This window comes from Lepidochelys kempii, chromosome 1 (assembly GCF_965140265.1).
Source record: "Lepidochelys kempii isolate rLepKem1 chromosome 1, rLepKem1.hap2, whole genome shotgun sequence".
Lineage (NCBI taxonomy): Eukaryota > Metazoa > Chordata > Testudines > Cheloniidae > Lepidochelys > Lepidochelys kempii.
This window is the reverse complement of record NC_133256.1, coordinates 95167017-95239105: the sequence shown is the minus strand read 5'-3', so window position 1 is coordinate 95239105 and position 72089 is coordinate 95167017. Positions and strand designations below refer to the sequence as shown.

General features: G+C 42.5%; 1 protein-coding gene across 4 annotated transcripts; it reads right to left on the bottom strand.

Moving 5' to 3' along the window:
* Positions 1-24007: 24007 nt before the first annotated feature.
* On the bottom strand, positions 24008-71336 carry GPR180 (G protein-coupled receptor 180). 4 transcript variants are annotated; one of them, XR_012159375.1, is made up of 11 exons: positions 71157-71336; positions 66316-66474; positions 61493-61693; positions 54363-54543; positions 52758-52807; positions 46230-46387; positions 40019-40210; positions 39604-39681; positions 37595-37902; positions 27753-36219; positions 24008-27307 (listed from the first exon to the last, which is right to left on the bottom strand). XR_012159375.1 is itself a non-coding variant. In XM_073347774.1 (9 exons), exons 1-9 carry the CDS (start codon positions 71296-71298, stop codon positions 37744-37746), a joined length of 1320 nt encoding a protein of 439 aa, XP_073203875.1. In that variant the 5' UTR covers positions 71299-71336; the 3' UTR covers positions 36470-37743. The 4 variants fall into 4 exon arrangements, 1 of the variants encoding a protein (XP_073203875.1); XR_012159374.1 differs by having other exon boundaries at positions 30323-36219; XR_012159376.1 differs by lacking the exon at positions 27753-36219.
* Positions 71337-72089: the final 753 nt, after the last annotated feature.

Sequence of the window (72089 nt, the reverse complement as noted above, 5' to 3'; positions counted from 1 at the left end):
GGCTGCCAACTAGATATGGAGCCATTGATCACTACCCGTTGAGCCCGACAATCTAGCCAGCTTTCTACCCACCTTGTAGTGCATTCATCCAGCTCATACTTCCTTAACTTGCTGACAAGAATACTGTGGGAGACCGTGTCAAAAGCTTTGCTAAAGTCAAGAAACAATACATCCACTGCTTTCCCTTCATCCACAGAACCAGTAATCTCATCATAAAAGGCGATTAGATTAGTCAGGCATGACCTTCCCTTGGTGAATCCATGCTGGCTGTTCCTGATCACTTTCCTCTCATGCAAGTGCTTCAGGATTGATTCTTTGAGGACCTGCTCCATGATTTTTCCAGGGACTGAAGTGAGGCTGACTGGCCTGTAGTTCCCAGGATCCTCCTTCTTCCCTTTTTTAAAGATTGGCACTACATTAGCCTTTTTCCAGTCATCCGGGACTTCCCCGGTTCGCCACGAGTTTTCAAAGATAATGGCCAATGGCTCTGCAATCACAGCCGCCAACTCCTTCAGCACTCTCGGATGCAACTCGTCCGGCCCCATGGACTTGTGCACGTCCAGCCTTTCTAAATAGTCCCTAACCACCTCTATCTCCACAGAGGGCTGGCCATCTCTTCCCCATTTTGTGATGCCCAGCGCAGCAGTCTGGGAGCTGACCTTGTTAGTGAAAACAGAGGCAAAAAAAGCATTGAGTACATTAGCTTTCTCCACATCCTCTGTCACTAGGTTGCCTCCCTCATTCAGTAAGGGGCCCACACATTCCTTGGCTTTCTTCTTGTTGCCAACATACCTGAAGAAACCCTTCTTGTTACTCTTGACATCTCTGGCTAGCTGCAGCTCCAGGTGCGATTTGGCCCTCCTGATAACATTCCTACATGCCCGAGCAATATTTTTATACTCTTCCCTGGTCATATGTCCAACCTTCCACTTCTTGTAAGCTTCTTTTTTATGTTTAAGATCCGCTAGGATTTCACCATTAAGCCAAGCTGGTCGCCTGCCATATTTACTATTCTTTCGACTCATTGGGATGGCTTGTCCCTGTAACCTCAACAGGGATTCCTTGAAATACAGCCAGCTCTCCTGGACTCCTTTCCCCTTCAAGTTAGTCCCCCTTGGAATGGAATGGATGGAATGGAATGGAATGGATCCTGGCCATCCGTTCTCTGAGGGAGTCGAAGTCTGCTTTCCTGAAGTCCAGGGTCTGTATCCTGCTGCTTACCTTTCTTCCCTGCGTCAGGATCCTGAACTCAACCAACTCATGGTCACTGCCTCTCAGATTCCCATCCACGTTTGCTTCCCCCACTAATTCTACCCGGTTTGTGAGCAACAGGTCAAGAAAAGCGCCCCCCCTAGTTGGCTCCTCTAGCACTTGCGCTAGGAAATTGTCCCCTACGCTTTCCAAAAACTTCCTGGATTGTCTATGCACCGCTGTATTGCTCTCCGAGCAGATATCAGGAAAATTAAAGTCACCCATGAGAATCAGGGCATGCGATCTAGTAGCTTCTGTGAGCTGCCGGAAGAAAGCCTCATCTACCTCATCCCCCTGGTCCGGTGGTCTATAGCAGACTCCCACCACTACATCACTCTTGTTGCACACACTTCTAAACTTAATCCAGAGACACTCAGGTTTTTCTGCAGTTTCGTACCGGAGCTCTGAGCAGTCATACTGCTCCCTTACATACAGTGCTACTCCCCCACCTTTTCTGCCCTGCCTGTCCTTCCTGAACAGTTTATAACCATCCATGACAGTACTCCAGTCATGTGAGTTATCCCACCAAGTCTCTGTTATTCCGATCACGTCATAGTTCCTTGACATCACCAGGACCTCCAGTTCTCCCTGCTTGTTTCTAAGGCTTTGTGCATTTGTATATAAGCACTTGAGATAACCTGTTGATCGCCCCTCATTCCCAGTATGAGGCAGGAGCCCTCCCCTCACAGACATTCCTGCCTGTGTTTCCTCCCGGTATCCCGCTTTCCCACTTACCTCAGGGCTTTGGTCTTCTTCCCCCGGTGAACGTAGTTTAAAGCCCTCCTCACTAGGTTAGCCAGCCTGCTGGCAAAGATGCTCTTCCCGCTCTTCATAAGATGGAGCCCGTCTCTGCCCAGCACTCCTCCTTCATGGAACACCATCCCATGGTCAAAGAAACCAAAGCCTTCTCTCCGACACCACCTGCGTAGCCATTCGTTGACTTCCACGATTCGACGCTCCCTACCTAGGCCTTTTCCTTCCACGGGGAGGATGGACGAGAACACCACTTGCGCCTCCAACTCCTTTATCCTTCTTCCTAGAGCCACATAGTCCGCAGTGATCCGCTCAAGGTCATTCTTGGCAGTATCATTGGTGCCCACGTGGAGAAGCAGGAAGGGGTAGCGATCCGAGGGCTTGATGAGTCTCGGCAGTCTCTCCGTCACATCGCGAATCTTAGCCCCGGCAAGCAGCAGACTTCTTGGTTTTCCCGGTCAGGGCGGCAGATAGATGACTCAGTCCCCCGGAGGAGAGAGTCCCCGACCACCACCACCCACCTTCTCCTCTTGGGAGTGGTGGTCGTGGAACTCCCAACCTCAGGACATAGCATCTCATGCCTTCCAACCAGCGGAGTCTCCTTCTGCTTTCTCGCCCCAGACATATCATCTGGTCCACTCTCTGCAACGATACCTGTGGAGAGAACATGAAAGCAGTTAGTTACCTGTGTCTGTGTTACTGGAACCCGGACATTCCGCTTACCTCTTCTGGAGGTCACATGTTGCCAAGCTTCTTCACTGGCCTCTTGGCTCCTCTGTGCAACCTGCTCTATATCTGTAGAGCTTTGTGCCCCTAGAAGCCTAACCTGAGTTTTGTCCAGAAAATCCTCAGTTTCCCGTATGCAACGCAGGGTTGTTATCTGTTGCTCCAGACCTTCAATCTTCTCTTCCAATATGGAGACCAGCTTGCACTTTGTACAGACAAAGTTGCTTCTGTCCTGTGGAAGAAAGACAAACATGGCACATCCAGTGCAGATCACAACAGCTGAACACCCCCCTTCCATATTACCTTCCTACTACGAGCTTCCTCAGAGCAGTTTGCAAGACGTAAGCCTCACTGGGCTGACTCCAGGCGAACTCCCTATATGTAGCATTACAATAAATTAACTAGTTTATGGGCTCCAAATCTACAAGGAGTGTCATAAATCCTTTTGAAAACATGATATCTCTGAATGCTTGATGTTGTGTCTGGATCTCTCTCAGTTATGTGAAAGAAATTTAAAAACAAATGTACCCAGTCAGCTCCCTATTGTCTACAGAACTAAAAGGTTGAAAGAGCATTTGATGATGCAAAAATTAGTATTTATTTAGGCCTAATAAATTAGCTTTTTCAGATGAGAGAAAATGACACATTGATTAGTCTACACACTTTTTGTCAACCAGTGCAACCTTCAGGGATAAATCATCACAAAAGTGAAAACCATGTGGTCTCACACTGTCGCAGGGAAAGTACAAAAATACTTGTATTTACTTATACAGCATGAGCTTTTAAAAAGTCAGCCTGACTGACTACATTCGGCTCTACTCTGTGCTATTATGGGACCATGGATTTACTTATTGGAAATGTTAGCCTTAGAACAGTCACGACCACAAAGATTAAAACATATTTAAAGTTTTTCACTCTTTTCCTCATTATTTTTCTTTTTTTTATTGATCTTAAATTTTAAAAATCATTTGTATGAAAAATGAAGAAAATATGCTCAATGACCCCCCGAGTGAGCAGAAACAAGTATTTCGCTTTCAGCGTCTGCCCTTGGTGCAGGTCTTGTGCTTTTGAAGTATCCAGGTATTATGTTACGAATTTTTTGGGGCAGGGACCATCTTCTGATTATGTGTTTGCCCAGTGACTAGCACAGTGGTGCCTAGATCCCTGGTCCGTAGGCACTGCCTCAATACAAATAATAAATCCCTGTCTGAGGATGAATTTGCCCTCAGCAGAAAAAAGACCACTGTTTTTTAAAAATAGATTTTAATTTTTAATTCCTGGTGGTGGCTGCCTTTCTGTAGACTTACAGTCTATTTTTTAAAAAAACTCATCTATTAAAAATGACTTACTTATGACCAACTACAAAGTGCTAAACACAGATTAGGTCACGTCATCCTGCCTTACCAAAGGAATATACCCAGACCACTCTACTGACAAATGTCATAGATACAGAGATGCTGACATATATATAAAGCTCTGCAGTAGCTGAAAATTTGTGAGGCCTGGCGGTTCCTACTAGAAGCAGAAATGATACAGATGTATGCGTTAGTCTCCCCCACAATAAAACCCTCACCGTATGTGACACTGCAGCCCATATTCTTCACAGTGATATTATTGTATGTGTGGCATAATGATGATGTATTTTATGCAAGATAAGTCATGTGAGGTGTCATTGGAAAAGTTACGATTTGCTGAATATGATTATCCTATTTGTACGCATATATCATTTTTGTATCTGGAGTTATGAATATTGACAATGTATCTGTATTTCAAATGTAGTAACACCTGGGTAAAGCCCACTAGACAAGATGCTTTCGGTCTAGATAGTGGGTGGGGAAGGGCCATTAGGAAAAAACAATAGGCCTTAGGACAGGGGTCCCCAACAAGGCCCGTGGGTGCCTTGGCGCCCACCGGGGCATTTTTGTGCACCCACAGGACACCCCGCCGCCAAAATGCCGCCAAGAAAGCATTGCCATTTCTAGGTGGCATTTCGGCAGCGATGCTTCTTCCCGCTGCTGCTTCTCTGCGGCAGCATTTCAGTGGCAGGGTGTTTGGCGCCCACCACAGTCTTCTAGGAATAGCAATATGCTATTCCCACAAGAAAGGTTGGGGACCACTGCCTAGGAGAAGCTGATCTCCCACCTGGTGATGAGCCTTCCTGTAAACGCTACAGACAGCCTCCCAGTAATGGCTGCTATGACTCTATAAGGTCATGTGATAAGACCACATGTCTCTAGACTCCATCTTGGGATGTCAGTATTTTTCCACAGACCAGTCTGGGAACCAAGAGTATGTCTACACTTGCAGAGTTTTTGCGCTGTAAGTTTCACCGGTGATAGGGAACCGGTGAAAATAAAGCGCTGGTTTGTGTACTCATTTAATTCCTCAGGCGTCAGAAAGTGTTTACATTAGCAGCACTTATATTGCGGATGAGAGCAGTGCTCTACGGCAGCTATCCCACAGTGCAGCTCTCTCCAGTTTGATGATGGGTCTTGTGGGAAGGGGGCGGGGAATGATCGTGGGGCATCTTGGGTCCCTGCACAGCCTCCTCTCCCCAAGCACTGATAAGCTCCACTAGCACAGCATTGCTCCAAGGACCGGATTGTTTGCTCCCTGGAGAAGCACTGGCCAGATAAGTGAGCACTTGCCAAGAAAACAGGAAGGGGAGTTTCAAAGTTCCTGGGGGCTTTACAGGGGGAGGGGTGAATGTCTGTTCACCTGGCAACAGAGCAGCAGAGCTGCCGGCTAGAGTGGTCACCTAGGCATTGTGGAATATCCTCCAGAAGCTAAAAGCTGTGTAAACAGGAAGAACGTGTCTTCACTTGCACATCACTGCAAAAGCATCACCAGTAAGAGCTGTATGCCTCTCGTGGAGGTGGTTTTCATTTTGCGGTTAAACTTCTGAGTTTCACTGCAAAAAGTCATTGGCAAGTGTAGATGCTCCCATGGTTTTTGAGCAAAAAAGGGACTTTTCCCGCTTTAAATGGCAAGTGTAGACATGGCCCAAGCTTTGAAACAAAGGGTTCCTGCTATATGCAAAAACTACATAAGGCAGGGAGTGACATCATCTGGTATCTTCACTCGCTACACAAGAAGACTCTTGGAAACACCTGCAGAAAAAGTCTGAAAGAGGGGAAGTGCTGAACTGAGGCTAAAGGGATTTCAAGCCTGTGAATGAAACACCTGGGGATTCCAAGCTATAAAGCAAGTGCAGCTTGTTCCTTAAGAATGTTCAGCCTGCTTGTATCATCTCTTAGGGTGAGAATCTGCTATTCATATACAATCTATTTAGTATATTAAGCTTAGTTTGAGTTTTTTGTTTATTTGCTATGTAATCTGCTTTGATCTGTTTGCTATCACTTAAAATCTATCTTTTGTAGTTAATAAACTTGTTTTTGCTTTATCTAAACCAGTGAGTTGGAGCGAATTGTGTGGGAATCATAACTCAGGGGGCAAAGACTGTTGCATATTCCTCTCTACATTGAATGAGGGGGCAAATTTTATGAGCTTATGTGTACAGGTTGCTGTGCAGCAGAAGACGGTATAATTTTGGGTTTATACTCCAGAGGGGGCGCGCGCCTGGGGAGTGGGAGTTGCCTTAACTGTAGCCTTCCTATGCAGGGGCTTGTCAGAGACCTACATGTAACTGCAGCTGCGTGTGGCCCTATCTGTATGAAGGGTGGTGAAAGTACAGGCTGGAGGGCTTTGCAGTGTGTCACAGCAATACAGTGTGAGAGGGAGCCTAGACTGGTGGGTCTTGGTACCCCAATTCCAGGTGGCACCCCAGGTGGAACCTGTCACAGTAGCTGGCAGTTCCTACTAGAAGCAGAAATGATACAGATGTATGCTTTAGTCTCCCCCACAATAAAACCTCCACCTGGACTGCAAAATCTGTTCCACCCAATAGCTCACTCCTGTTGTTCTCTTCATTCATTGCACGCACAATCTATAGCTGGTCTCTGGAGTTCTTTTCTTTCAGTCCATCCCAGACTCTTTTTCAGTCTGGCTTCTACCCTCTACACTTCACTGAAACTGCTCTCACCAAATTTTCTAATTACATCTTCCTGGCCATATCTCAGGGCCTGGACTTCATCCCCATCCTCATCCTCTCAGCTGCCTTTGACACCATCACCTATGCTTTTTGAAATCTTGTTCTCCCTTGGCTTTTGGGATCCTGTCCTTCCCAGGCTCTCTTCCTTTTACCGTGCAGTGATTCATTCAGTGGGTCCTCCCCCTTCCCTTGCCCCTTTTAATAAAGTCCAACAGAGACCCACCCACCCCTTTTCTCTTTTTACATCCTATCGCCAGGTGATCATATTTAAAAACATGGCTTCACCTATCATCTCTATGCTGACAACTCACAGACCCTATCTCGGTGCTTCAGACTCCTTTAGCCCAGACTAAAACCTTGGCCTATCTTTCTGATAGTGCCTTGTGCATGTCCAAAGCTCAATTTAAGATCAACATGGCCACAACTGAACTCTTAATCTTTTCACAAAGCTTTTCCATGCTTTAAAGCCCTGTAGATAACACTATCTATCTCCCAGCCAGTCGCTCAAGCCTGTAATCTAGGTGTCATCTCTCATTTATGCCCTTCTCTACACCTACATTTCCAGCCTGTGTCTATAACTCATTGCTTCTTCTTACTCAGCATCTCTAATATCTGGCCTTTCCTCTCTTGCTACCTGACCAAAACTGTATTCAAACCTCTTATCATATTGCTTTATTTACTGCAAAGTCCTTTCTGGCCTTGACAAATGTAATCTTTCCCTCCTCCAGTCCAGTCATACCTCTGCTGCTAAAATTACCTCCTGGGATCATCCCTTATGATGTCACCTTCTTCTTTGCATTCCACCACTGATTCCCTTTTCTCTACCACATCAAACACAAGATACATGTCTTTGCTTTTAAGACACTTCTAATCTTAGCTCTGTCCTATGTATCAACTCTAATGTACTATTGATACATCAACTTCTGCCTTTGCTCTGCCAGTGATGACAGCCTTCAGTGCCCATGGACCAGTTTTCCCTCAACCCCCATGCTTTCTCCTGTGCTGTCACTTATGCATGGCAGGAGCTCTCTGTAAAGCCAGCCGTTCATTTGTAATGCTAGTAATATATTGTCCTCCTTCAAATCCTTCCTTAAAACTCACCTCTGCCATGATACCTACAAAACACTCAACAGTGGCTAGGCAGCCGCTTTTCTTGACTGCTCCTTATGATAATAACCATGATGATTTTATTCTTACCTCATCATGTTTGTCTTTTGTATCCTCCTATTGTCTTGCATCATAGATGAGGACTGTAAACTCTCTGGGACGGCAAATGTTTTTTTATTCCATGTGTGTCCAGTTCCTAATACAATGGGGCATTGAACCCTGATTGGCACTACTGCATTATAATGATGATGATGATGACATAATGGAGCATATGTGAAGGCTTCAGGAAGCCTGCTCCACTGCCAAGTAAAGCAGCTTACTCAGAATTGGTGACCCTGAGCCTCCCTCACCCTCCCAGGGAAAGTAGGAGTTTGACACACCAATGCTCCTCGAGCAAGAGTGCTTCCCTCATTTTGAAACACTAAAGCTGCTCACAAAATCTTCTCAGTTTCCATTTTGTGGCTTGAAGGTCTCACCAGCAAAAAATAACTTCCTTGCTTTGTGCCACCATGGCTCCCATTGCAAAGGGGAGCTCTCCCAATATGCAGTGTTAAAGCCCCCAAGCAGACCCTCTCCCTGACTAGGAGACACCAAACCCTCCCATAAATGGCAGCTTCCCCTAATCTGAGAAAAGAGAAGCCTTCTTATGAAAAACACGAAGGCCTTGCATTTTTAAACCAAAGCTTCACCCACAAAGAGCAGCTCCCCCTTTTTCAGAAACAAAGCCACCTCACCAAAGAGTGCCCCCTTGAAACTTCAAAGCACTCCCCTGAAGGAGCAGCGCGCCCTTCTGCGCCACACATGCTCCCCTAATCCCATACTTCTTCCTTCGGCCTCTCCCTGTGCTTTCCTTCTCATCTGGAAGGTCGTCACAGAGCAGCCCTTGGGGTCCTCCACTGATGGACAGGCCTTGTCACTCTCTCAGGATGCCAGGCCTCTTTTGGTATTGAAAACAAACGTTTAAGAAAAAATATACTTGTTGTACCTAAGCGCACAGTTTTAATTCTGTCTCTTAACTGCAGAACTGATTGTGTAAACAAGTTAAGAAAATGGCATGACTTTTATTTTGCTTAATTTTTAAAAAAAGGCCTGCTTTCCTGGAATGGCTGGGGGAACACCAAGGCCTTGCTCACCTGAAGGACACCTTATCGAACCATTTGATACCATCAGTGTAGGGGCTTATTCCAGCGCTGCATAAGGCTGGCCCTGAGGCACGCCCTAAGATGCACCAGTGTAAGTGCTGCTGTGATCTGGTGTAGCGTGTCTATATTAAGGCTTGGCACCAATGTAAACAATATTAGTGTAGTTACACTGGTGTGAAGGTCCTGAATATAAACAAAGCCCAAATTAGAGGGGAGTGCTTACTTCTAGAATATACAAATACCAATATCTCTGCTCCTGGTATTGTAGAGCAGTGCCACCAACACCTACAAAAGGCTGAAGCATCTTCCAATAGTGTGAGTTAAATGAATGCGTCCTGTATCTTTATAATCTGGTATTAATAATTTCACACGTATACACAAAGTAAATCAACATCATTCTGACTGACAGCTTGTCACCATTCCAAGCTGTCAGTACCTGAGGCCATGTCTACACTACACTGTAGTTTTGCTGATGCAAGTTATGTTAGCATCCAGCTGCTGAAGTTAGTATATTGCTTGTGTGCATGTGTACTTGGCTCTTTGTGTCGGCACTGCACGTACTCACCAGGAGTGCTTGTGTTGATGTTCAGTGCAGTGCATCCTGGGTAGGTGTCCCAGCGTGCAACCCACCACTGTTCAGCACACTGTCTTTTGGGTTGTTTTGGCAATGCAAGATGGGGTAGAAATGACTTGTGCAGGAGTGACTGTGAAAAAGGGTGCCAACTTCCCATAATGCAATGCCATAATATCATCTCTAGCCCATGATTTTTGTACCTACCTTCAATTTCGCACAAACCCATGCAGCACTTGTCACTGTCCACCATCTCTGACAGAAACATGGAGTCTGCAGAGCTCTGCATTATTGTCATGAACATTGCAAGCACCAGGATGCACCACCTTCTGGTATTTGCAGAGCCGCAAGAAGAACTGCAGGGAACATGACGATTTCCTTGTGTTTGCTGTGGGACACAGTGAGAATCAATTCAAGGCAGTTGGTGGCGTTCACAGAGCAGGTGCAAATGGTTGAGCACCACTTCTGCGTCTGAGAAACAAGCACTGAATGGTAGAATCGTATTGCCATGAAGATTTGGAATGCAGAGCAGTGGCTGCAGACCTCTCAGATGCACAAGGCCACATTCCTGGATATCTGTGGCAAACTCTCCTCAGCCATCCAACACATGGACACCAAACAGAGCTACACTGACAGTACAGAAGCGAGTGGTGATCACTCTATGGAAACTTGCAAGCCCAGACCACTGTGGTCACTGGGAAGTCATTTTGGAGTAGGAAAATCCACAGTGGGGGGGCCATTATCTTACAAACGTGCAGGGCCATTGATTGTCTCCTGCCACGCAGGACTGTGACTCTCGCCAATGTGAAGGACATAGTGGAATGCTGTGCAGCAGTGGGGTTCCCAAACTGCAGTGGAGCAATAGATGGCATACACATCCCTATTACGGCCCCAGAGCACCTGGATGCAGAGTACAGCAACAGAAAGAGCTACTTTTCCATGGTTATGTTAGTGCTGGTGGATCACTGGGGCCGCTTCACTGACATCATTGTTGGCTGGTCAGGGAAGGTGCATGACGCGTACGTCTTTAAGGACACAGGACTGTTCAGAAAGCTACACGCAGGGGCCTTCTTTCCCGACCGGTGGATTACCATTGGCAATGTTGAAATGCCAGTAGTGATCCTGGGGGATCCAACCTAACTCCTGTCTCATCTACACCAGGCACCTTGACAGCATCAAAGAAAGATTCAGCTGCAGGCTCAGCAGGTGCAGAATGAGAGTTGAATGAGCTTTTGCTAGATTGAAAGGGCGCAGACATTAGTAACTCGCCAGGTTGGATCTCAGGCCAAAAAATATCCCAGTGGCTATAGCTGTGTTGTGTCCCACATAATATTAATGAAGCAAAGGGGAAAAACTTACTGCAGGGGTGGAGGAAGGAGGCAGAGCCCGTGTTTGCTGAGTTTGAACAGCCAGACACCAGGGCTATCGGATGAGCTCAACGAGGAGTTATACAGCTTAGGGACATTTTGAAAGAGCACTTTGCTAGCGAGCCACAGACGCGTGCTGTGGTGTGCTGTGCTCAACCTGGCGCTGCAGTTTGGGGACCTATTAGGAATTGTACAAATATCACTGACAGGGCACCCATTAATGTGAGGGTGCTGGCTGTACATTTAGGATGACTACACTGTTTGCCAGTGAGCCTATTGGTTGTGGGTGTACAAGACCACTACTTTCACTGCCCGCAGGCATGGTGCACCATGTGCCGTAAACCAATAAAGATGAAAAGCTTTCAAAACAAAAGAGTTTTATTCACTTACAAAATCAACTACAAAAAAAAAAATCCAAAGAACTCAAAAGTAAACAAGGGGAAGGACATTGATCTCCATTGTAGCTATATGTACATCAGCTGTGGCTCTCACAGGTCAGTGTCTTTGGAGCTGAGGTTGTCCAGGCTTTCACCTAGTGTGCAGTGGTAGGAGTAGGTGTGCAGGCCCTGAGGCCAGGTGGAATGCTGAGGGAAGGGGGATGGAGGGAGGTTCTCTGCTGCAGTTCTCCACCAACTGCAATGGGAGACAAGCCCAGGTTTGTTGACCCTGAAGATCCACAAGAGTCTGCAGCATCTGAGTTTGCTGACTGAGAAGGCTCATTATGTCCTGGTGCATCTCCCTCTGCTTTTCCTGTACGTTTCTCCTCTCCATTCTTTCTTGCTCCTGACAGTCTGCAGTATTGACCCTCCAAGCCCTCTGTTCAAGGTCTGATGCAGCACTGGCTTGAAGGATCTCACAGAACATGCCCTCCCATGTCCTCCCTTTTTCTCCTCCTTAACCCTCAGCCTTCCTCATCCCTCAAGGCCGCAACAGCTGCAGCTACAGATAAAACACACAAATGTACCATTGTCAGGATAATAGGAATGGAAAGTGAAACTTAAGATTCAGTACTGCCCCCTTCCCTTGCTCCCCCAAAGTGTTAAACAACACAAGCTTATTGACACTTCTTCTTTGGCGTGGTTGTGCGTGGTGCTACTCTCAGCTCAAGCCATGGTGAGTAGGACCCACCGGGGTGAGGGAAACAGGACGGGAATTGATCAGTTGCATGAAACTATGAGTGTGGGGCACTGGCACTGAATACTGGCACTTATGTGTCACAGGTGGTGGTGGTTTTCGCTGATATCTCATGCCTAAGGGTAACAAAGGCACACAAAGCACAGCAGCTGGTGGTGTCCTGAAGTCTCCCAGGCCTGTATGCCAGTAATCTGTTTACTGCAATGATGCCTGCCAAAGTTATTGCTGACTGACATGGGAAAGTGTCCTTCCATGGAGGAAGAAATAAGGCTGCCCTCCCTAAAAACCTTCGGCAGAGCATAACAGTGTACCTCTATGGAAGTTCATTAAGATCTCTCAGGAGGATTCAAGGGTCATCCCTGCGCACATAAACAAACTCCTCCATATGGCCCCACCTGCCTAACTCTACAGAGGAATGAAAAGCAGATAGCAACTCTACCTCTCTTTGTTGTATCATGACCTCTTCTATTCAAATATATTAATGAAAAGTTGATAGCTGTGTCTGTCCCTTACCTTTACTAAAAATATCCATGACAAAAACTTGAGAGCCTACAAGTCCACTCAGTCCTTTGACCAGCATTCTGCATATATTTCATGTTATAGCAGGCTCGGATGACAACCCAGCACATGTTCGTTTTAAGAACACTTTCACAGCAGATTTGACAAATTGCAAAGAAGGTACCAATGTGAGATTTCTAAAAATAGCTACAGCACTTGACCCAGTATTTAAGAATCTGAAGTGCCGTCTAAAATCTGAGAGGGATGAGGTGTGGAGCATGCTTTTAGAAGTCTTAAAAGAGCAACACTCAGATGTGGAAACTACAGAACCCAAACCACCAAAAAAGAAAATGAACCTTCTGCTGGTGGCATCTGAGTCAGATGATGAAAATGAACATGCATCAGTCCGCTCTGCTCTGGATCATTATCAAGCAGAATCTGTCATCAGCATGGACGCATGTCCTCTGGAATGGTGGTTGAAGCATGAAGGGACACATGAATCTTTAGCACATCTGGCAAGTAAATATCTTGCAATGCTGGCTACAACAGTGCCATGTGAAAACCTGTTCTCACTTTCAGGTGACATTGTAAACAAGAAGTGGGCAGCATTATCTCATGCAGATTGTTACCAAGTTTGTTTGTCTGAGTGATTGGCTGACATAGGACTGAATGGACTTGTAGGCTCTAAAGTTTTACATTGTTTTATTTTTCACTGCAGTTATTTTTTGTACATAATTCTACATTTGTAAATTCAACTTTCATGATAAAGAGATTGCACTACAGTACTTGTATGAGGTGAATTGAAAAAATACTATTTCTTTTGTTTTTTTACAGTGCAAATATTTGTATTAAAAATAAATATAAAGTGAGCACTGTGCACTTTGTATTCTATGTTGTAATTGAAATCAATATATTTGAAAATGTAAAAAATATTTAAATAAATGGTATTCCATTATTGTTTAACAACACGATTAATCACGTAATTACTTTTTTTAATCGCTTGACAGCCCTAATGTGTATATACATATATATATATAAATTTTATTATCACAATATTGTATCATTAAGATTTGGTGAATCATCACCTTGATAATATTACTTGGTTATTGTACTTTTCTCCCACTGTTTTTTGTCATGTACATTATTATTAATGATTACCATAGTGCCTAGAAGCTCAGGCCATGTGCCAGGTGCTGTACAAATACAGAACAAAAACATGGACCCTTCTCCAAACAGCTTACATTTTAAGGCCTTTGGAGAGGACTATGGCTTCTTTTATTGTATAGAACCTAGTGCAATATAAGTGCCAATTGTTAACAAACAATAACAATAATAATCACTCAGTACTGCTTCATATTTTTATTTTCTTCCAGTTCCTGCTTTGAATGGTGATATTCTGCCTAGGGTTCCACTCATGAGTCATAAGAGACACCTCTATCGAATCCATGCAGACATCATGGCAGAAGGTCAATGGAAACCTTGCAAATTGTTGCCTTATAGAGTCTGGAGGCTATTTTGATGAACGCTGTCTTGCTCTCTTTCTGTATATTCTATCTGCTCACTAACAATTGTTGTTTTACTCTTTTTGTGCCCCAAAAATCTATAAATATTTTCAAAGTAAACTTTGGTTGAAAGTAGGTTTGTATCCCGCATTATTCTCCTAGGTGTCGGTATGCTGGGGAGGCAGAGCTGAAACAGCTAAGTATATGGTTTCAGGTCAACCCCCAGTTTTGGGAGGTTAGCCTGCCAGCCCCGCTTCTTCCACCTGATGCCCCACCCCCTGCAGGCCAGAGCCCCCGAAACTCACCCCCCAAAACAGGAGGAGCCCTGAGACCCCCTCCCCCCGAGACCGGAGGAGCTCCAGCTTGCCCACCCCAGCCCTCCCTGGCCAGCCCCCCCAAGCCCCAGCGCCGGGCTGAGCTGCTCCCCCCAAGATGAGCCACCTCATTCCCCCACCAGACCCCTACGGCCACCACTTCCTCGCAGTGTCCCTCCTCACTCCCCTGCCACCGAGGAGAAGCGATGTGCCAAGCAGCGGGGACCTGGGGTGGGAGGAGGTGGAGTACAGGTAGGTAGGTGGCAGCAGGTGGTAGGTGGGGGCCTCGGGGAAGGGGTGGGGCCACCGCAGCCCAGGTGTCTGTCAGGGGCACCTGCACCGGGGAAGGCTTAGCTTTCCCTGGCCTGTTATACCCGCTGCCCATGGCTAAGTACATCAGCTGCTCTGAGGCCTGTGTGGATCTCAGGGAGGGGGGTGGTGAATCAAGGAGAGAGAAAAATGACCATCCGCCATCCGATCTGTTCTCCGGCCTATGTGAAACTTGTGAGTGTGCGTGATGGTGGTGTTGGGTCTCAGGCTTGCCCGGAACAAGTTTATAGACGTGTGCCTGAGGTATGTCTGACAGGTGACAGAATGACTGATCTGAGCTGTTGCCACCTAAAAGAAAGAGCAGGAGAGCCGTAGGGTTGTGGTGGGAGGACTAACTGAGTCAGTACAGTACTTGTGCTTTCTAGCCCTACTAACACTGCACCTATGCAAGTGGAATCAGTGAGAATGGACATGTTGACAAGGCTTCCGAAGATCCAGTCCAACCCTGCTGGTAATGGGAGGACAGCCTAACATCTGTGAAATATTCGAAACACCGTTTTGTCTGGGCATAAAGCGTTCCAAGTGGTTGAGCTGTGGATGTAAAATCAAAGGCTAGATTTCTTAGCTGTGCTCATTTTCTGCTGGACACTTTGGGGGGAGTAGGGGATGTGGGAGTGTGCTCTGACCCCAGCATATTTTAGAGCAATCTCAGGGCTGATCTAAAATACTGTAGCTGGCTGTAGCCCCCGCGGTCAGTCCACCAGCCGAGACTAGCTGGAGCACAGTAGTTCTCAAATCAAGTCTAAATTATTCCTTCCATAGTAGGGTGGTATAGGAAGTGGTTATGCTGGCTCTCAACCATTTGAGGACTCTCCCATACATTCTTAAGTCAAAGAACAGATTTAAAATTTTTATTAAAGTTAATGTTGAAAAATTATATAGTACGCAGCTTAAAAAAAGAGTGTCTGTACCTCTGGGTATAGTGCTTAGATTATCCACAAATAGACAGTTTGTTTTAAAAGTCATAAGATACATATAATGCATAATCAGCAATCACCCAAATTTAGATGAATAAATTTAACAATACAGTTCAGATATTAGCATCCAAGTAAGAACACCCAATGTGAGAAAAGGTCAGTTTCACAGGCCCTGACTCTATATTGCACTGTAGTCACTTGTGGCCCAATCCAACTCCTATTAAAGTCCATGGAAAGATTCCCATTGACTTACAGGGGAGTGGTGTCTAGCCCTTTTATCTCTGCAAAATGAGTGTGAATTCGGTAAGAAGAGCTGTAAATGGCGTGAGTGGAGAATACTGCTTTGGTAGCATTGTTAGACCCACTTCACGCAGGTGTAAATGTATGTACAATGTGCAGGGCGGTAGAGAATCAGGCCCATCTTTTTTCTACTGTTAATTTGATTTTGAGAGCCTTTGATTCCCTGCTGTATGTAAAGCTGGAGAAACACAATGCTTGCGATTATTTCAGATTGGAAAATCTTCTGGGCGGAGAACATGTGTTATTCTCGGTTTATACAGTGTACGGCACAGAATAGGGTGATTTTTAATCATTGTTCCTCTTTCATCCCAGTCCTGATACATCACTGCATAGTCTGTATTATCTCTTCCAGGTCTGACACTGTTTCTGACTCCAGACCTGTGCATTTTAAAATGAGAATTCAAATAGGCAAGGAAGAGAATTAAGAGATTATCAGACGTCAGATGGTAGATAACTTGGGTTTATGCTTAAACGCTATAGTATCTCCATTTAAACACAGTATCAAAAGGTGTATTTCAATGTGGTTTGAAATGTGATTTGAAAAAAATGACCCTAATCTCGTGAGAGACTGTCCTGACACATGTATTTCACTAGCTTGTCCTTTTTTTCCTTCTGAGGAATTAAAGTAGATATGCTAAAATGTCGCCTAGCACAGACTCCCCTACAGAAAGTGTTAAACTGTAGCTGGAGATGGAAAGGGCTGATAAGGCCATACAGGATATGCCACTGACTTTGTGTGTGGCTGCTATTTTGACATGTCTGATGCTGGAATAAGGAGGACTGCCTGTAACCAAACCTGCCAGTGAGGAAGTTATATGGTCAGAGAGGTTTGGAATGTAATGAACAGCCTTATCGTCACTGGTATCTTTACAACTGCTTAGATGACTTTTTAATTGTAGCTTAATGCATTTAATTATGACAACTTTTCTCCATTCTCAAGTATGATGTATTAATATTACAGATCATTAACATTGTTAAATTACTCTAATGACACAGAGTCCTCCATGTCCCAGTTAGACAGAGAGAGACTCGCTCTCTCATTTGGCTCTTTTGTTATTTGCCTTATAGGAAATTCATGCATGATTCTTGAGTCTTTAAAGCATGTAGAAAGGCTGCTTCGGCTGCACCCTCCCTATTAAATTACTGATAGAGAAAATCCCCCATGTAAAGCTTCCCCATCTTGAGACTGCATGGCAGCTAATATTGCCTTTCTAATATCCACTTCATCAATATAAAAGTTAGAAAGCTAGGGCTCTTGAGCAGTTTTTTTTACAAAATATATAATTAGAGCAGACTGTATTTAACATCTGCAAAATACTCATGCTTACAAGGTATGAGAAATGTGAGATGTTCCATTCTGTTTGCAATGGTTAGACCATTTTAATCTCTTAACTTCAATATATGTCCTCTAGCAGGCTATCCTTGGATTTCATTTTTAGATCCTTAAGGCTGCATATATCTGTCAAACAGACATAATGAATTTAAAGTGCTAATGCCTAGAAGACCAGAAAAAACATTGAAATATATCCTTGGTTGATTAAATTACCACCTCTAGCTACTTTACCTCCTTATGTCCAAACAGATTTCCCTTTTTACTTACCAAGTACCGGATCTGGAAGATGTGGAAGATGTAATTTCATGGTAAAAAACATGCACAAGTCTTTAGACAAGTACATATTCTTTAAACATCTTTTCAAATATGTGCCTCTATGATAGGACTTGCAACTGACTAGAGATACTTTCAATTACACCCAACCTGCAGGTTAACCTTAGGGTGTAGCAAGTGACTTTTGTGTACCATTCTCAAAATATAATTAGTGTTAAAATCTGTGGCATTAAATTAAAGGGTTTTTTTTAGGATAGCTCCACGTTAAAATTTGAAGCTGCACAGCCTTTAAAAAGGGAACCAGGATGTAAGCAACATAGGAAACCTTGGTGCTTTGGGTATTCTGAGCTAATTTGTTGATATTTGGACATGCCTATGGACAAGGGGACAATCCAAGGTGTCCAGTCAGTGCTGTGCGCTTCAGGGAAATGGTGTCCTTGGGTCCCAGAATGGCCCTTGTTGACCTGTCCAGCCTTGACCATTGTCTTTTCCATATGCAAATAAGTCCCATAGGATAGAAAGCGGGATACAAAAGTGTATCTGAAATAGGGTCACACCGAGTGTTTTGGGCTGTAATGTCCTCCAATGTTGATACAGGCACCGGACTTGATCTTTTATGGGATTTTGAATCGGAACGCCATGGCAGGGCTGAATTAGGGGCTTAGAAGACACACATGCAAATATGCAAAGACAGACAGAGGCACAGTCAATCATCAAAGAGACAAAGAAGCAGCAGATGTTGCTGTCACACTGGAAGGATTGTTCCATGTCAAGTGGCTCCTTGAAAACTGGAGATTGAACTAAAATTTAATGTGGATGGTCCACCAATGGAGCCCACTTGGTACCTTTCAATTACCAAAGGAAGTTCCCAGCCATTCAAACCCAAGGCAAAGCTGGAGGACCGTTAGTTGGGTCTAAGTGCCAGGCCGCTTGGTTTTTGGGAGGCTAAAACTACAGAATGCAATGAATTTGAAATGAAATGACAAGTATCGGAAGAAACAGGAGCAGGAACCAAATGAAGGAGAGCAGATTTGTAGTGCTTTGAAATGAAACGTTATAATCCCCCCAACAATCCTGTTGACTGGGAGCTATAGCACTAGGAGTACAACACAGGGGGAAGAAAGATACATTGTTGGATAAACAGCTTCTTATAGGTAAAAAATGAATGGCCCAAATAGATGAATAAGTCAACACAATGGGGTGGGGGGAGGAGGGATGATTCAGTGGCAGTATAAGAAAAAGGTAAAAGTGAACAGAAGAGAGAAAAGGGGAGAAAAGAAAAAAATGTAAATGAGTGAGACAAAAAAGCAAAGAGAAAAAGAAAAGAGAACAAGAGGGGGAAAGAAGTAATATTTTCCTTGATAAAAATGCACAAAAGGGAAGATGAACTTTGTTCTTTTTCTCTTTCTACTCTCCTCTCTCTTTCTGCTTTTCGCCTCGCAGCACGCCAGCCTAAGCTGAGAGCTGTAATGTCATTAAATTGCAAATGCTTTTTCATTTCCGACACACACTGTTTACTTATCTGGCAAAAACATATGTTGGAAGGAATCCGTTAAATTCTGCCCATTGCCTTGGGTAAAAGTGCAATGGAAACGGACCCACTGAGCTTCTTCTTTCTTCTTCTTTTAGCACTTCCCTTATCTACAAGACTGCTTCGCAGAAAACTGGCTAGTTCAATGAAAAATGAAGATACAGCAGGAGATTAGAGAAGAACACTGCGCAAAAAATTCCTGGAGAGAGGGTCACTCCATTGCAAATGATTTCACTCCTCTAGATCTGCATAAATTACTATTTTTAAGGCATCTCCAAAGTCTGTATATTTTTCTCACTCTGTCAAACATTTAATTTCACGCCCCGTGTTCTGAATATGCTAAAATGCATATCTCTGATGCACCTTTAAGCCAGAAAAACGAATGCAAAATTGAAGATAAAATGATGTGATTTGCACTACAAGCCTATTACTTGAGGTATTTACATATAGTTTACCTCTGCAGTTCTGAGAATGATTTATTAAAAAAAAATCTGGATTAAGCTCATATAAATATGTATAAATCTTTGTTTAGAAAATAGATTTTGCAGCTGTTGTGTCAAAAAGTTCTTTAAGATTCTGTGAAGAATTTTCCTTTTAGCGTGCTTAAAAAAAAATAAAAATAAAAGGACAGTATTTGACATTCTGCTTTGGCAGGAGAAAAACCCACCACACACATTCTGTCATCCAGGATTTTTCTACTCATTTTATTCTACACTTCTCTTCCTAAAACTACCCACTCGTTCATTTCATTTGCTGTAATGCCAAATAAAGTGGGCACTGGATTTCCCTAAACTCCACTGAAATAGTGGTTCAGATTTATTAAAACAATTGTGTGTATGGGGGGAGGGAGAATGCCAGTCGGTATGGCAAACAACCGTGAATTTATCCTGGTTAAGGTCCCCACCAAAATGTTCAGGCTGCACTGACATTAGCGCCCAATGTTTGGAGAGAGATGTAGGAAGCGAGATATTCAGATTGTTTTAGGAATCCTTTTACATCCTAGGAGCGGCTCATTCAAACTGCCCAGTAAGTATTATCTATTTCCCTTTAAAAAAACAAAACAAAACCCTGATACTCCTAAAACTGCATCTGTCAGAACAATAACATGTCACCGCTTTGGCCTCTTCTTGCAACTCCTCCCCACTATAATAATCCTTGCAAAGAAAATGCTCAGATTTCCCCCCCACCCCACCAATTTATTTTAAGGATGTGGTTAAAGATTTCAAAGTTGACTAAACAAGAGCTGAGAATGAACTCTGCCCATGTGCTGGAGTCTAAATGTTAAGATCAGGACAATGCTTCTAGGTTGTGCTTGTAGTGGTATTGTGAGAACAACGGTCTCTGAAAGCAGGTACGGGGGGGGGGGAAGAGCTATTACTTCAAAGGCTACATTAATCCGTTTGCAATTAAAACGCCTGTGTACAGGCATTGGATTGCTTTTGGGAGAGATAGGAGTTTGCTTACAAAGATTGAATTAGAGTTCCAGCATGATGCTGCTGCTCAGAGTTGTCTAATGACCATTTTAAATAATAAAACTTGGAGTAATTTTCAAGAGTTGTCATATTTTTTTTTCTTCCCCATGCAAAATAGCTTAACAATCCCCCCTAGTGGTATTTCCACTGCTGTTCAAGAACACACATTTCTGATTTCAAGTATAGAGAAACATATGTGGGGACTATGTAGTTACACACACTCACACACACAAACCTAGATACACAAATGCATGTATATACTCCATCTGAGGGGCTGACACCCATAGCACATTTTTCAGAGACATATAATAAATGAATTAATCATGCCCTTTTTGATAGGCTCACCTGCACTCTGCCCATTCATTCATCTCCTCTCTCCCTCAGACTTATTTGAACATTCCAGAGCCCTGAGCTGCTTCAGACACCATCAGTCTCCCCAGAAATGTTTCCTCCTCATTTCCCCCAAATTACATCTTCTCAAAGCTGAGAAATAGCAAGATTCAGTTCAGTCCTGAGCCCACAGCTTTTCCTTACATAAAAATATCACAGATTTCCAGAGCCCCACTGAGATGGGCAGAGCACATAATCTAGCCATGGACACCTAACTTAATGGACTCTAAATGGTGATACTTGCAGGTACAAAAAAAGACATTTTAGGTCACTCATGGTAGTTTTTATGGCTCCTTCTGAGCCCCCTACAACTATACCCATAGCCAAGGTACCTAAAAACTATAAAACCCTTAAACATTGCTAAAATAGCATTTTTGTAATGTACAAGGCATGTACCAAACACATGATGGAGAGGGGGGATATAAAAGTTTTATATGGACTTGGCTGGCCATGCATTTGTCACTTGTGAATAAAATTACAGTAGTAGATTCCTAGCCCAGGATTGCATTGACAGATCTAATTCACAGATTATAAAGTCAAAAGGGACCATTGTGTTCATTCAGTCTGTCCTTCTGTATAACACAGGCCATAGACCTTCCCCAAAATAATTCCTAAATCATATCTTTTTTAAAAAAAAAACACTCAATCTTGATTTAACAATGGTCAGTGATAGAGAATCCATCATGACCTTTGGTAAATTGTTCCAAAGGTTAATTATGCTCACTGTCAAAAAGTTACACTTTATTTCCAGTTTGAATTTGTCTAGCGGCAACTTCCAGTTATTGGATCCTGTTATATCTTTCTCTGCTAGACTGAAGAGTCCATCAAATATTTGATCTTCATGTTGGTACTTAAACACTGTAATCAACTCCTCTCTTAACCTTCTCTTTGTTAAACTAAAGAGATTGAGCTCCTTGAGTCTATCACTATAAGGCAGGTTTTCTAATCCTTTCATCATTCTCTGAACCCTCTCTAATTTTTTATCATTCTTGAATTGTGGACACCAGAATAGGACTCAGTAGTCCAGCAGTGGGCACACCAGTGCCTCTACAGAGGTAAAATAACTCTCTACTTCTACTTAGGACCCTGACTCTTTATGCATTCCAAGATGCATTAGCTCTTTTAGCCACAGCTTTACATTGGGACCTCACTTCCATATTATTCACCATGACTCCTAAATCTTTTTCAGAGGCACTGCTTCCCTGAGTAGACTCCTCCATTCTGTAACTATGGCCTACATTCTTTATTCCTAGGCGTATATACTTACATTTAGTATTAAAACACATACTGTTTGCTTTCATTCAGTTTACTAAGCAATCCAGATCACTCTAAATCAGTGACCTGTCCTCGTCATTAGTTACCACTCTCCCATTTTTTGTGTCATTAGCAATCTTTAGCTGTGACAGTTTTACGTTTTCTGCCAGGTCATTGATAAAAACGTTAAACAGCAGGATCCCTCCGGAAACATACCCACTTGATGAAAATTCGCCATTTATTGTTACATTTTGAGACTATCAGTGCGCCAGTTTTCTGATCCATGTAATGTGTGCTAGGTTAATTTTATATCATTCTAGTTTTTTAATCCAAATGTCATGTGGTACGAAGTCAAACGCCTTACAGAAATCTAAGTATATTACATCAACACTGTAACCTTTATTAACCACTCTTGTAATCTCATTAAAAAAAAAAAGACAACAAGTTAGTTCCACAGGATCTGTTTTCCATAAAATCATGCTGATTTCATTAATTGCATTACCTCTTTTAATTCTTTATTAATCAAGTACTGTGTCAGCTGTTCCATCAACTAGCCTGGGATCGATGTCTGGCTGACAGTCCTATAATTACCTGGATCATCCCATTTACCATTTTTAAAAACTGGCACATTAGCTTTCTTCCAATTTTGTGGAACTTTCCCAATGTTCCAAGATTTATTGAAAATCAACATTAATGATCCGGTGAGCTCCTCAGCCAGCTCTTTTAAAACTTGTGGGTGCAAATTATCTGATTTAAAAGTGTCAGTCTATAGTAGCTTCTGTTTAACATCCTCCAGAGAAGTTAGTGGAATGGAAAGAGTTATCATCACCATATGATGAGACTATATCGTCTGCTTTTTCCCCAAATACTGAACAGAAATATTTTTGAACATTTCTACCTTTTCTGCATTATCTTTGATAATTCTACCAGTTCCATCTAGTAATGGACCAATAGCATTGTCAGGATTCTTTTTTGTTCCTAATATATTTTTTAAATTCCTATTTATTGTCCTTAACTTACAGACTTTAAGGCCAGAAGGGACCATCATGATCATCTAGTCTAGCCTCCTGCACATTTTCAGGCCACAGAACCTCATTCACCCAATCCTGTAGTAGACCCATAACCTCTGGCTGAGGTACTGAAGTCCTCTGCTAGCCATAGATTTCTCCTTGTGTCCCTTTGCTCCCTTATCAATTTTCTACAATTCCTAACTACTGATTTATATATATTACTATCAAATTCCCCTTTCTTCCATTTGTTAAATATTATTTTTTTTATTTTGTATAGGTGCCTTCACGTCCTCTCTAAACCAGGTCAGTTTTTTAATCATGAAGACCTATTTCCTCAGTTGTGGCTTTTTTGGCATCTAGTAACGTGGTGTTAAATGATTCCCAATTATAATTCAAATTTTTTCTGATTAAATTCTTCCTCCCAGCTGATTTGGCTTATAATTGTTTCCAGCTTTGTGAAATTGGCCCTATTAAGGCACCAAGTACATATATTACTTCTCTCAACTTATTCCGCTTATCATTATTATAAATGTGATCAAGTCATGATCTCTTGTACCTAAGCTACAATTAATTTTTACTTCTATGATCAGTTCTTCTTTATCTGGTACGACAAAGTCTAATAAATAATTCCCCCGTGTTGACGGCAACACTTTCTGAGGAAGGAAACTGTCATCTATAATATTTAAAATTCCAATGATACTTTAGTACTGACAGCATGAGAACTCTAGAATATGTCACTCAAATTGAAGTTCCCCAGGCCCGCACAGTTTCCCCCCCCCCCACATGTCCATCCCAAAATCATATGGATAATACTTTTGTAGCATATTGTCCATCAAATTGAGGAGGAATTTCCTTATCTTGAACACAAGTTATGATTAGATATTGCAGTACTCTTCCAATAGTGGGTTCTTTTCCATAGCACGTACCCTAAAAAGTGCACTGCATTGACCATTTTTCTTTTGGTGCAAGTATAAGTCCATATATTGCTCTTGCTATGCCAGCTCAGCTTCTATTGACGTGGATTTGATGCATGTAGGAAATGAGACTGGTGGTCTTCCTTGTTGTCTGTGTTCCTGTTTGTGGATTGTGCCTTAGCCAAAAAGGAACAGAATTACTTGCCCTTCATATGTTTTTCCTTGAGGATTTAGATCCAATTTTGGAATTTAAATTACAACTGACATTTCATGAAATAATGTAAGCATTGAAGCCTTCTCAGATCCATAGCCAATGGGAAAATGTCTGCTTCTATGTTTTTAATCATAGAATATCAGGGTTGGAAAGGACCTCAGGAGGTCATCTAGTCCAACCTCCTGCTCAAAGCAGGACCAATCCCCAATTTTTGCCCCAGATCCCAAATGGCCCTCTCAAGGATTGAACTCATAACCCTGGGTTTAGCAGGCCAATGCTCAAACCACTGAGTTATCCCTCACCCCAAATCACCGGCTTCAAGCAAAATTGGAGATCCAGATGCAAAATCTAGGACTCAGATGACATGTAGAATTGCAGTATTCCCTGGTGGATTTGGTGTCCATGGAACTGATGAATGGATTCACCTTCACATCTGAAATTCATAAGTTTGATCCCATACTTTCCATTATTCCAAACTTTTTCACAATACAACATGTGAATTGAAAATATTTATTGTGTTATTAACTAAGTATTGTTTGTACTGATAATTTGAGCTCAGAACAGTGCTTGGATATGAGAAATTGAAACAAATGTTCAATATATAAGACAAGCTTAGTGATAGAAAATCCCTTGCATCTCAAACAGGTTACCTCCTGACATGTTAATTACATTGAAAATTCCCTTATTTATGTACAACTATGATCACCTGTATGTATTTAGCATCTCCTCTGCTGTTGGATGAAAGAAACATTGTCCCAGAAACATGAACATAGATTCCAGATAGATTCAGTGACCAGGTCATTCATCTAGTGGCAACGTAACAAACTGTGACGCAGGGGGTCAGGGATCAGGTCCCTGGCTCATCCCATGTTGCGCAGATAGGAAGGAACTGGGAACACAGTGAAGCCAGGACACCTAATCCCCGTGAGAGAAGAGCACCTTCCCCCACTCCCTGATAACTTTCTAGAGGAAGTCATGAGAATGGGGAGACTTGGAGCCTGGGATTGTGCTTTTCGTTTCCAAGGGGGCAAAGAAAAAGAGGATTAAAACAGGCGCTTCTGAAGAGAATGATCTTTCTGCATAATGTGGATCATACTGGCCTTTATGTTTCCTTGTACCACATTTCTTTCACAGAAACATTTCTGTGCTGTCCATCAGATATGCGATAATATAGTTACCTGTAATAAATACCCAGAGTGAAATTCACCCGTGCAGAGTTCTAGCACAAAGCTTATGCACCATCTAAGTCCTTCTTAAACTCTATTTTGAGGGCTTAAGTGGGATTTACATGATACAAAAGGGTAAATTTCATTCCATCTGAGTAGCATTATCTGAAGCGTAATCATTATTCTGCTGAAACTCCACAGTCTCAAGTGTTAATCCTAAAGAACATTCTTCTATGGGGAAGTCTGGTCAAGAAGTTACTTGGTTTTTACTAATTCCAAACACAGACATTTAGTTATTTCGAACATCTATCTAGCACACTCTGTTCTTCGGGGGTTAGAAGTAGCAGTCAACAGGGAGGCATTCGAGCCATGATGGCTGTGAAGAGGCACAAGAGTGCAACGTGGATGGCCCTGGCTTATGGAGGAATGCAATCTTAGATATTTCTAAGCGCTTATCATTTTGGTATATTGGGGAATACATGTGTTTAGGAGCCTAACTCCTTATTAGCTCCTTGGTGGGACAAATCCACCTTCCCAAACAGACATTCCAGCCTAAAGTCTATTAGTTCAGACTTGCAGTTTCCTACTGTCTCTATGGAAATACTCTATTTACGGACAACAGTGCCCTGACTTTCAGCTGTGACTGAATTTCCTACATTTTATAAATTAGATTCAGGCCCTCTGTATTACATTCAGATAAAAGTGCATTAAAGTATGTATTAAAAGTAGATCATTGACTCCGCACTGGGTCTTTGTTAGCTACTGCAGTCTATCATATAAATACATATTTGAGCTTTGTGCAGGATGTTAGTGTATGTGTCACGTACTGTAGAAAGCCTTCTATGGATGTTACTGAAAAGTGGTTAAAGCACATGTGCATCGGCCATTTTTCAAAGTAGAACCTATCTGTTCATTTTTATTTTCAGAATACCAAAAGCAGTAAAATCAAGTAATTGACTAATCACTTGCCAAATTTTGGTTTTTAATCTAATCTATTTTGTGCTACACAAGCGCCAAAATGCAAATTAAATTGGTACACTTCCAAATGATTTTTTCTTTTTAAACACAATTTTAGGTACTCATAGAAGTTGGAAAACATTTTAAAGCTGTTTGCTCTTGTATGCTCTAAACTTTGAATAGCAAGTTTTAGCTTGAAGGAAATTTTCATGGTCGATAGAGGTTTTATGTACATATTGATCCATCCTTAACTCTTACATTTTAAATCCTTGGATTAAAATTAATAATTCCATAGTCTTAGAGGGTAACGTGGTCAACAATTGTTTGAAAAACTATTTACTGCTATTGCCACGCAGATCTAGTTACCACCTCAAACAAAACGGTGGATGCTTTCAGACTGCATGTTTACCCACAGCTTTTCCAGTGAGCTGTTTTACTGCAGAATAAAATACTCATTAGCCAACCTAAACAAACTCTTCAGAGTGCTTTACCCAAAGGGAGAAAATACTATTCAAATTTGCAAACTGATGAAGCCATCTACCATTTTGTTTGATATGGCTGATGTGTGTAAAAATGGCCTTAAGTGAACTCACTGATGAAAACTATTCCAATTCATGGGGCAATGGTTTAAAATCTCTCTCTCTCTTACACACACACACACACTTCCCTCAGCAGATTCTGCATAGAGATGGGCTGTCTCTTTTCCTCTGGAGTTGGCACACCATCTTGTTCCATGTATGGGATTGCCAAGGCATAACTGTGTAAACAATTTGGCCCCATGGAAATAGCAAAGTAGCTTTCGTCCTGTCACTGAGAACATCTAAGGTGGCCTATAAAAATGAAAAAGAAAGTTAAGATATATACAGTTTGATTCTGCACTGCTTGGCCCCTACACAAAGAAAAGGAGTACTTGTGGCACCTTAGAGACTAACCAATTTATTTGAGACTAACCAATTTATTTGATGCATCCGATGAAGTGAGCTGTAGCTCACGAAAGCTTATGCTCAAATAAATTGGTTAGTCTCTAAGGTGCCACAAGTACTCCTTTTCTTTTTGCAAATACAGACTAACACGGCTGTTACTCTGGCCCCTGCACAGTCATTGACACTTGTGCAGGGTGAATACAAAATGGGTATGAAATGCTAACCACTCAGAATGGTAGCATTGCCAAACCACTTTGCAGAGACATAAATGACTACACAAGGGGACGGCAGAGCAGCCACAGGATTTTACATGCAATAGAAATACTGTGAATAAGAAATAGCAGCAGAGCACCTGGGGAGCAGGAAAAGCACTTGGTAAAGGCCAGGATAATGCTGAAGGCAGGTGAGGACATGGGTCGGAGTGGTGAGGAGACTGAAGACTTGGTTGGTAGGCAAAATAAACAAGAAGCTGGGAGAGGGAAAAAAAAAAAAAGAATGGGGGAAAAAGGGAAAGCTCATAATAGCTAGAAAGTAAGAGCCTGATTGTGGATGCTGACAGTGCTTGTGGGAACAAGTTCTGAGAAAGATGAAAAGAAATGGTGCCCTGAACTCTGAAGAAGATTGTGTTTGCAATGTGCTCCGGAAGATGGGACACAGAGACCCAGTAAAGGTGGCTGCATTTTGAAATTACTTTTTTTGCCATAATATTTAACTTGTATATTTAGAATGCCATACCTAACTGTATTGGCATTAGCGGGTGGTCTATGCATAAATAAATAAAAATTACATCTACTTTTTTCATTTAACATTTTAAATTTGCAGAACAGACCTGTTTTAAAAAAATTGAAAGTGTATTAGGACTCATTTGTCTTTTGTGCATTGTACCATGCCTGTTGAACACACAGTCACCCACGTAAAAAAAAAAAAAAGTTAAAAAAGATCTACTGCATGTTGTCAGTTTTAAGCAGCCCAATCTATGTTATTTACCATAATGCCTAAATAATATCAATTAATATAAGAACATAAGAATGGCCATACTGGGTCAGACCAAAGGTCCATCCAGCTCACTATCCTGTCTACCGACAGTGGCCAATGCCAGGTGCCCCAGAGGGAGTGAACCTAACAGGTAATGATCTAGTGATCTCTCTCCTGCCATCCATCTCCACCCTCTGACAAACAGAGGCTAGGGACACCATTCCTTACCTATCCTGGCTAATAGCCATTAATGGACTTAACCTCCATGAATTTATCCAGTTCTCTTTTAAACCCTGTTATAGTCATAGCCTTCACAACCTCCTCAGGCAAGGAGTTCCACAGGTTGACTGTGCACTGAGTGAAGAACTTCCTTTTATTTGTTTTAAATCTGTTGCCCATTAATTTCATTTGGTGGCCTCTAGTTTTTATATTACGGAAACAAGTAAATAACTTTTCCTTATTCACTTTCTCCACACCACCCATAACTTTATATACCTCTATCATATCCCCCTTTAGTCTCCTCTTTTACAAACTTAAAAGTCCTAGCCTCTTTAATCTCTCCTCATATGGGACCCGTTCCAAACCCCTAATCATTTTAGTTGCCCTTCTCTGAACCTTTTTTAATACCAATATATCTTTTTTGAGACAAGGGGACCACATCTGTACGCAGTATTCAAGATGTGGGCATACTATGGATTGATATAAGGGCAATAAGATATTCTCTATCTCTTTTTTAATGATTCCTAAATCCCGTTTGCCTTTTTGACTGCTGCTGCACACTGCATGGACGTCTTCAGAGAACTATCCATGACGACTCCAAGATCTTTCTCCTGATTAGTTGTAGCTAAATTAGCCCCCTATCATATTGTATGCATAATTGGGGTTATTTTTTCCAATGTGCATTACTTTACATTTATCCACATTAAATTTCATTTGCCATTTTGTGGCCCAATCACTTAGTTTTGTGAGATCTTTTTGAAGCTCTTCACAGTCTGCTTTGGTCTTAACTATCCTGAGCAGTTTAGTATCATCTGCAAAATTAGCTGCATAACAAAGTACAGTTAATAAACAGGATCAAATCAAATAAAAATGCTCTCTGACCTGTTTTAGTGTGCAGAACTAAGATCCAAACAACAAACATAAAGAGGTGAATGGCCTTCCATTGGCACAGAAACCGGAAAGAGTACTCATTAGAAGTGGCTCTAAAAATTTGATTTGTGTGGGTGGGAAGGAGAATGTATCCTCTTAGATGGAATTTTGATTTTTTCCCCAGTCTATTAATATACAAAATTGTATGTAATTGTCAGTATAGCACCCCATTGCTGAACACTTTTAAAAGTACAATAAAAACGTATTTTTGTATGGAACAGGAATGTATGGCTTAAGGGTTCGGTAATGGGCTACAGAACTGTTCCCCTCTAGACCAATGGTTCAAATCCAGCCCAAGTTGGCAGAAATGGAAAATTATTTTCACGTGAAGGCTGTTGGGGGCCTTTGTGAAGTGAATTGGCGACCTCAGTCTAATTCCTAATTAACAGAAAAAATCATAATTGGAACAGCTGGCAGATATGCCAGTGAAGAAGGCAAGAATTGGGCATGGCTATGAAGTGGGTTCCTTCAGAATCCAGGCAACTTTAGTTTCCAGCCTTTTCACTATTTGGCACCTTTCATGAACATTGCTATTCACCTACAGTAATTTAGGAGTGTATGTAACGGCATCCCGTAGATAACACAGAAGTCTATATTCAGTAAGTCACCACATGAAAACTAACAAGTAAGATGGTATCATTCACCTCCAGCCTACTGTTGGCTGGCAGTGTAACATGCACATGGACCTTGCATCCATTTCTTTTGGTTCCTTTACACGGCTGCAGTGGCGCAAAGAGACTACAGTCTGGCCATAGATACCCAGCTGACAAAAAGGATTTTATCAGGTAAGAAATTTACCTTTTTGATATCAGTGTCTCCCACAGTTCTGCTACATATGAGCTATCCCCCTCCTGTCTGCAGTTTTCAGAGGTGGTTCAAAGCCGTAGCACAGACTGTGCTAACCATACCCCCTTCTCCAGTCTGATGCCAGATGATTCATTCCAAAGCTGTGTAAAAACTCATAATATGATTAGTAACAACAATTTCAATGCCAACCAATCAACTATGTAGTAGGGCTATGGCCTACTAGCATAACTATCAAAATTAAACACTGTCCCTGGGCTAGGAAGCCAACCTAGGAAGACAGGGAGGATAGAATTATGGGAGATGATGTTAGCAGAAAGGAAACTATCCGGTAAGAAATTTTCCATTCTGCAGCCCAGCATCTCCCACGATTCTGATATGTCTGAGAAGTAGCAAGCAGTGAACAGAAGTAGGGAGGGATAAGAAAAGCAAGATGAGACAGGGAAGACATCGCTCTCCCGAGTTAATTCCCTAAAACAGCAGTGCTATTACTGGAGCCCCGCCTGCCAAAGGAGGTCTCTGCGGAGAACTGAAAGTCCACTTTATAGTGCCTAATAAAGGTGTTAACCAAGGACCATGCTGCTGCCCTGCAGATCACTGAAGTAGAAGCACAAGCTCTATTCACCCACAAAGACACCATAGATCTTGTGGAGTGTGCCTTGATGCTTTCTGGAATAGGAGCACCTGACACCTTCTATGCCTCTACTGTGCATAGCTTGATCCATCTATGCTAGTGACGACCTGGATATCCTGAGTCCTTCGCACTTCAGATGAAAGAAGACAAACAAGCAGCCCAGTGTTCTTGTTGATTCAGTGCTCTTTGAACCTCTAACGTGAGCCACAGTTTTCTGCTGGTTGCTGTGGCTTGGGGGTGAATGAAGGGAGGACAATCTTCTGTGAAGCATGGAAAGATGAATTTGCCTTAGGCAAGAACGATGCTAGGATTCTTAGCATGATCTTGTCATCATGGAACACCCAGTGGGGATCCTGCATAGATACAGCTGCCAAGTTCAGAAACATGTCTAGAAGACATGATGGCAACAAGAGAAGAGTGTTGATGGATAGGCAGAATGAAGATATTGATGTCAGTGGTTCAAAAGGGTGTGTGGTTAGGGCTTTTAACCTGCAGTAGGTACCACTTCGGAAAGATTGGTCTAACTGCAGGTTTAGCCAATCTGACTGCTCTGAGCAATCTGGATACCTGATGGTTCTCTGTCAAGGAACCAGAGGATCCTATAAATAGGACACTAGTTATAGCTGACACCTGGCACGCTATGGTGCTGCACTGAAGTCCTTTGTGTACGCCTTCTTGAAGAAAGTCCAGGATAACTAGGAATCCTTGGGATTTTTGTTATGTGCTTTTGTTACGTTCTCAGTAAATGATGGTCAGATCTCACTGGTAGTTGCAATGGTGGTTCTGATTTCAGTTCTATCACACTGGAGAACTCTCTTCTCCTTTGCAGTGCTGAGTTAACACTATCACCTTTGTTTCTTCTTGCCCTACCTTCTGGATCACCTTTCCTAGAAGTGGAAAGGGTGGGAATGCATGTAGCAGGCCTTGTGTCCGTCTGTGCAAAAGAGCACCTGTCCCTAGGGATTTGGGGTCTGCTTTCTTGATGAATTACTTTGGCCACTTTGTGCTCTTGAGATTAGCGAACAGGTTGACTTACATAGGAATACCCTTGCAGATGTTCTGAGGGATTGTCCACCATCTGAGAGATTTGAGATTCAGAACAGTATCTGGTGTGGAATGCATTCCGATAAATGGTTCCATACTTTCAGGAGAAAGGACTGGAGGTACCTCGCCCATGATATGGGACCTTGCCCATGGAGGTGATTCCTGCACATGAAACCAGGAGGCTAAACAGCTGTAACACTGAGCTCTGGTCAGCCTTGCAGACTTTTCCAAAATGGATATCGGGCTCCGGATATTGTGGAATCTGTTCAGGGTAGACCTTTGTCACAGAAGTGTCTGTTTCCATTTCCAGGTGAATCATCTTTGTGGAGGGAGTCAAGGAGCTCTTCTTGTCTTTATCACAAATACGTGTGCTTGAAGCAGATCCAGCATCTGGATTGTGGCACTGTGTTTGCTGCTTTGGTCAGAGCGCAGATCAAGATGTCATCTAGGGATGGAAGGTTACTGGTAAGCACTCCAAAGAGCCTGAGGCTAGCTAGTATCACCACGAGCATCTTTGTAAAGACCCAGGGGCCAACAAGATGCTGAATGGAAGCATTCGATACAGGCAGTGGGCTGTGCCATATGCAAATCTCAGCAATCTGTGGTAGTACAGTCATATAGGAATGTAAAGCTATACATCTTTTAGATCCATGGAAGTCCACTTGAGGCAAGGATACTCCTGGTGAAGCTAGGGCCACCATGTTTTCTTTATCATTTGCTGAGCTGCTTGAACTCCAGGACTGCTCTGACCCACCAGTATGCTTCTGGACAATGAAGAAAATTGAGTTCTAAGAATCTTTTTTGAAGGGAACCTTTTCTATTGCTCCTATCTCTAGGAGATGTGAGATTCTGTATAACACCAGCTCACATTTGATGGCATCTCCTGAGATGGGGGGATTGGATGAAGAAGGGTTGGGATGAGGAGCTTCAGGGAGTGTCCATGACTCACTACCTCTCTCAACCACTTCTCTGGGTTCAATTGAGACCATTCTTCTGAGAAGGGGGAAATTCTGCCTTCTAGATTCAGGTCTGGGCAGAGATACATTTGTTTGTTGCCATAGAATGCTGTTAGAGGTGGTAGATTCCCCTCTGGATTTTCCACTCAATCTTCAATTCCAGGATTTTCCCTGATATACCTGTTGTCTTTTGTCTGATAGCTTTGCGAGGAGGGTGGACGAAAGGAGCACTGTTGTCTGTTGCTAGATTTATAGTCCCACCTTAGAGTGTTGAGTTGGGAGGGAAAGGGAAGAAGGGATGATTTAGGTTTGGCAGCACTTTCTGACATTATTTTGTCTAGTTTTTCACCTGAGAGGAGAAAGCCTGTGAATGTACATGTGCACAGAATTTGCTTGAGTGAGCCTCAATCTTCCAGAGGCAAAGCCAGATGTGGCTGAAAAGCTCATTGCATCCATTGAGGATTTTGCCAAAGAGGCTGTTGCTAAGGAACTTTTCTTAAGTGTAGATCAGAACTTGGGATGGTCAGTCCTTCACGGCCTTAAGTTCATCCAGGCAGGACATTGTGACCCTTCTAAAGCCCTTGTAGATGCTCTAAAGGAGACTGACAAAGTCTTAAAGTCCCTCCTGAGGGGGGCTATCACCTTTCTATTACCAGGATCCTGGGGAAAGATATCGCCTTCAGACAGAATTACCACATCTTGCTAAAAAAGCTATTTCAGCATTGACCTTTGGTATATCTGTAATGGGTTGGGGTTTTTTTTGGCTCTTGCATCCCTGTAATATAAAAGTGCACACCTGCTTATGCATTTACCCTTATCAGGTGTTCCCCATTCCTCTCTGATCACATCCTCAAAAGATGAGAGCAGTGCGATTACTGTTTCAAGCAAGGATTTAGAAGATAGGTATTTGCCTTTAGGTTTTCCTCTAGCACCTGCTCACATTTGATCTGGATTGTGGTTGTAACCTTTTTGCATATTTCAGGGGGTGGGGGGGGACTTCTGTTGCATTTTTTACACATGCTGCTCAGAGCCTGAATTTGAGAGGTCCCCTTCCTCCGGTGTGTGCAGCTACATACCACAGTAAAAAGCAGGCTGCATCCATATGTAGCTACATGTGTCAGTGAAAGGCTCTGGCAGAAGCAGGCAACAGGTTAAGACTCCAGCAGCGGGATGCTACCCTGCTAAAAATAGCAATGTAGACAGGGGAAGCATTGCTTAGTCATGTAGAAAGCTGGGTAGGGTACATACTCACAGGGTTCAGGTGTGTCTTTACTTGCCTAAGCAGTGCTTCACAATCCACACTATTTATACCTGTAGTACATGTATTGTGGAATCATAAGGTGTATGCAGTGTAGACTGTACCCTCGGTGTCCTCCCCTTCATGGTCCCCCTGCTGGGGGATGGGGTTTCGACCTGGGAGAACGGCTTCTGAATATGAGCTCCGCTTCAAACCCCAGAGAATTTAAGACCAGTTTTAGGACTTGGGCAGGGGGACCTGGAGCCCCTCAAGGAATTTTGCTTTCCAGACCTGTTGTGCCCCAAGACTTACCGCTGGGGCTGGCAGGATGAAGTCCTCCTTGTGCTTGGAGACTCTTCCTGCTCTGCATCTCCAGATCAGGCTTTTCTCTGTTGGAGCCATGGCTTCTCAGGGCAAACGTAGCAAGGAGGGAACACAACATGCCTGTCTGACTCAGAGCCCTGTGCCCTAGCAGCAAAAAGGTGGGCTGACTGAGAAAAAACAGGGCACAATTCACCTTCTGAAGGGCCTGGAAAGCTGCCTCACAAATAGAGCAGCATTTGGCGTCAGCTCACTGTTCACGCGACAGCTCTGCCATGTCTGAGAGGGGTCTGAGGAGTCTGGCAGGAAGGTGCTGCAGTGCTGGTGCTGGATGGCTGAAAACACCTCACTCAATGCCTGATCCAGGAGAGGAAGAAGAAAAGCTGTTTGCTACTGCCCAAAAAATCAGATAAAATAAAAGGCCAGCAAGGAAAAGGGAACAAAGCGACCCGCCCTTAGACTGCTGCTGGATAAGGGGATGTGGTTAGCATGGGCTGTGCTACAGCTTTTGAACTGTCTTCTCCAACTGAAGACAGGAGGGGAGCAGCCCATATGGATCAGAGTTGTGGGAGATGCTGAGCTTCAGAATTCCTCTTTCAGTTTGTACAAAATTAGATGAGCTGACTCCTGTGTCAACCATTATACCAGGGTACTGGGTGTATCAGGGGAATAGTCTCAGCCTGTGTATGGTCCCTTAGGGTAAATTAGGACAGCTCATAGGCTGCTGTAATTTATGACAGTGAGGGGGCCAGAGCAGCTGCAGCCTGAGAATCGGGGTGGAGGAACCTGCTCTCTGATGCCCCTTCCTGTTTCAAGTTGATCTTAGTGCAGGAGATAAACTGGCCCTAAGTTTTCAAGTCATAATGCATTAACCAAAGTGTGTGGAAGGATCATTTCCCAAAGCTATTAGCCTCTGCAGTTATGAAATAATCTAGAAAACGGGCAGTTATGTAAAAATACATTAATGAGTTGATACTCAAGGTTGTCAGATGCTAGATGACTGGAGAAAAGCTTCTTGATGTGGCCCAGCTTACTACCAGTAGAGTGACACTAAACTGCTATGGTTACACTAAACGACAGATTAAATTGATGTTTTCAGATAACCTGGAATGATGCAAACTAGCAGGATGAGGTTATCTGATGACCAATGGATGTATTCAAGAAGTTGAAAAGACTGAATGTCATACTACATATTTAGTTTCAGATGAACTATGAATTCTGAATTAGGATTTTGTATTCACTGTGTTTATCATGTGATGCCAAGAAATTGTTTACCTTTATATTAACAGGAAAGTGCCACGGATCGATTTATATTAAATAACAAAAGAGAGTGCACTGGGTAAAGAAAACACTGAGTGTTCCTTAAGAGAGTTATAGCTTTTCTGCATAAATTGAAACCTTTATCATGTCAGATCATAATATATAATTCCTGTCTCTATTCCAAAATCAGTATATATTTTGAATGTGTGAAATACACATTTGTCTTGCACATGAGGAGACCCAGAATTATTCCTACTCCATTATTTGAGACTTACACCAAAACAGAAAGCTTTCTCCTTTGGAAGTGGAAAACAGACATAACCAACACCATTTTGATGTGATTATCAGATGAATGTGATAATTAATTTTGTAATTATTTTGCAGATCGTGTGAAATTATAACAACTCACCTTTTCCAGTCTCAACCTGCCATTCTTGACCTGAATTAGAGAGAAGAACTAGCAAGGAGATGATTTAAATAAGCGACTTTGTCATGTTGCCATTTTGCCTTAGTCAAAGGCAAATATTTCATCTATCTTTAAACTAAAAGGGAAATACTTAGTTTCAAAAAAGTGTACAACTGAAGCAAACATGAACAAAATCTATATAAACAATAATCTATTACAAATATGAATTTTCATTTCTTTTTAAAAATTCAATACACTTACTAGTAAATAAAATAAATGCCGTGAAGAAACAAAATGTGACAATAATAGGTTTAGACAATTTGACGAATATCAAATTAAGTACAAACAAGAAGATTTCAAACTATGACTTAATAGGAATGTCCACATGATACAGAAAAAAAATTGTCAAAATGATTTAAATCACACTCAATAAATAGGCACTTCAATAAAGTACATATTTACACTGGCATTCTGAATGCTAGGGCATCACAAAGATGTATGGCTTTATTACAATGGATGGAAGATGGCAACTACTTAGAACCCAATGCCAACATGGATTATAACAAATCCAGTGAGTATTTTGTTTTTCAATTATTCATAGAAAATTTAATCCTGATTAAGTATCCTTGGGCAGGAATACATGAGTAGTTGATGACTGAAACCACCATTTATTTGAAATGCTTCTGTTAATTTAATCTGTGTATATGGCTTAATTATGATTGAATCCTCAATGTAAGAGAAATGAATTATATCAGGATTAAAATTCTAGTACCACATTACACATTCTTTCCTAAAAAAAGCAAGCCTGCTGTTTTTATTACGAGTGTTGCCACGTCTTTAAAGTCTCAAATAGCATTTTGCCCATCACACCTATGTTATGTTTTTAGTAACATTTCTCTCAAAAGTGTTATGGATAAAACCCCATTGCTGCTCAAGTTAAAATTTGAACTAATACCAACACTGGTGGGGAAAAAAAGTGCTTTTCCTTTTGCACAAATAATGAAAGAAAGCTTACTGCACAGTTAGCTGTAAACATTTTACATTGGTTTCTGGAGCAATTTTGTTTTTCAAGTCCTTTACATTTAAAGCACAAAATGCATTTTCTTTACAGAATAAAAAGAAAAGCAAACTTTTATTCCGTGTATTACACCGATTTCATAACTGGCTTATTTCAGACTTGTTTGAGCTCAGAGCCATTTAAAGCACTGGATTCTTCTAGGCCTTCAAACTTAATATTGATACAAAGTCATGGAGTTATTAGGGTGAAAACACTGTGGAAAGGTTAGGTTTGTCCTCCTTTGTTGTCATACAACACAGCACCGCATGTGCCACAAAAACAATCTCTATTCAAACATTCAGATTTTAAATATATTTTCATACCACCAGTTTAAAAAAAAAATTAATGTACCTAATTTGGGGACTTGTTCAGATCCAGGATCAGTGATGTGCTCTGATTTTATGATTTAGTTTTTCCAGGGACACTGATGTAGCACACTGACCTGATGAAAATAGCTGTATTTGGGTCATTATTGCACTGTATTCTTTCCTAAATGTATCTCAGAAGTAATGTCGACTTTTATGTCCAGATGCCACGGTCAGTGGCAATGTCACTGATGACAGAGAAGACACTTCCCAATATAGACTATGAGATAGAAAAAGTCTGTAGAGGATAAACATGCAGATGGACTGGCAGAGGATAACACCTATGGTAATAACCTAAAGACAAAAAAGGAGTGGGGGAAAGAGAAAGTGAATGCTTTGAAAAAAGAATAAAATAAATCAGTTGACTTTATTTTTAGAAGCACAATGAAGCTTACGGCACACCTTTTGCTACTGCAGCAGTTACAAAAGGTTTGAGCATTGGTCTGGGATACAGAAACTCTTGCCTAGTAATCCTGGATCTACATTAGCTTAGTAGGTAGCCCTGGACAAGGCATATAACCTTTCTGCCCGCGTCAGCTCTTGGAAAGCTCAGTCTTGTAGTTCACCACGACTAAGGGCTAGATTCACAAGAGGGACTTGAGTGCCTAAATCTGACATTTAGGTACCACTGGCATTCACAAAACCACTGCTATGTTGCTGCCTAATCCCATAGGTACCTACATTTCCACTGATAAAGTCCATGAGGCACCGAAAATTCTGCCAGTGGTCATGCACAAAGCCACTTAAGTCCTGACACCACTGAACTACTTGGAGCCTGTCTCACATAAAAAAACCTTGGTGGAATTCTCAAGAGGAAGGGCCAACTCTCCAGCAGGGCCAAGTCTGATAAATGTGCTTTTAGCACGCCTAACATGCAATGATGGCTGGAGGAGATGTCACTATTGCTAGGGCCACCCACCCTTATACTCTGTAGTCCACTGTTTAGAGAACTCACCCAAGATGTGGGAGGCCTGGGTTCAAATCCCCCCTCTGCCTGATTCAGAGCAGGGACTCGAACCTAGCTCTGCCACCTCCAGATGAATCCCTAACCACTTGGTTACAGGAGGGTTTTCTGGGGTGCAGTGCTCAATCTCTTCAGCTGAAGCTGTTCCACTTTGTGTCAAATACTTATAGAGTCATTGGGCTAAAGAGGGAGTGTGTGAATAATTACAGACCAACACTGAGCATTGCCATGCCTAAGTTCCCCTTGTGAATTTAGCCCTCAGATGACACAGTAGTAAAATGAGCCCTGTCTGCAGTACACCCTCCATCTGTGGAGCTGCAATGGTGGTGATCTAGTGGTCTAATTTTCTAGTGTAGGCAAGGTCTTTTAATCTCAGTTTCTCCATCTGTAGACGACGTGCATGTTAATAGTTACCCAGCTCGCAAAGGGGGTGTGAGAGTTTACTTGCGTGTGTAGGCACTTTGAGGAAGTTCTATATAAATCTTTTTTAAATACTTGTTTCTCTCAACTGAATGTGACATTCACTGAGCACATATTTTTCTATATTTTTAATTAAAAGGCAAACAATGTTAAATCTTCATAGTTTCAGAACTGTAGTTGCCCAAGCACAGTGATCAAACTCCTCCAGTACCCAAGAGCAGAAATCTTCCTACAGTGTCCTACCAGATCTCTACATATCACAAAGCACTGCACTGAATTCTACCTCAGGAGAGCTGAAAACCCCCCAGCATCAAGGTTGGTTTTTACTAGAACCATTTTTTGCTTTACCTTAGCAAGCATCTCCTTCTTCTTCCTACAAACTATTACCTTTACATTTTATAAGGCATGCAGAGTTTCAGCCACATGATTCCCATTTGTGTCAGTGAGAGTATGGCTAAAACTCCATAGGTTACTTTGGGAATGTAAAGGTTAGAGGCCTTGGAACATGAGTTTTCTAATAAAAGAAAGCCCAACAGAAGGAACAGCTCCTCTGCAGTTTCTGTAGAATTTCTAATCAGATCCCACATTGTTTTTATCTTGTCCATACATACCTTCTCTCTTTGATAGTCTCTAAATAGCACAGAAATGGTTGCAAGACCCGGATGGCACAAAAACCACAAAATGCAGCCCTGAAAGAGAATAATGGCATTTTATACCATTTACTCTGATGTGTCAGTACAGAAGATGGATATGACAATTAGGGGAATTACGTTTACATGTTTCCATCTTTCCATCATTCTGCAGTCAAACAACAGAATGAAAACCACACGTTATGCTTTAGGTCACACTTTATCCTTATCACATCAAATTTAACTACTCAGTGTATATGGAAAGAATACAATTTATTTCATCAAATCAAATCCTTAATCATTAATTCTCCCATGGAGGTAAAGCATAGTCCAGTCAATAGCATATCATAAGAATATTTAAAAAGAAAGGGATTAATTTTCCAGATGTGAGCCTTACTTTGGCAAAGGTGATATAGAACTCCCTTTTGAGTGTACTTCTCTCCACTCTGATGATCTGGTAGAGTCCACAGGCCAATGACAGAGATAGACAAACTCTTAGACCAATAAGAAGTCCACTTGCTAAACTGTGGTGTGAATGGTAGCTGTGATGATTAGTATCTTCAAACTGCTCCCAAATTAGTAAAATACTCTGCAAAACAATAACAAAGTACATTTAAAAAAAAAAAAGGAGTACTTGGGGCACCTTAGAGACTAACCAATTTATTTGAGCATAAGCTTTCGTGAGGTACAGCTCACTTCATCAGATGCATACTGTGGAAACTGCAGAAGACATTATATAAACAGAGACCATGAAACAATACCTCCTCCCACCCCACTCTCCTGCTGGTAATAGCTTATCTAAAGTGATCACTCTCCTTACAATCAAGGTGGGCCACTTCCAGCATAAATCCAAGTTTAACCAGGACGCCTGGGGAGGGGGGGTACGAAAAAACAAGGGGAAATAGGCTACCTTGCATAATGACTTAGCCACTCCCAGTCTCTATTTAAGCCTAAATTAATAGTATCCAATTTGCAAATGAATTCCAATTCAGCAGTTTCTCGCTGGAGTCTGGATTTGAAGTTTTTTTGTTTTAAGATAGCGACCTTCATGTCTGTAATTGCGTGACCAGAGAGATTGAAGTGTTCTCCGACTGGTTTATGAATGTTATAATTCTTGACATCTGATTTGTGTCCATTTATTCTTTTACGTGGAGACTGTCCAGTTTGACCAATGTACATGGCAGAGGGGCACTGCTGGCACATGATGGCATATATCACATTGGTGGATGTGCAGGTGAACGAGCCTCTGATAGTGTGGCTGATGTTATTAGGCCCTGTGATGGTGTCCCCTGAATAGATATGTGGGCACAATTGGCAACGGGCTTTGTTGCAAGGATAGGTTCCTGGGTTAGTGGTTCTGTTGTGTGGTATGTGGTTGTTGGTGAGTATTTGCTTCAGGTTGGGGGGCTGTCTGTAGGCAAGGACTGGCCTGTCTCCCAAGATTTGTGAGAGTGTTGGGTCATCCTTCAGGATAGGTTGTAGATTCTTAATAATGCGTTGGAGGGGTTTTAGTTGGGGGCTGAAGGTGACGGCTAGTGGCGTTCTGTTATTTTCTTTGTTAGGCCTGTCCTGTAGTAGGTGACTTCTGGGAACTCTTCTGGCTCTATCAATCTGTTTCTTCACTTCCGCAGGTGGGTATTGTAGTTGTAAGAATGCTTGATAAAGATCTTGTAGGTGTTTGTCTCTGTCTGAGGGGTTGGAGCAAACGCGGTTGTATCGCAGAGCTTGGCTGTAGACGATGGATCGTGTGGTGTGGTCAGGGTGAAAGCTGGAGGCACGTAGGTAGGAATAGCAGTCAGTAGGTTTCCGGTATAGGGTGGTGGTTATGTGACCATTGTTTATTAGCACTGTAGTGTCCAGGAAGTGGATCTCTTGTGTGGACTGGACCAGGCTGAGGTTGATGGTGGGATGGAAATTGTTGAAATCATGGTGGAATTCCTTAAGGGCTTCTTTTCCATGGGTCCAGATGATGAAGATGTCATCAATATAGCGCAAGTAGAGTAGGGGCGTTAGGGGATGAGAGATGAGGAAGCGTTCTAAATCAGCCATAAAAATGTTGGCATACTGTTCGGCCATGCGGGTACCCATAGCAGTGCCGCTGATCTGAAGGTATACATTGTCCCCAAATGTAAAATAGTTATGGGTAAGGACAAAGTCACAAAGTTCAGCCATCAGGTTAGCTGTGACATTATCGGGGATAGTGTTCTTGACGGCTTGTAGTCCATCTTTGTGTGGAATGTTGGTGTAGAGGGCTTCTACGTCCATAGTGGCCAGGATGGTGTTATCAGGAAGATCACCGATGGATTGTAGTTTCCTCAGGAAGTCAGTGGTGTCTCGAAGGTAGCTGGGAGTGCTGGTAGTGTAGGGCCTGAGGAGGGAGTCTACATAGCCAGACAATCCTGCTGTCAGGGTGCCAATGCCTGAGATGATGGGGCACCCAGGATTTCCAGGTTTATGGATCTTAGGTAGATAGAATATCCCAGGTCGGGGTTCCAGGGGTGTGTCTGTGCGGATTTGATCTTGTGCTTTTTCAGGAAGTTTCTTGAGCAAATGCTGTAGTTGCTTTTGGTAACTCTCAGTGGGATCATAGGGTAATGGCTTGTAGAAAGTGGTGTTGGAGAGCTGCCGAGTAGCCTCTTGTTCATATTCCGACCTATTCATGATGACAACAGCACCTCCTTTGTCAGCCTTTTTGATTATGATGTCAGAGTTGTTTCTGAGGCTGTGGATGGCATTGTGTTCTGCACGGCTGAGGTTATGGGGCAAGTGATGCTGCTTTTCTACAATTTCATCCCGTGCACGTCGGCGGAAGCACTCTATGTAGAAGTCCAGTCTGCTGTTTTGACCTTCAGGAGGAGTCCACCTAGAATCCTTCTTTTTGTAATGTTGGTAGGGAGGCCTCTGTGGATTAGTATGTTGTTCAGAGGTATTTTGGAAATATTCCTTGAGTCGGAGACGTCGAAAATAGGATTCTAGGTCACCACAGAACTGTACCATGTTCATGGGGGTGGAGGGGCAGAAGGAGGCCCCGAGATAGGACAGCTTCTTCTGCTGGGCTGAGAGTATAGTTGGATAGGTTAACAATATTGCTGGGTGGGTTGAGGGAACCATTGCTGTGGCCCCTTGTAGCATGTAGTAGTTTAGAAAGTTTAGTGTCCTTTTTCTTTTGTAGAGAACCAAAGTGTGCGTTGTAAATGGCTTGTCTAGAGCCAGAAGAGTTCCCAGAAGTCACTACCTACTACAGGACAGGCCTAACAAAGAAAATAACAGAACGCCACTAGCCGTCACCTTCAGCCCCCAACTAAAACCCCTCCAACGCATTATTAAGGATTTACAACCTATCCTGAAGGATGACCCAGCACTCTCACAAATCTTGGGAGACAGGCCAGTCCTTGCCTACAGACAGCCCCCCAACCTGAAGCAAATATTCACCAACAACCACATACCACACAACAGAACCACTAACCCAGGAACCTATCCTTGCAGCAAAACCCGTTGCCAACTGTGCCCACATATCTATTCAGGGGACATCATCACAGGGCCTAATAACATCAGCCACACTATCAGAGGCTCGTTCACCTGCACATCCACCAATGTGATGGCACATGCCATCATGTGCCAGCAATGCCCCTCTGCCATGTACATTGGTCAAACTGGACAGTCTCTACGTAAAAGAATAAATGGACACAAATCAGATGTCAAGAATTATAACATTCATAAACCAGTCGGAGAACACTTCAATCTCTCTGGTCACGCAATTACAGACATGAAGGTCGCTATCTTACAACAAAAAAAACTTCAAATCCAGACTCCAGCGAGAAACTGCTGAATTGGAATTCATTTGCAAATTGGATACTATTAATTTAGGCTTAAATAGAGACTGGGAGTGGCTAAGTCATTATGCAAGGTAGCCTATTTCCCCTTGTTTTTTCCTCCCCACTCCCCCAGACGTTCTGGTTAAACTTGGATTTATGCTGGAAATGGCGCACCTTGATTATCATACACATTGTAAGGAGAGTGGTCAGTTTGGATAAGCTATTACCAGCAGGAGAGTGAGTTTGTGTATTTTGGGGGTGGGGGTGGGGGTGAGAAAACCCTGGATTTGTGCTGGAAATGGCCCACCTTGATTTTCATACACATTGTAAGGAGAGTGGTCACTTTGGATAAGCTATTACCAGCAGGAGAGTGAGTCTGTGTGTGTGGGGGGGGGGGGGAGGGGGGGGAGGGTGAGAAAACCTGGATTTGTGCTGGAAATGGCCCAACTTGATTATCATACACATTGTAAGGAGAGTGATCACTTTAGATAAGCTACTACCAGCAGGAGAGTGGGGTGGGAGGAGGTATTGTTTCATGGTCTCTGTGTATATAATGTCTTCTGCAGTTTCCACAGTATGCATCCGATGAAGTGAGCTGTAGCTCACGAAAGCTTATGCTCAAATAAATTGGTTAGTCTCTAAGGTGCCACAAGTACTCCTTTTCTTTTTGCGAATACAGACTAACACGGCTGTTACTCTGAAAAAAGTACATTTAGAGTAAATACTGTACTTACATGTTACATTTCTTCACATAACTATTTATGATAGGACCATGGTGCCAGCTATCAGCACAAGAGCCGTGGTTCTCTCTTCTTGCCTGAAACTGCCATGCTACCAAAAGCAACAGAGCTAGAACTGTTCCTTTGGCATCACCAATTAACATATTAAGTACAACTGATGCGTCTGTTAGCAGGGAAGGAGTCTGATTCTTGACTTCCCTCATTTTTTGAAAAATTCACTCATTTAAAATTTCAAATAATGTAGTGACCTAGAGCAGCAAAGCTGCAGCTAAATTCCATTTTCTCCTTTGAGAGGAACCTGATGGAGAACCACAATCCTGCTTCCACTGAAGTGGGAGTTTGCCAATTGACTTCAAGAGGAGCAGAATTAGGCCCATAGACACTAGCTCTCAAAAACTGACACCCCCTCCTACCTGAATTAGTATGCTCTCTCCAGCACCTTGTTCTGTGACTTAGGGTCTCATCCACAGTCCATTGAAACCAATGGGAAGACTCCCAATTGATTTCTGTGGACTTTGGTTCAGGCTCGTACTTAGCAGGGAACACCACCAACTACTATTAAGAGAGTTCCAAGTCTCCATTTAATTTCTGTTTGGGATCAGTACTGGTCACAAAGATGACCAAAAATCTTGTGCCAGTCCACTTCTGGCTCCTTTCTAATACCAGCAGCCATACGCTGGCAACATTACTTTCCTTCACTACTATCTCTAGTTTCTCTCTGCTCCTCCACTTCTCCGTACTTCTCAGATTCTCTCTTCTCTATTTTTAATCACTTTTTTAGGCACTCCAATAAGATAAGATTTACTATAATGTTAATGATTTATTTGCTACTCTAAATTGACTATTTAATTACATTAATTCAACTCATTTCTGTGTATGTCCTAGACCATTTTTATATTTGCAGGACCAATTCTGCATCCAAACAGCTCAACAATTCTCCTAGGTGGATCTGAAAGACCACTAGATACCCTAATCTCAGGATCCTGAATTGAGAATGCTAAGCAGCAAACCAGGGATCGGCAACCTTTGGCACACGACCTGTCAGGGAAATCCGCTGGCAGGCCAGGACGGTTTGGTTACCTGCAGCGTCCGCAGGTTTGGTCGATCGCAGCTCCCACTGGCCGCGGTTCGCCGTTCCAGGCCAATGAGGGCTGCGGGAAGAGGCGGCCAGCACATCCCTTGGCCCACGCTGCTTCCTGCAGCCTCCATTGGCCTGGAACGGTCAGGGCCGGTGTAAGGAGGTTTCACGCCCTAGCCAAAACTTCCACCTTGCACCGCACCCCCCACCCCTGCCCTGTGGCAGCTCTCTCCCCTCGGCCCGGGGAGCCGCGTACAGCAGCTCCCTGCCCCAGCTCACCTCTGCTCCGTCTCCTCCCTGAGCACGCCACCGCTTCTCCCGCCTCCCAGGCTTGTGGCACCAATCAGCTGTTTGGCGCACAAGCCTGGGAGGGAGAGAAGCAGAGCGGGGTGGTGCTCAGGGGAGGAGGCAGAGCAGAGGTGAGCTGGGGCAGGGAGCGGTTCTCCTGTGTGCCGCCCCCCCCCCTTTACTTGTTGCAGGCGGCCCTCCCCGCGCCCCCCTACCCGAGCTTACCTCCGCTCCACCGCCGCCCCCAACCACTTGGCGCCCTAGGCGACCGCCTAGTTCGCCTAGAGGTTGCACCAGCCCTGGGAACGGTGATCCGCAGCCAGTGGGAGCTGTGATCAGCCGAACCGGCAGATGCTGCAAGTAAACAAACCGTCCCGGCCCGTCAGTGGATTTCCCTGACAGACCACATGCCAAAGGTTGCCGATCCCTGCAGTAAACGATAGCGGATGTGTTATCGCCAGTTACATACTCTCTTGCTTTTTTGTTATTTTAATCTGCTCAAGCGTTTAAAAAAGATTGAAGGTCCTGATGTTCGTTCACCAAAGTCATAAAATATTGAAATGGGATGTTCCCAGTTCTGTCATACTTATCAATACACTTCTGCCAAAGTTATTAGGAGCAGCTGCTCAGGTAACAGTACTACAGTTTGCATACAGTACAGCAAGAAAAGTCAGCACAAATACAAACCTGGGTTACAACAACTACTACAGCAATGCCAGTGGACGCTGGAGTGGAATCCCACTGAAGGGGTCTGCTTTGAGATTTCTTCATTCTGCCGATCATCCAACCCATACACAAACTCAGCAACAGGTACAGCATTTGTATCTGACAGACTATGTCACACACTAGCGGGAATGAAAGAAAGTTAAATGTAGTCACAACAACATAATGGCAATTCCTTTCTCTAGCAGAAAAAACAGAGTAATGTGGCAACTGTATGGTAAACCAGTTACTGTAAAATTTATTACTTCTCAATATAATTTTCACTCTTTATTAAACGCTATAGACTTTGAGACTGTGACTATATGGATTTTCATGCTGTGGATAATTCTCTATGTGAAATTTTATTTAATCAATTGTGAATTACATCATTATCAACATTCCCTTACTAAGGTCCCAATCCTGCAAGTAGCTCCATACAGGCAGATGATTATATCATGCAGAATCTCACTGAAGACAAGAGACTAAGCACGGGCTCAAGCATCCACCTTCATTAATCTGTTTGTAAGGTCAGGAAACTAAAACTGAAGTTTATATATCAATTACTAAATATGTCTTTACCCTGCAAATACAAAATATATTAGAATGGGTTCCCTTATTTACCCAGCAGGACTTTTGTTTCCAAGATCAGATTCCTGCAGTAATTTCTTTAAGTTAAGCTGTATCTTTCTTAAGGAACAATACATCAATCTGAACAGAAACACACATTTAGGACAAATTCTACTCTCTGAATACTGATTCACAGGTGGAAGTGAGGACAAACTCTGACCATTCATATTTAAAATACAGGCATGACTGGAAAAATTACTATGTCCCATGGCACTGTGATGAAGTTTACAAACCCCATATTGGGCCATGGCAGAAACGGGTGAGTGATTGGCCCTGGAGACAGCAAATGAAAAGAACCCTATCCTGTGGCACCTACTACCATAGCCAAACCCCGGGGAGGGGCTCCACCTATAGTACATAATCAAGAAGATTACAAAAGCAGAGCAGTCACGTTTTCACAAGGGGCGTCTCTACGAAACAGAAGACACTCTTTCTAGAATCAGAGGAAACTGGATTTGAAAGGTCTGAGGTCTTCTACTGGCTGGTGAAATGGCTCATTTTATAAGTGGCTTGACCAGCTGGTGAGTGGGAAAGGATGCGTCCAGGCCTCAGTGAGGTAAGAGAAAACCTGAGAAAAACTTGAGGGGGTTTTTGTTTCTGAGTTGTCTACAGAATAACCAAAGACCGACTGGGGTTTCCTAACTTAGCTTGTGACTAACCCTGACCAACACTTCATTTGGGGTGTTAGTCCTTGCTTAACTGGTTTAACTTTGGAATTTAAATAAACTTTCTTTTTCCTAATTTCACTGTGGGAGCTTCTCCATTTTTTTGCCACTGCTTGGCCCCACCTGACAGCTATGTGTACAAGCACCTTCTTAATTAGCAACTCTGATCCCTGTGTGCGTTTGTGTGCTGTCATATCTGCTCACTCCAGCAAAGGGAATTTTTTAAAAAATTTTTTATTACAACCTTTAACTCCTATTAGCCTTCCAATGGTGCTACTGCTAGGGGAGAGGAAAATGGATTACTAACTATACTCCAGTCACACATTTATTACCACCAGCACCAAATGAACCATTCAGAAAGAACATTGCTTGACTTTTAGCTCTTGGATTGAGTTTCTGACAGTGCTGGTGTAGCTTTGCTAGATCAATCAGCTCTCTAGTTTTAATAAACTGAGTAAACTTGTTATGGAAGACTCCGAGACAAACAAACTTTGAACAGAAATATTAACATAGAAATAATGGCATTATTTCTGTATCACAGACAAATTTAAGTATTTTTCACACACAAAAAATGTCTTCAAAATGTTATGGGCTATATGCCCACTCAAGGGATTATATTTATGGTAAATGGTGGTCAGTGAGAGTACTTCCTTGATGTTTGGTAATAATAGCAAAACATGGATGTTAAATAATTAAGACCCAAGATACTGCCCCTGAGATTTATATAGTATTAAAGGTAGTTTATTGACCCTTAACGATTCCAGTATTTGGAGTCCTCATTTTGCTTATTTAAAAATTATTTTCAGGCCATTTTAATAAACATGTACAAAGTTCTATCTTTAAAATCATAAAACCACATTTATCTGAGCAAAATAATATTGGGTTCCCAGGCTTATAGGTGAGGAGGCAGCATGAATTATTTTGGTTATTTGAAATCAGGTCTACAGTACTGGATCAACTGCTTCAGGAACAAGCTCTGACCGCTATTCTGTAGAGTGGCATTATCAACTTTATTATGCCATCAGTATTTGGCTGTAGATAGGGCATTCATCTGCCATGGCAGAGAAAAATCAAAAACAGGGAGATGACTGAAAACAAAAGAGCCTGAAAATCTAGATGAATAAGAAAAGTGACTACTCTATCGTTCTTAAAGATAACCTCTTCCCTACTAACAAGCTATGGACAAACAGAATCTCTTTTAATCACAGCTCAGAGTTAGAGATTGTAAAATGTTCTGTGGCATGTGTGTGTGTGGAATACCAGATTGAGAGCTGAATAAACTCTACTGGTAGCTCAATGTGTCTTAATGTTTCCTTTTTTCCATAATGCAGTACGTGGATTCTTGTATAAAATCATATTATTTTTGTCCCCTTTGATAACTTTTGTAATTTGGTTGAGACCAATAAGGTTATCTTACTGTTTGATGAGATTTTCAAAACGCCTCTCCCACCAGTACCACAGCTCAGTGTAGAGCCATGCACAGACTCAGCTGGTATGAAATTTACCTGCTTTCTTCATCATTCATTTCTCTCATCAGGCTTTCCAATATCCAGAAAAATCACTGTTTGAGTCTCACATTCAGAAGCTGCCTAAACTTAAAAGGATCTACTGACTTCTCACAGTGCTTGAAGTCAATGGAAATATTCATGTGAGTGAAGGTACATGCTTAAACTGTTGTAGAAGCAGGCCCTTAGGTTATAAGAGAAGTTGTAGAAAGATATTGGGATAGTGCCAGAACCAGATATCTGGAGTGAAATCCTGGCCCCACTGAAGTCAATGTGAGTTTTGCCACTGATTTCAATATAATCAGGATTTCACTCTTTACATAAAAAAAAAAAAAATCTGCATTGAGAGCAGTAGCAGCTAGAAGAGATTGTTGCACTTCTGCAACCTACACTTGGTATTATCCATCCCTCAGAGCTGTGGTTGTGGCAGTAAGAAATCTTCCATATTTCTATCCTTTCATTCTGCCCTCCTGCTTCCTTTGGAAACTATTATCACAAAAAGAAAGGAGTAGGGAGGAAAACTCTCAGAGCCAAAACACCTTTTAAATTAAACTATTCTTAAAGCAAAGATAATGGGACAAAGAGAAGAAACTACCCCCTTGAATTAAGAGGATATGAAGATCTGGTGGGGGCTGCAATGTGAATACTACCCCAAGAAAAGAATCTAAACCCACAGTACACAGCAACCCAACATATACAAGGAAGTGCACAGCTGTGGCCTCAGCAAAGAAGTTCTGAGTAGGTTCATATATTCCATCTAACCTCACCTCTGGAGGCCAAAGAAAGGGTTTAATCACATGGCTAATGCACAGTCAGTTTGGATTCACTAGTTCAACTGTCCAAAACAAAGAATTAATGTAAGTTACTGTGGGGCCAGCTGCCACCAAGAGGCTGTTAATTCCAACTGCAAGTATTTGGACTCTGGATATTGTTTCTGTTGGCTAATGAGAGACAGTGTACAAAATTATATGCCATGTCATAGTGGTAGAGAAGAAAATAGGTCATCCTTAAAGCTAAAAACAAACACTTTCATACACACTGATTTGTAAAACAATCACACTTACCAAAGTAGTACAATAATCAAAGTCTCCTTTATTTTGCATAGAAATTGAATCCCTGCTGTCTAACGAAATGGAACTTCATCTACGGGAATTTCCATAACTTAATGACAACCTGATCAACGGCTGTCAGATTTCTGCTCACCGAAGGGGTCAGAAAGTGGGATCCAGTATAAAACCTGTACAAATTCTAAACCTTCAGCTTGAACACATTTATAGCCAGATAAAATAATCTGATTACAGACCCCTGGCAACAAAACTATGGGATCTACTTTATCAGGTGTGTACTAGTAAGTGTTAATATTCTATAAAGGTGACATGAGCCTAAAATTATATTTGCATCATTTCATCACACAACTTCAAATCTTTTATTCAGTTTTCAGCAAACATATTCACTTACTAATACAGTTTGTATGATTTCCTTCCTAAAGACCAGATTATGATCCTTACTCCCTCATGTGATCAGTCAGCAATACAAGTAGTCCCACTGGCTTAAAAATGTCTGACACTTACTAGTTGCTAAGGAGCCCCGCAGTAAGGTTCAGAAACTGCACTCTAGAAGAAGAAAGGTGCTGGGATTTATATTAAACCAATAGGTTCTAGACGGGAGGTCAGGGCTTCTCATCTAGCTTTTGCCACTGAGCCTCACTGGTGGAGTTCCTCTCTTGTCTGTTGTATCTACCTGTGGTTAGGTAGGTTTATTCCTCCAGCCAGTAGGAGTCTGACAAATTTTGTCAAGCCCTCTATTTTAAGATATAAGATCATGCAAACAAGTGACTTAATAATCATTGAGTAAAGTGAGCGCTGGACCATGGGCTGCACTAGAGCTCCCAAAAAGATTCCAAAGGACATCCAATTCGGCTGCCGGAGGTGTCATAAATATAAAGGGAAGGGTAAACCCCTTTGAAATCCCTCCTGGCCAGGGGAAAGCTCCTCTCACCTGTAAAGGGTTAAGAAGCTAAAGGTAACCTCGCTGGCACCTGACCAAAATGACCAATGAGGAGACAAGATACTTTCAAAAGCTGGGAGGAGGGAGAGAAACAAAGGGTCTGGGTCTGTCTGTAGTCGTCTTTGCTGGGGATAGACCAGGAATGGAGTCTTAGAACTTTTAGTAAGTAATCTAGCTAGGTATGTGTTAGATTATGATTTCTTTAAATGGCTGAGAAAAGAATTGTGCTGAATAGAATAACTATTTCTGTCTGTGTATCTTTTTTGTAACTTAAGGTTTTGCCTAGAGGGGTTCTCTATGTTTTTGAATCTAATTACCCTGTAAGATATCTACCATCCTGATTTTACAGGGGGGATTTCTTTATTTCTATTTACTTCTATTTTTTATTAAAAGTCTTCTTGTAAAAAACTGAATGCTTTTTCATTGTTCTCAGATCCAAGGGTTTGGGTCTGTGGTCACCTATGCAAATTGGTGAGGCTTTTTATCCAACATTTCCCAGGAAAGGGGGGGTGCAAGTGTTGGGAGGATTGTTCATTGTTCTTAAGATCCAAGGGTCTGGGTCTGTAGTCACCTAGGCAAATTGGTGAGGCTTTTTACCAAACCTTGTCCAGGAAGTGGGGTGCAAGGTTTTGGGAAGTATTTTGGGGGGAAGGACGCGTCCAAACAGCTCTTCCCCAGTAACCAGTATTAGTTTGGTGGTGGTAGCGGCCAGTCCAAGGATAACGGGTGTAATATTTTGTACCTTGGGGAAGTTTTGACCTAAGCTGGTAAAGATAAGCTTAGGAGGTTTTTCATGCAGGTCCCCACATCTGTACCCTAGAGTTCAGAGTGGGGGAGGAACCTTGACAGGAGGTCTGTGGAAGTCCAGAACAGCAGGCCAGGATTTGTGATAACTTGTGAGGAGATACTTTGCTATTTAGGTTCTTACACTGCATGTTACACCTGAGTGCCAGTTTCTTGGAAAGTTTCAGTCAAGTAGAAAGGCAAATGTATTATCTTGGAAAGAACCCCTCTATATTTCTAACCAGAACTTCAGAACAACCAAAGCAGCGGCAACCTGTGAAGAAGCCAACCAAGATTATACATAACTAGTGCATGTTGGGACAGGATGCTCTAGGGTGTTTTGGTTCCAGTTAGACATTCAACAAAGCTGGATGAAATCAAGAAAGCTGCTTTGTGCTAATACGGAGTCTTAGGGTAATTTTTTGGCACAGCTCTAATCTTAAAATGCTGTGCCATAAAATACAGCATTTTCCATTAAAAACAATTCTATATACAGAAGTGGAGCATCCATAAATTATAAAATGGATATAAATTTTTAAAACGCATTAGTACTCAAGAAAACACACACTAACAATTTAATCCAGCAAAATGCTGCAGCGTGTGGATAACCTTACTCATATGATAGTCCCCTAGACTTAAATGAGAATATTTGCTGAGTAAAAGGTATATGCTTAAATGTCTGCAAGGTTAGGTTTTAGGGCATTCTTAAATCACACCTTAATTACATAACTCTTAAAAATACCCAGAAAAAAGCCACTATTTAAAGAAATAGCTGCGTTTCATATATTTAAAATAAAGTAGTGATATATACCCGAGATCAGAATCTGACTCTAAATGTTAGCATTGGTTAATATGCTTTAACCGATGTCTCTACATTACTCTGCATAAACATGTTGAAAAAAGTATGTTTTCTTAAGCATACTCACGTTCTGCCAGACTTCCCATAAAAGGTGCCCCTATTCCATCTTTAGCGTAACTAATAAAAAACAGGAGATAATAAATGGTCTAAGTTAGTCAGTATTAAATTTCTCTTCCTTCTTAGAGATACAGCTAAGTAACTACATCTCTACCCCAATATAACGTGGTCTTCGGGAGCCAAAAAATCTTACCGCATTATATTGAACTTGCTTTGGCCTCGGGCGTTTCTGTTATTAATAGTCACTTCCTGCCCCCGACCGACCTCTCAGAACCCCTGACCCATCCAAACCCTCCCGCTCCTTGTCCCGACTAGCCCCTCCAGAGACCCGCTGCCCCTAACCACCCCTTCCAAAACCTCACCCTCTATCCAAGCTCCCCTGCTCCTTGTCCCCTGACTGCCCCGACCCCTATCCACACCCCCGCCCCCTGACAGGCCCCCCCGGGACCCCTATCCAACGCCCCTGTTCCCCGTCCCCTGACCGCCCCGCCCCCAGAACCTCCAACCATCCAACCCCCCCTGCTCCCTGACTGCCCCCCCAAGACCCTCTGCCCCTTATCTAACCCCTCAGCCCCGGCCCGGCACCCTTAACACGCTGCTCAGAGCTGATCCACCGGAGCGCAAGCGCTTATCCACCGGAGCGCGCAGCCCTGCCCCCCAGAAAGCTGCTTTACTGCATTATATCCGAATTTGTGTTATATTGGGTCACGTTATATTGGAGTAGAGGTGTACATAGTTGTAACAAGTCAACCCTACAAGTTTTGTCATGACCAATGTTCCCTCTAATTTTTTCCATCCATATGCAGAATAAATTTTACTATGTGCACCGAGATATATGCAGATGTGCACCACCAGTATAAATGAAAAACTTTATATATATATATATTTTTAAAAGTTACCATAGGGATAATTACTCCAGCCAGGACAGGTTAGGCATTTTAGAACTCGCTACTCAAAGAATTAAATTTAAGTGTAGGAGAAATAAAAATTACAAAATGCATAGACCAGTCAAAAAACTAAAACAACACACTTTGAAAGAATAAAATTACAGAGAATATATGTGCAATGCAGAAAGTACCAAGAAGTAACAACAATAAAAATACAAGTATGTGTTGGGAGGCGAGCGTGAAAGAGACAGTATGTGCTGGCTGCTGGGGAAGTTTCTGAGAGATGCCATGCACTGTCTCTTTAAGGTGCTCATTCACTGGGAAGGGAAGGCTCGTTCAGACCTCAGACAGCAGCAGCTCTCTCCTGCTCCGAGTCCTGAGCCAGGCTGTCCCCTCTCCCCTGTTCTGTGGAGATGGGGTACACCCTGACATCAACAGTCCCCCACCCCCTCTGCATAGCCAGCAGGAGGATCCTGGGAGCAGCTGCAGGAGCAATGTGGTTGCAAAGCAGTGGGGGGAGGGGCACCTGAACACATGCTGCCGGATGTGCGCAGCTCTGCTAATCAAGTGCGCAGCACTTGAATCACTCCTGGGCGACCACCCAACAGCGCAGTTTAGAGGGAACACAGGTCATGACCATCATTACCTCTAGCCTTACTGATCTCTACAGCTGCCTCCTTCCTCATTTAAGGGAATTTGAAAATGGAAAGACAACTAATTAAAGTTACCTTGAGAAATGCAGGTAGTTGGCAAATGCTGAGCCAGCCTGAAACACTAATACTGTTGACAGAACCTTTAAGACAGTATGCATAGGTCCACCTTTCTTCAGAGTTTGCCATAGTGATTGAGCATAGATGCAAGCAGCTACAAAGTATGCTAGGATGAGTAGGAAAAAGAATTCATGTAATCCTGGGAAGAGAAGAAATGCAGTTTAATATAATAAAGTGAATTATGGCACATAACAAGTACTACCTAAGATGCTCTTACCACAAGACAAGCAATATTAAGTTATGTAGTTATTACTACATAGCAACATAAAAGTGATAGTAAAGACGGATTAGTATTCAACTACTTTCTCTTATCCTTCCCACACAGTAATAGAAGAAAAAAATCTTCATGTGTCAGTTTAATTCTTTAAGGTGGCTGGTCATTATTTGACCTGTAAAGTCTTTGTCCACCAAAAATACCTATCTTGAATACAAAGAGGCATTCTGTAAACAATTTATCTTTAAAAAAACCCCACAAACATATGTAAGAATTATTGGAAAATCGTAAATAGTTTCCTATAACTAGGCTTGGCAGAATTTGATTTTTTTTTAATAACTTTGACAGATAACATTGATGTTAAACATAAAAAAGGCTTAAAAGTTATCAATTTAAATTTTCACAGTTGCACAAAATTATTGGGGGGGAGGGGAGTCAGACAATTATTAATGACCGTTGAGATTCAAGAAGTTAAAGCTTTACAACCATTCGAACACAAACTGTCAGCAGCACATGTCAAAACATACAAAGTAAATATCCTTAAATCAAATGCTAATAAATTCTCAGCCAATTTTTTCGTACTTTGACTATCTGTAAATTTCTATCATCATCACTGGAATTTTTTTTGTCATATGTGTCTATAGTGAAGTCGAGGTTTACCAGTATTTACCAATAAAAATCTAATCCTACCTATAAAGTAAACCATAGCCTAGCTCAATGGGTAGTCAGGAACATCTACAATAAATAGGTGAAAGTTTAAACTGTTATTTATCTTCAAAGACAGGATCTGAGATGAGGAGAGACAGCAGATACACATTTGAGGTAAGCCTGTCTAACCACTGGGTGTCACTCTTACACCACATAAAATGAAGTATGTTTAGCCCAGATAGCACCTGTGTCCAAAGGAGAAGTTAAAGGCAGAGCTATGTGAAGAAAGGCAATTCCATTTTGGGGAAGATTTTGATATTTTGAAATTTGGTTTTGTTCCAATTTGGAATGAAAACCAAATGTTTCAAAATTCTCTCTGAAAGGGAAAGACTTGGGGTCCCTGGCTCAGGGGCAGTTTGCCTGGCTGACTGTCCTGGAGCCACAGACCCTGGGAGCCCAAGCTGCTAAGGAGCCTCAAACTTGGGAGCCAGTGTGGGGGAAATCAGGCTCTTGGCAAGCCGGGCAGGCTGCCAATGAGCTTGATGGGTGAGCTGTCAGGAAACCAACATGTTTCCAGTGAAAACCTACCTGGTTTCTAACAGACTTTTGTTGAAACTGGACCATCTCCATAGAACATTTTGATTTCAACAATCTGCATTCTCAGATAGAAAACAGTTCTGTCACAGAATTTCCAACAGCTAGTTAAATGGGATAGGAAATCTAGAACAAGCATACGTGGTTCCATGTCTATTAACCAAAGAAGGGAATCTGTGTGGATGAAATATGAACATTTGCCAGTGCAGCTAGAGATTAAGATTGAAGGCGGTCAATGATGGATACACACATGGTGGATGGAATTATAGTCTCCTTACACCTCAAATGTTAAGAAGCTAATAAGGAGATATTCATTACAAGCCTTTTCTAAACAGACCCTTCTGTTTCTCCCATCTAGATTATCCATTTCTCTTCTTTCTTCATAGTTCTTTATTTTATAGGGAAAATATGTATATTATACCAGATTCCACCACTTTTACTTGCACTGGGCTGTTCCTTACTGCATAAATAGCTCCACTGAAATTGAAAATGTCATGCAAACTGATTTACAGGTTGGATTAATTCAATCTGGAACCCTAGAAACACCATGACATAGGGGTCTCCTTCCTTTCAGAGGCAGGAGCACAGAGCCCCTTTCCCCCACCTCCACTCACTCTCCCCCCTCTGGGAGTAGCAAGAGGACAACCAGTACTTAGCTCACCTGCTGAGCTAAATCTATTTGGGTGGGAGGGCATGCCAGGCTCACTGCACTCTTTTTCTGTAACATATTCTCCTGTTAGGGTTGTGTTGGTGGGGCCTCCCAAGGCAGTGGGCCCTGGAGTTAACTCTTAATTGAGATATGTAAAGCAGTTCATATCAGCCTTCATCTGTTATGCTTGGGTCACTTTTTCAAGCTTTTCTTTGTAATCTTGAAGGCTGGAAATTTGTTCTTTTTCAATAAAAGATGGGACTACCATAATTGTATGGCTTTAGAAGCTGGGGCCCTAGCTATAGGGGGAATCTTTGCTTTATTCTGTCCTTGATGATTTAGACATACTTAACTGAAATTTCATTGGCAGAAAGTTCACACAGTGTATTCTGGATTTGTACCATAAATCTTATATATTTCTTAAAGAATTACTAGGACTATCACTTGCTCAAAGCCGAAGTCCAAAGGAGGCTACATGACGTCAAAAACAAAGCCTCTGAGATCCAAGGTTTCGTAGATCAGGATGACAAGAGAAGCTTTCTTTCAAAGCAACAAAAGCTATATACAGGCCAAGCTCCAAAGGCCAACCCCCTTACATTCCCAGGATGGCTCCACCCTCTTCAAGGACAATGCAGCCATTAAACAATGCTGGAAGGAGCACTTTGAGAGCCTACTAAACTGTGAATTCACGGTCTCTGAAGACACCATCGAGTTTATTCCACAATGCTCAGCAATGCAACACCGTGCTGATCCTCCATCTTCTGAGGGGAAGTCCAGCAGCATGCCATCACCCAGACAAAAAAAAAAAAAAAATCACAAGGCACCAGGCCCAAATGGCATCCCAGCTGAGGTTTTTAAAGCTGGTGGAACAATGCTTCAGCACAAACTTTGCCAAATCCTCGACAAAACCTGGACTTGCAAAGAAATTCCACATGATTTTAAGAACGCCAAGATTGTTACAATATTCAAGAAATGGGACAAATCTTTGTGCAAGAATTACAGAGGTACTGCCCTCATCTGCATTGCAGGGAAGATCCTTGCCCAGATCCTACTAAACTGCCTCCTCCCGCTTGCCAAGGAATTCCTCCCCAAATCACAGTGTGGCTTCAGGCCATCCCAAGGCACAACTGACATGATCTTTGTGGCATGACTGATTCAGGAGAAGTGCAAAGAGCAACACCAGGAATGTTCATAGCATTCATCCACCTAACCAAGGCCTTTGACTCTATCAATCGTGATGCCTATGGAAGGTACTGTGTAGGTTTGGCTGTCCACAGAAATTCATTTCCATCATCACACTACTCCATGATGGGATGACTGCCACCATTCTGTGCAACGGCTCAGAGACCAAACCATTAATCGTTCGCAATGGTGTCAAGTAGGGCTTCATTGCTCCAACAATCTTCTCCATTTACCTTGCCGTGATCCTGATTCTCATCTGCGACCACCTTCCTGATGGAATTGGGATTGAGTATTGTATGGATGGCCAACTTCTCTATCTCCAGCATCTCCAAACAAAATCTAAGATCACAAGAACTGGCATCGCTGATCTTCAGTATGCGGATGACTGTGTCATTCTCGCACACACAGAGGCAAAGCACCCTAAATCTTTTTGCAGATGCCTATCACGGCCTGGGTGTCTGTCTCAACATTGGGAAAACCAAGGTACTCTACCAGCCCTCAACTGCACAAACTACTCTTCATACTCCACAAATAGACAGCACGTTTAAAACAAACAAAAGGAAGTATTTTTTCACACAACGCAGTCAACCTGTGGAACTCCTTGCCAGAGAATGTTGTGAAGGCCAAGCCTGCAACAGGGTTAAAAAAAGAACTAGATAAGTTCACGAAGGATAGGTCCATTAAAGGCTATTAGTCAGGATGGGGTCCCTAGCCTCTGTTTGCCAGAAGCTGGGAATGAGCGACAGGGGATGGATCACTTGATGATTACCTGTTCTGTTCATTTTCTCTGGGGCACCTGGGATTGGTCAGTGTCAGAAGACAGGATACTGGGCTTGATGGACCTTTGGTTTGACCCAGTATGGCCGTTCTTATGTTCACCATCGGAGGAGAACCTCTGGAAAATGTGGACCATTTCCCATACCTTGGCAGCCACCTCTCCCAAACAGCCAGCATTGACACACAAATCAAATACAGGATCTGCTGTGCCAGCATATCCTTTGGAAGACTACTCATATGAGTCTTCAATGATAGGGATCTGCAAACAGGCACCAAGATCTTGGTTTACCAGGCAGTTGTCATCGCCACCATTTTCTATGGGTGTGAGACCTAGGTAACCTACAGATGACATCTCAAATGGCTGGAGTGGTTCCAGCAGCGCTGCATCAGATGTATTCTCAGGATCAGTTGGGAAGACCCAAAGCACTAACATCAGCATTCTCTCTGCAGCCAACATCAGCAGTGTAGAAGTGAAGGTCATGAAACACCAACTCTGTACGTATGCTTGATATTTGCCTCCCAAAGCAAGTACTGTTCTCTCAGTTAAGTCAGGGAAGAAAGGCTTGCGGAGGGCAGCGAAAGCGCTCCAAAGACATATTGAAAGAACACTTTAAAAAGGGAGACATCAACCCAACAAACTGGGAGGATTTGGCATGGAACAGAACACAGTGGTGCCACACCATACACCGACCCACAGCTCGCTTTGAGGAGAACAGATGTGCTTATGGAGGAAAGAAAGGACACAACAGTCCAGCCAACAACCGTCTCCTCCAACATCAGACCTGTCACTGCTGTGGGAAAATCTGCAGGGCACAAATTGGGCTCCTCAGCCACCTAAAAAATCCACCAATGAACCCCTTTGGCAGACATCAACCTTGCATCAAGGGACAGCCAAAGAAGAGAAGGCGAAGACTAGGACTAAATAAATGACTAAGGGAATTAGTCTACGCCTAGGGTACTTCATTGGCAAAGGTGTCAGATTTGATCAAACGGTTTTCCTAGGGCTGATTTCTTACTGGGTAGCAACAGCAAGTTGACTGCTGTACAAACAGATGAAGACACTGTTCCTGCTCCAGTGAGTTACAGCCTAAATTACTCAGACAATCCAATTCAAACATACACAATGAAGGCTGAAGTTTCAGCCTGTAGTGCAGGTATTTTGCATGTGTATAGTTTCTATACACACTCATGTCTAATTCTTGGAAGCAGTCACAGTGTTTCTAAGGAGCGATTTAGTGCGGATAGCATGGGCTTGTCTAAATATAAATTGCACTGCTGTAACTATATTGGTCTAGTTCAGTGGTACAACCTGCACAGCGTGGACACTTAAGACGCTAATGGTGCCTTAACAAATATAACTTCTTTGTACCAATATAACTGCATCCACTCGGGGGAGGGTTGTATTGATATGACTCTTTTGATTAAGGGTGTGATTTTTTATACCCAAATGTTATATCAATACAAAAACTGCATGTAGACGAGGTGTACGATGCACAAGGAGGGAGCAAATTCCAAGCATAAAAGATGGAAGGCATGGAATAAGGCATGAAGACAAAGTGGATGAAGGATACAAAAACAGGAGGCAGGAATAAGGCTTTAACAAGTACACGAAGAGTGAGAATGGTAATGGGAACATGTTTAGGGATATAACTGTGCAGATGCAAAAGCATTCCATGCTAAAATCCCACTCAGGCTCCTTCAACAATACAAGCCTTCATGTGAAAGGCAAGAATAAGCCTATGAATGGATATGAAGAGGGGAGTGCCACAGAGAGATCCGTGAAGTACAGATTTTAGCAGCAGTGCTTTGGACAGATTGAAGATGACTAAAACAAGAAGCAGGGAGGAGAAGAGGACTAAGGTTTGGACAAGTGCATTCTAGAGGTAGAGAGAGATAGCATAGATTTTTGAAGCGATGTACAGGAAGAACTGACATGATTTGGTGACAGCCTGGATATGAGGAAGAAGTATTGGGGGAAAAGAGGAGTCAAAGATGACAATGAGGTTTTGAACTGCGTGATGGGTGTGTGTAAGGGGAGAAATGAGATCAAGTTTAAGTTGACAGTAGGTCAACCACGACGATCTGTCACAAGATAGCCAATCAATCAACTGAAACAATACAACAAATTTAATACACTAAATTCCATACCATATTAGTATTATGAAAATATTAATAGGGTACAATGAAACAAATCTATATAGAATGATTTTAAGTCCAAGCCTAAAGGTACCCATTATAGAAGGTAATGCAACATATTACTGATTTTAGTGCTAGCTTGAGGTTTCACTTGTTCCTGCAGTCTACATTCTTGGTGAAAAGTTCAAAACCAAACAAGCAATAAAGCTCCCCAAAATTTTCAATAAACTTCAATCTTTATCGTGAACATCTTAATTCTAGGACAGTTCTATCCTTGACACTAAGAGATAAAACCCATAAATGCACCTAAAGAACTAACCATGTCAAATGAATAAAGTATATGGTGAATTAGATTATCAGGACTGTTGAATATGCAACAAATGAGAACCTAACAAATGAAGTACTCTCTTAAAGGTATATCACTGATCAAGGCCAATCCCATTTTGGGGAGTTGAGAATTCATGCATGTAAAGCACTTTGAAGATAATCATTAAATAAATCATATTTTTCTTACTACTTCTAAAAGGCCCACATTGGATTACAATACAACTACTTTGTACTGCAGCAACATAAAACTTCAATATGCCATAGCAGATCCCAGTTATTTCAAGATAAACACTGGACAAGCTGACTGTTTGATGTTACCCTTTTAAATTCATCTATTTCTCTGATTAGACCAGAGTTGGATAATTAGGTTAAAGATCTAGAAAGGCTCATGTTAGAAAAATTCATCAGGATTGCCTACTCTCTGAGAAAGTATTGTCCTATAAGTGAAAGGCTTAGCCATCCATTTATCCAAATACACACTTTTTTAAACACAGTGAGCACTGATTTATTTGATGATCAGATCCTTATCTTATTGATCTAATTTCAAGAAAAAAATCTTACCCGATTCCCCTGCGCTAAAGTGATCTAATGGATTCCCTTCTGCATCTGGGTTTAGTAACACCATTTCAAATTGAATATCCTCGTATTCAGAATTTTCATAATTCTCCTCGCAGGTAAACTTGTCTACATAAAACACATACCACGTTTCTGGATATGGAATCTGGGTCACTGTCAGATTTTGCTCTGTGTGGTTCATAGGCACTTTAAAAAGAAACAAAGAATGAAGTAAGCATTTAATGTACTACAAACTAACTCTTCTGAAAACTATTAAATCTTCTCAGATACAATACACTGTGATGCTTCCCAGGGGAACCCAGGTTGAGAGGTACCTTCCTACTACCTGCCCTTAGCATGAGGAAGCCTTCTCCATGTCTACCAAGGGTCAGCTCCCCAACTCCAGCGGGCAACATAGGCACTCCCCTCCAGGTTTTGCAGGCCCTGACGTGGTTAGCGATTTTCACATCCCAACCCTTGAACCGTCTAAGAAGCATCTTCCTGGAGTGTCCAGCATCTAGTTCACTGGACACTCGCAGTGTTCAGAGATTTACTGTTTCCAAAGAAACAATACATCCCAGATTGCCAGTTCCACATCAGATCACTGCTTTGCTTAACACACAGCACTAAATTATGCTTATATGAAATTAAGAATAAACGTTTATTTAACAAACCCTGGAAATTCAAGTAATAACAATAATTATTATTGGAGACAAATGGTTATATATATAAAAAAATCATAAACCTGCATTCTAGAGCCTAGATTTAATTAACAAGAAACTCTCATCTTGCATTGTATTGCTCACCAAAAAACCTTGCAGTGCTTTGCAGTCAGACAGATTGGCTGTTACCCTTATTTCATGAGATGGACACAGTCAGTTTGTCTCCTACCTGAAGGATTCAGTGAGCCTCTTTGCATTCCCAGATAGATCAGACCAATCCTTTGTCTTTACTCATGAACAGGACACTCCCCTGCTGTTTGTTTCTTCCTACATAGTTTCTTTTTAACTTCTCTCTCTCTCCCCTCACCCTCTCAGATTTCACAATCTCTTAATTTGCACCTGGCTTACTATGCAAATATACAAATGGCCAGATAGGGAGATAAGCATTTGTTATCTCTTGTCTGAAGAGAACATTTCCGAGAGATGTCATCTTCTGGTGACCCGCCTTAACTCCAGGACCTTAAGGACATAAATTTCAGTATAGATACATAGCTCTTTAAATATTATCGGTACCATTTTGCAATTACAATGACAACCAGTGGGCAACCGGCTCTCGGTATACACCTTACATGCCAACCTTCGGGGAACTATTATTCAGTGGATCCCTGTACAACCCTATGCACTTTTGTGCCCTTCGCCATTTAGCACTAAGGAGTTCCCGGGTCATGTACCTATTTAATTTTAGAGCATCAATCATATTTCTATACACTATAACTAAACTCCAAAAAGGAACAGTCTCTACTTTGAAGCATACCATAAAACTGTATGAAGAAAGACTCTGGGCTAAATCTTCATTTTTGCTGAGTTTAAACTTGATGCAATTTAGGAAGTGTTTGGAACACACACTCTCAGCCATCTTTCAGCTTCTCGAATCTTGGGCTGGCTGGGGGACAGCACTCTATTCACAGCCAGTGGCTATAAATACTGAAGATCTAGTGCCGTACTGTCTAATTTGGCACCTCCTTCCTTTTCTCCTATGCTAAGGAAGGAGTGAGTTTCACTTAGCAGGTGGAACTGGGTCTGAGGAATGAGACCATTTTCTCTAAAAATGTAGCTGCTTTCAAATTGCACTACACTTAAAAAGTTATATATACCTGGTATTCATCTTTGTGGGTTTCCTGCAGATTCTGCTGAATGAAACTTGTAGATGGGCTGGAGTTTGGGGTGGGGAAGCAAGACTAAAAGGGAACAGAGAAAAATGGAAATAGGGGCATCTAGAGCATTACTGAGTTACCCGTGTAAGTCATGAATGAAAAGTCAGGTGCCTAAACTGACTTTGTCCCCTAAAAGGGACTTTACTTTATGTAGCTAACATTTCAGTTAATAATCATAGCCACACTGAAGCAATAGTTTCATTAACTGCTCCTAAACAGCCTCTCTGTGTTGTACATGTAATGGTTTTTATTCCATCTATTTCTTTTCCTTGACAAGAATAGCGTGACTGGGTACAAAGGGGGAGAAAAAAAATCACTTGTGTTGAGAGTTTTCCTGGTCCCTGACAGAATTACAGATTATTGTTGAAATACAAGGTTCTTGTTCTACACTTGCATTATTTTTGTGGGATCTCTTTTCAAGCTTTCAGTGCTACAAAGCAAATAGTATTTGTTCTCTGAAGCTATTTTGGAGACAAACTAGCAATGAAAAGATGACTAAACAACTAGCAATGTGGGGTGAAATCCCTATTATGGATTCCAAAAACAATGACTAGATGGGAAAGGAGAACTGAAAGAAGTGACAAATTTATAAACTAATTAATAGCATAGAGGACACTTGAGTACCTTGCTAACCTTTCACAAAATACAAAGAGAGCGGTCTAAGTTGGAAGACAAGCAAACTTGCGAATTAAAAAATAATAATCTTAAATTACACACAAAAAACCTTGCAGTACACACTGCCCCAGGATATTTGAGACAAACAACTTAGAGAGTCTAATTCCCTTTATGGAAACCCACTATGAATAGCTGTAATTAAATTACTGTACCTGGCATAAAGTTTAAAGGCCTATTTTCCCTTATCCTTCAAGAGAATCAACAGTCGGATTCAGGAAGAAACACATTCCATGTTCTCGTGAAGCAACCAGCAGTGAGTACCACTGGGGGACTGTACACTGAACTACCACCACCATATGTAATAAATGCAATGTGTGTCGCGTAGCTCTTTTAAGCATGTATTATTCTAGTGTTATCCATGTCCCATCAATCATACATAGGTATAGTAACAGCTGATACAAAGGCAACTGTTTTCAGAACATGGTAGCCTTAGAAGCAGCACCACAGTCAGATTGCGTTAAGGTTCCATTCTGACAACATGCAAAGAGGTCACTTATTTACCATACAGATGGTAGGTCTTTTGGTTGCCTGAGGGAAATATATGAAAATAGAGCTACATTCATGTAAGATACTGATGAATGAAGTCCCTAATATCTGCTTAATTTCAAAAGGAAACTTTATGCTTGCTTCAATTAGAATGTCTAATGTAATACTCAATAAATGGTACAAAATAATGCTTTTAGTATCTGTATCTTTCAATTAAATAATTAATCAGAGCTATTGAATGCTTTATTGTTTGGCTGTTCTACCATTTGCACTTTTTTTACTTAGATCAGTACACAAATTAAGCATTATCTTGATTAACACTTCTTTGAAACTGAATTTTATGAGGGTCTTCAATGTTTTGTACATCAAAGGCTGACAGATTCACACTTCCATGGAAGTGATACTGGCCTTTTATTTTTGTTTTCCTGTCTTTGAACAATGCCATTTTCGACAGGGATAGGGGAAAAGAACCTCTTAACAAACTGAATTATTCTTCTAGAAACAAAAGACGACAACACAGCTTGCATATTCTATACTGGTATAATTATCAGCTCAAATATTAACAACACTTGAATTAGAGATTCAATGATGAATAGTTAACTGCAGAATTAAATGGTAAAAGGAAATTAATATTAAACAAACTTTGTGGAATGAGACCGCACAATTCAGTCTTGAATTAATTTTTAGAGCGATGAAACTTACAGAAGGACATGAGAAATGCGAAAATTATTGTACGAGGAGGTGTGAAAGAAAACACGGAGGGGGGAGGTTCAGATAAAAAGCTACCCTTAGGGAAGCCTTACTCTTTGATAAGACATTATACTCACCTTACAGACTTGCACTTTTTACTATGACTGAGACCTCTTAACATTTCTTAAATGTATTCATAATTAGTGAAATCTACTGCAATTATTTGTTTATAAAACCTGTTTTCTCCTGTTCTAACAAAAAGAGACTAATAACACCGCCCCCCCCCAAAAAAAACAACAACAACTGTGCATCTGAAGAACTAAATTCCTGCCCTCACCCTCAGGTCCCCCAAACATTTATACATCATAGTGATTTTATTCTGAAAACTGGCTTGGAGACTGCACTTTGTTAAGGTCTTCTGTTAAGACTTTCTGCACACTCAATAACAATCGTACACTATTGTGATATGGGAATAATCTCCAGGTGGAGCCCACATATGGAAAATTTCAGCCAAATACTAAAAAGAAAAGGAGTACTTGTGGCACCTTAGAGACTAACAAATTTATCTGAGCATAAGCTTTCGTGAGCTACAGCTTACGTCATCGGATGCAAGTGCATCCAATGAAGTGAGCTGTAGCTCATGAAAACTTATGCTCAGATAAATTTGTTAGTCTCTAAGGTGCCACAAGTACTCCTTTTCTTTTTGTGGATACAGACTAACACAGCTGCTACTCTGAAACCAGCCAAATACTAGTATTTTTCAAAATTCTAAGCAAATGAAAGCATTGGGTTATAATGAGCCTTGATATAAAATTACCTATCTTAAAATGTTTCACTAATTGGTTTGTCAAGGAATATTAGCATCCCAGCTGTTTAACAAGACATCATTTGTAAAATAAAAAATCCTCCAAAAATGACACAAGCAAACCAACTACATCTCTTTGTAATTAAACAAAAAAATACTGAAGGGACCGTTCTTGTTTCACTTAAGTTGGTAACAAAAGTCTTACTGATTTCATTTAAACCATGAATTGATCCGAAATACATACAGTTAAAAGAACCCAGACTTCAAGGTGAAAAAAAAAAAAAAGAATAAACTCACTTGTCAGCTGAGCTCTGGACAGTTTCTCTCCACAGCTATAATCCTGGGTGCTGTCCTGAAGCTTTAGCCATTCCTGTGCTTGAAAAAGGTGAAGTCTGGCCTCTTTTCCAACAGCTGCTGCTACATTGTTGATTCTGATATACAGAACAGCATGGTCGCCTTGATATTTAAAAAAATAAAATCAACTACTCGTCTTATGTGGATCACACAAATAAAACTGGAAGAGTACCTAAACAGCTATCACAGTACCTTTTTAATGCATGTCACAGATCCAGATGGACCACTCTTGGTCACTCTCCAGACTACCATAAGGGGGCTCACTTCATTGGGCTGTGTGTGCTTTAGGTCACCAGAGCATAAACAGGGTCCAGTCACTGCCCTTGGTCTGGAATCCCTACTCATACTCTTAAGGTGCAGTTCCTATATCACATCTTCTCTGGAGAGCTGAGACCTCACAGTACAACTGATCAGCCCTTAGGATCAATACTGACCCCTCAGTCTCCGTTGTAGCTTCTCTCCCAGAACTCCAGCACTTCTGGTGTTCTGGGGTCCACAGGTTAATTCTTCAAGTGCATGCGATGGGTAGAACACATAACACAGAGACTGACTTTGCACAAGAGTCTAAATCACTATTGCTCTTTATTCAATCGCACAAGAAATATGCACATCTATATAAAAATAATAAACCCTGCATGCATTTTCCTGCCTTGGTTTTCTTACCACCTCAGATCATTCTTTGGCTTGGAATCAGAGTCCTCTGGTGCTGTCCAGGGTTCCTCGGCCAGAGGACATAGTTTGCCTTCTCAATTACCAAGCCTCCCTCTCGGTCATCTTGATTTGACCTTGGTTGGTCCTGCAGCTAACCACCCCCTGCTATGAAAATATACACATCTCTTCCTTTCTCTCCTACTCAAAGTTCCTGACTGGCTTTGAGAATCCCTCAAAGTTGTCTGTCCCACCACAACACCTGGCTTCTTTGTTCTGCTGTTGGTAATTTTACATTTGTCAAGCTCCTTCAAATTTCAGCCCCCTACAGACAAGCTGGAGGAAGTGGTTTCCTCTAGCTCCAGCCAACCTCCTTAGCATACCTACTGACTAGTCATACAGTCATTGAGGTAAACCAGGGAGTTGCACGCTTTGTACCATCTGTAGGTCAAGCTTAATGCACACACCAGGAGTGGAATGCATCCCTGTATTCCACCCCTCCCACATGCTCCCTGTGTGCCATCCTCCCATTCCCCTTTATTTCTGGGGCACCCTGCAACTCCCCCACACCTCCCTCCTGACCGAGGCTAAGGGGGCCCTCCAATCTCACCTCCTCCCATACAAGATGGATTCCCATTCTCCTATCCCATACCCCACACTCAGCAGCTCTGAGTGCACTCCGATTTCCACTTCCCCCTGCCCTCCATACCCCTCATAGGAAGAGGCTCTCTGTAACCCGCATTCCCCCTCCCACACCAGGGGCTATGTGCATGTCTCCCTGCCTCTTCCTCCTCCCCCCTTCTGTCTGAGCGATAAGTTATCCAGAGTGTCAACATGTTACACTCTACTGGGAGAATAGGCAGAGACAAGATGGGGTACTGTTATGCTGGAAGGCGTTAAAAGGTGCCATCAACCTGTTGTTTGTTCTACTAACAATTGCAGAGGTGTTTAAGGTGGTGGTTGTGCTAAAGAGCTGGCAGGGGAACTGGAGGGACTAATGGCCATTGATGCCAAGAACATTCCCTGAAATTTTGGAACTAATTGCATGTGGTGTTCGAAAGTTATTATATTACAGACAGACAAAAGCTGTCAAATTGAATACAAAACCTTTGCAAGCCCAGCCAACTACTCTCCACTGAACACCATCTTATGATCTCAACTTGCACGAAATCCTAACTCTGGCCTTAGTAACATAAACATACGTTTATGTTACACTTTAAACAACTAAAAAAAAAAAAAAGTCTTCCAGGGGTAATTGTGTCCCCCTTTCCTCCCAATTTACATCTGCCCAAAGTCCAGGAATTGTTCTGTTCAGTTTTGTACTAGTGAGTGGTTAAACATCCGATATTATATAATCCTAAGGGTTAGAAAGAATAAATTCCAAAATTCCCTATGGAATTTAGCACTTGATTCTAAAACTGGAAGGGCTTGAGACACTAATCTTTAAAATCATGATTATTTTAGGTTTTAGAGTAGCAGCTGTGTTTGTCTGTATCCGTAAAAAGAAAAGGAGGACTTGTGGCACCTTAGAGACTAACAAATTTATTAGAGCATAAGCTTTCGTGAGCTACAGCTCACTTCATCGGAGGGGAGATTCCACTATATTTTCCACTGTATGCATCCGATGAAGTGAGCTGTAGCTCACGAAAGCTTATGCTCTCACAAATTTGTTAGTCTCTAAGGTGCCACAAGTCCTCCTTTTCTTTTTGTGATTATTTTATGATCTACTGTAGAGTAGAACTGATGAGAACTAAGATATTTAAATATAAGGTGGACGAATACAAAACAGCACCAATTTTTTTTTAAAAAAGAACTTCTAGAAGTTAGTAACATGGGGTGTGTATAGACATATACGGCAAATACATGGCATGGTGAAAAAGTTTTATTTGTTTGAGGATAACTTGCAGCACTCAATATTTCATCACTTGTGATTAAGTCAGATATCCTCAAATTCATCCCAATAAATCCATTTGTTCCACACCATCATGTGGTCTTTATATTAAATATAATACATACCCCCCTGTTCTTAAAAGAAAAAATTCTTAGAATCGAGAATTCTAGTCAGATTTAGTCAAAACAATACAAACAGCAAAAATATAAATGTCTTCAAATTTATGTCGGTATTGTTTGGCTTTTATACTGTAAAGACATCCACCTCTTTTCCACCCTCTCGTGTATTATCTCTTACACTTGTATCTAATTCAAGCACTAATGCGGCAACTGGTTCTGAGCAAGTGGACTCCCATTGACTTCAGTGGGGCTCTACACAGGAGCAGGGGTTCACCACAAAGAGCTAGTTGGAGGATAGCGGTCTTAGATGGTAAGAACTTGGTGACAGAGACAATGTCTTAGATACCTGTAAAGCACTATGCATGTCTATGGTACAGGCTAATAATTCTTCATCTCCATAAATAGATCTTTCTTAAACATGCGTCCCAATAAAAGACAAAAATTGTTTTATACCATTATTATTATTAACTGATACCTCTATACAGAGGTGTTTGCAGAAGAGGCATTTTCTGGGAAACATCCTGATATTTTAAGGGCAACATCCTGGGAACATCCTGATATTTTAATAGTAAGTGGAGAAAGCTACCAGGCTCCTTGAAACTTTCTGATTGAAGAATGTAGAGTATTAAGTATCATTCTAGTTACTATTTAGTGATTCAACACATAATCTGAGTTACTGTTAAAATTAAGCAAACATAATGCAAAATACCCTCAAGATACTTCTTTAAAAATTATTATTACATGGTAATTCTTTTGTAGCCAAAGCTCATAAAGCTTTTGGCTCTGCCACTGGCTTGCTATGTGACCTTGGACATGTCGCTATCCTCCACGTGCCCCACTTTCCCCACCTTTTCTGTAAAATGGAGATACTGATAGTGACCTCCTGTGCAAAGTCATTGAGACAGACCGATAACAGTATCTAGTTCTTAATGTGCTTTCATTACTATATAATTATGATATTTGGACACTAGCAGAGGCAAACTAGATGGCTTGGGATTGTTGAAAGGCCTCTTCAGGGATGTGTACATTGACATCAAAAACCCGTGGCCGGTCCTTGTTATCTGACTCAGGGTTGCAGGAGTCTGGCTAAGGGGCTGTTTAATTGTGGTGTAGACATTTGTACTCTGGCTCTCGGAACCTGTGAGGCGGGAGGATCCCAGAGGTCCAGCGGCAGCCCAAGCTCAAACATCTATACCAGGGATCGGCAAACTTTGGCATGTGGCCCGCCAGGGTAAGTCCCCTAGTGAACCGGGCGGGTTTGTTTACCTGCTGCATCCGTAGGTTTGACCGACTGCAGCTCCCATAGGCCGTGTTTTGCTGCTCCAGGTCAATGAGGGCTGTGGGAAGCGGTGCAGGCCGAGGGATGTGCTGGCTGCTGCTTCCAGCAGCCCCCATGGCCTGGAGTGGGGACCGTGGCCAGTGGGAGCTGCAATCAGCCAAACCTGCGGCAGGTAAACAAACCGACCCAGCTCGCCAGGGGGCTTACCCTGGCCGGCCGCGGGCCAAAGGTTGCTGATCCCTGAACTATACTGCAATTAAACAGTTCCTTAGCCCAAGTCCCGCAAGCTCCTGTCAGCAGGCACAGGCCAGATCTGGGGGTTTAATTACAGCGTAGACATGAATGGTTTACCTCCAAGGCCTGGTCTATACCTAAAACTTAGGTTGATTTAGGGACAATGCTCAGGGCTATTAAAAATGTCATGCCCTATGCCACATAGTTACCTCGACTTAACCCACTCTGTCAGCACAGTCTAGTCCATGGAAGAATATTTCCTTTGATCCAGCAGCCGCTGCCTCTCAAAGCGGCGCGGGTTAGTTACAGCGATGGAAAAAACCCTTGCAGGGCTGTGGGGAGCGCTCACGCTCGGGCTGTAGCCGCTGTCGAGCGGACATGCCCTAGTCGCTCTTCCAAACCTCTGGCAGGGCCCCTCCGGCTCTCGCCAGGCTCCGGGCAGGCGTGTGCGCCCGGCTCCAGCCGCGGGCAGCCCCGGGCTCGGGGGCGCCAGGCAGGGCTCGCCACCCAGCCCTGCTGTGGGGACAGGGGCGGCGCTTCACGCTGCAAACCGGTCCCGCGGCTCCCACCCGCGCCCGGAGCGACGTCGGGGCCGCCCGCGGCGGGCACCTACCGTGGAACTGGAACCGCGCCGCCAGCTGCGCCCCGCCCCCCGCGCTGGAGAAGCGGCCCCGCAGCGTCTTCCCCTGGGCGCCCCGCAGCCACCAGCGGCTGCCGCCCACGGCCAGGCAGAGCAGCCACAGCAGCCGCCCCATCCCCGGCAGCCGCACGGGTCACCCCGCCACCTCCGTGTCACGTGACAGTCCCCCTCCCCCCAGCACAGCTGGAGCCGGCGGAGGGAGAACCAATGGGAAGAGAGCACGAGCCAGGGGGCGGAGCCAGGGCCTGCCTCGCCTCCCCTAGTCGCAAAAAGAAAAGGAGGACTTGGGGCACCTTAGAGACGAACCAATTTATTTGAGCATGAGCTTTCCTGAGCTACAGCTCACTTCATCGGATGCATACCGTGGAAACTGCAGAAGACACTATATACACACAGAGACCATGAAACAATACCTCCTCCCACCCCACTCTCCTGCTGGTAATAGCTTATCTAAAGTGATCATCAAGTTGGGCCATTTCCAGCACAAATCCAGGTTTTCTCACCCTCTGCCCCCCCCACAAACTCACTCTCCTATTACCAGCAGAAGAGTGAGTTTGTGTGTGTGTGGGGGGGGGGCGGAGGGTGAGAAAACCTGGATTTGTGTTGGAAATGGCCCACCTTGATTATCATACACATTGTAAGGAGAGTGATCACTTTAGATAAGCTACTACCAGCAGGAGAGTGGGGTGGGAGGAGGTATTGTTTCATGGTCTCTGTGTATATAATGTCTTCTGCAGTTTCCACGGTATGCATCCGATGAAGTGAGCTGTAGCTCAGGAAAGCTCATGCTCAGATAAATTGGTTAGTCTCTGAGGTGCCCCAAGTCCTCCTTTTCTTTTTGCGAATACAGACTAGCAGGGCTGTTACTCTGAAGCCTCCCCTATTGTTCTTCCCCCCTCCCTCCTG

What these genes read in the sequence shown, in the direction of transcription:
- GPR180 (XM_073347774.1), bottom strand. Translation starts at nt 71,298, where the DNA reads ATGGGGCGGCTGCTGTGGCTGCTCTGCCTGGCCGTGGGCGGCAGCCGC. An exon ending in CTTTAGCGCAGGGGAATCGG is followed by an intron (nt 54,544 to 61,492) that starts GTAAGATTTTTT and finishes TTCTCTTCCCAG; the next exon opens with GATTACATGAATTCTTTTTC. An exon ending in GAGACTATCAAAGAGAGAAG is followed by an intron (nt 37,903 to 39,603) that starts GTATGTATGGAC and finishes TTTTGTCTTTAG; the next exon opens with GTTATTACCATAGGTGTTAT.